General features: G+C 42.2%; 1 protein-coding gene across 3 annotated transcripts; it reads left to right on the forward strand.

Annotated features, from left to right (window-relative positions):
* The first annotated feature begins 9,723 nt into the window (after nucleotides 1-9,723).
* On the forward strand, nucleotides 9,724-51,295 carry LOC147901604 (HAD-superfamily hydrolase, subfamily IG, 5'-nucleotidase). Of its 3 annotated transcripts, XR_015541004.1 has the most exons (18): nucleotides 9,724-10,672; nucleotides 11,129-11,226; nucleotides 12,610-12,729; nucleotides 12,905-12,994; nucleotides 13,194-13,309; nucleotides 13,405-13,504; nucleotides 14,266-14,337; nucleotides 14,437-14,484; nucleotides 14,598-14,675; nucleotides 14,897-15,016; nucleotides 29,404-29,509; nucleotides 29,581-29,744; nucleotides 29,846-29,980; nucleotides 48,476-48,606; nucleotides 50,287-50,349; nucleotides 50,439-50,517; nucleotides 50,766-50,872; nucleotides 51,266-51,295. XR_015541004.1 is itself a non-coding variant. In XM_087374748.1 (17 exons), the coding sequence occupies exons 1-17, from the start codon at nucleotides 10,096-10,098 to the stop codon at nucleotides 50,793-50,795; spliced, it is 2,127 nt and encodes a 708-aa protein (XP_087230874.1). In that variant the 5' UTR covers nucleotides 9,724-10,095; the 3' UTR covers nucleotides 50,796-51,224. The 3 variants fall into 3 exon arrangements, 2 of the variants coding, with proteins under 2 accessions (XP_087230874.1, XP_087230875.1); XM_087374748.1 differs by lacking the exon at nucleotides 51,266-51,295 and having other exon boundaries at nucleotides 50,766-51,224; XM_087374749.1 differs by lacking the exons at nucleotides 11,129-11,226; nucleotides 51,266-51,295 and having other exon boundaries at nucleotides 10,520-10,672; nucleotides 50,766-51,223.
* The last annotated feature ends 20,794 nt before the right edge of the window (nucleotides 51,296-72,089 follow it).

The following is a 72,089-nucleotide window of genomic DNA, read 5'->3' on the forward strand; positions in this document are numbered from 1 at the left end:
ACAGAAATTCCACATACAAGGTCTTTACCCTAGTGTTGTCAGCCAATTTGATGCGATAAGGAGAGGTAGTACTATAGTATTTTAAATCAGCATCTATCATGGTCTTCTCGCTCATGACATTAATTGATGCATCTCCATCAATGTACACATTAGAAATCACTTGACCATCAATGATCACATCAACCACAGGTACATCATCACCAACATCTATATCTACCTTTTGAACAACAAGAATGGCACTTTTCTTCTTTTTCTTCTTTGACACTCTTGTGCTTGCTAGCTTTCCCCATTCTTTCCGTAGTTTTGGAGACAAAGCAAGTAATTGACCAAAGGTGATATGAGCTTCCTTTTCTTTAAGGTCAGACAAGTCATAGCTTCCAAAGCCTTGTCCTGAAGGAAAGTCTGACTGGCTAATTCTCCTTCTAGATGCCCTCTTTTTCTTAATATGGCATTCCTCTTCTTGATGTTTCTCATCTACTTCTTCCTTGCTTTCTTCTTCTTCTTTTGCTTTACCACGCCCCCGTTTAGCCATCATTACCTCTCTTTCCTCATCCCCTGAAGAAGCTTCTAACAAGGATACTTGTTTTTCTTCTTTCTTTCTCAATCTAGGACACTTAGAGCAATAGTGACATTTTTCATTACATTCATAGCAAGTGACCCCACTCTTATCTCGAGGCCTATCCTCACTCTTTGGTGCTCTAGGTTGTCGTGTATTAACCAAATGCAATTTCAAATAAGCAAACTCTACCATCAATTGGGAGATATCATGATCTAACTTAGAGGACTTTGGTACCCGAGAAGTGCCCACTACCTCCACGTTAGGAGTTGAAGCTGTTGAAGACATAAAAGAGGATTCGATCTTTAGAGAAGCTTCTTTCTTAGTTGCAATGCGAAGTGCCTCCATGTATGTTGTTGGATCTTTATTCATTACTCTTGAGCAAAGATGAGGCTCCAAATCCATAACAAATTTGCTCATCTTTAAGTGCTCCATCCTTGAGAGACTTTAAGGGGCCGATGACGCAGATGCCATAGCTCGCAAAGCTACCCTTTCATACTTTGTCCATAAAGTTTCATATCAGATTGCCAATGCAGAGACCCCATCTCACCCTCTCCTTGATAGAACCGGTCCAATTGCAACATCAAAGCATTTGGTGACTCCACTACTCCAAATCTCTGCTTCATTGCTACCACCACTTGGTCTCAGTCCTCCTTGGTAGAGTCCGGCAAGGCCTCATGCCAACTCAAGTCTACACCTTCAAGAAAATCAGGCAAAATCTTTGCCTGATCCTTCATGGACCATCCACAAAGCTAGCATCCTCGAACAAAATCCCAAAGATAAGACTCCGGGTCTTCCCCTTGGATCCCTCAAAATAGTGGAATCTTCACCATGATGAAACACAAAAAGGAAACACCAAGATCCAACTAATATCCCAAACAAGATCCAAACAAGATCCCACAGAGCCTTAGGATACCAAGACCAACTTATTATGCATAACCACTTGTCAAAAACCCTCCACAATGTGATCCTCAACAAAATCTTCCAAAATAAGTGACCAACTAGCACCATGAAAACATTGTGCATACATGCATTCAAGAATCACCCTTCTCACAATCGGAAGTGCACATAACAGCTTCAAGATATTGTACTCTTCATCATTTGCATAGCAAAAGAAGTTGAAAGCATTGAGAATTACCGCTCCATTGTTATAGTCAAAAACTACCCAAAGACTAGAACATGAGCGCAAACTTCTAGAGCAATAAATGGTGGATGTCACTAAGGATGATGAAACACAAGCCTTGAGTGCACGAGAATTAAAAAAAATTGAAGAAGATGAAGGTCGATCCACTGTAGTTATGCTAGAAGCTCTTGCTAGCAAACCACGACGTGAAATGCAAAAGGCTAGTACTGCAAGAGCCACGGTTCCAAGTATTAGAAAAAGGAATCGTCCCACTGTAAAGAAAGATCATGTGGATGGAAAATGGTTAAAAGAAGAGAAAGATGAAGAAGACTTAGAACTCAAAGCTGAAGATGATCAGGATGAACTCACATCAATCAAAAATCTCAATCTATGTCTTAATGAAGTAGTAACAGATGATGACGTGGGATATATCTAGGGTCAAAGAATGTGGCTTGTGAATGCCAGAGATCTAGAAGCTGCATCTGCCTTTACTAATAGCCAAAACCTTGATATATCCTATGCACTGCAAATATACGAGGCTTTGAGAGATGGAAAGAATGTGGCAAGCAACGTGGTCCCTACGTCCAATAATGTTTTGTCCAATCAAAAATAGCTTTTTGGATCAAATTACATTTACAGGGCCTACACATTTCGAGGAAAACTTCACTCAATACCCTCGGGGGGGTCACTCATCATATGTAACCCTATCACGTGAGTTCAACAAAAGGATATTTTTTATTTCTAAAATTTACAGAAATAAATATACATAAGGGACTATTTAAAATAGTTTTGTGACAATATATATTTTATACAAATATTTAAATTAATTTAATTCAGTGCTGTTATGTCAGAGAATGGACAGCAACCAAAGGTCGGTCCCACAGCAGTGAGTGGATGGTAAAAGACCTCAATTTTCTCCAACAATTACCAAGTACTTGAATAGACAAACTAATCTAGATTCTGGATACAGACACAGCAGAACACTACAGCCAGAATGCTTCTCAATAGAGCTAAACAGTGTGTGCTGAAGGTACAATCGCACACTGCCAGAGGAGAACAGCCTAGGTGCCAAGAAGTCTGGAAAACCTCTTATACTCCATTATGGAGTTCATCCGACAGGGGTCGGCGAGGACGGCTATTGTGGGAGTGAGAGCCTTATCCGAGTGAACAGGCTTGTCGACAAGAATCGGGTTCATACCTTATATGTCATTGGGAGGTTCGATCGGTATGGAGAATCCACCATGCATGACACAAATTGTGTTGTTTTTGGTGGAGAGTCAGGGCACTGTCAGAGACTCATTTGTACGTAGAAGCTGTGTCGGATCCCAAAGTAGTGGTTGGATCGGACGCTCATTATTTTCTTTTGCATGAAGCGGATCGAAATCAGATGTCATAGTCGGATGATCGTAATCGAGCTATGTTGTCAGAGCAAACTTGGAAAGACTCAAGGGATGTGAGTCAAACTGTAGGATTCATGTTGCACATGTCGAGCAAATTGGAGTCGGCGAATTGGAGTCGGAGTCATTTATCCACTCACACGCGCTCGTCAGATTGGGGTCGGAGTTAGAAACACTGGTCAGACTTGGATCGTACTCGGAGTGCTCAGTCATGTGGGCATAAAGTAGCCACCCTAGGATGTGGACTACATGATGTGGAGATGTGGATCAAGAATATCCACAAGGAGAGATGTGGATCAAAGGATCCCACAAGTGTTGACTATTCCAAGGGAACTCTCTATATAAGAGGCCTATCATGTATAGTTGAATAAGAGAAATGCACAAACACTCAATCCGATCCGTGTCTACCGCGCGTGCCATGATGTCTTGGCAGCTCTGCCCCCCCTCCCCCCCGGCGCTCTGCTCCCCTGTAGTCTACTTGCGAGCAAGCTGCCTCAGTGCCTCACTCCTCTCCCGTGCCAAACTCCAAGCCCTCTACTTTTCAACATGTGGCAAGCCTCTCAGCCACCGCCTTGATGACATGTTGCATTTACTCCCCTTGACATCGCTCATCACCGCAGCCCTTGCTGACGATGCCATGTGGGCCATTCGCCACTTCCATGTAGACTTGTTAGATGCCACGTAGCTCGCCACATGGTGTTTGTTTATGCCCCTAACTATGCTCTGACAATGGCAGCGTTCACTATTTTGCACCACCTCATCGTACCTTTGTCTATTACGTGCCATGTGGCGCTTTTGCTCTCCATCCTTCCCTTGAGCTCTCCTCTCTCCCTGAACCTCCTCCTCCACTTCCGAAGCTCTGGAATGCATCCCTCCCACCACGTGGCCATCTCTCCCTCCACTCCCCAAACCTCTCCTTCCCTCATCCTAGCTGCCTCCACTCCCTTCGAACCTATGCGATGCCTCCACTCCCTCCGAACCTCTAGAATGCCTCCATCGGACCTCCATGCACCTCCCTTCTCTCACGTATGGGATTAGTCCAGTAAAGAATATAAAAAGAGGGAAAACATATTTATTTCAAAGCTAAAAGTTTAAGAGTAAATAACCCAAAAAAAACTATTAAATAAGGAGAAACCTTTCTAAAGCACCAACAAATTTTATAAATAAAGGAAGCCTACCCAATTTGACAAACCTCTCACAACTTCCCATCTCTCGACTCATCTTTAAAATAACGTAAATTTTAGGCCCCAAGCACACCTTTCTATCAAGGGCTCATACCCACGCTTCAATAAGTATTAAGCTACAAATCCAACAATGACTAGCTAACCCCTTTTTGTTATCAATATCCTCCAAGACTTCTAATTCAAGGCTCCTTTTACTGCACCTTATAAATTCATAAGCACAAGATTGAAGCTTAATAATACCTAGCAAACAAAACTCTAAAAACACTCATTATTTAAAGAGACAATAAGGAGGCATAAAACACTAAAAGCTAGAAATCTACTCAAAGAGCAGTTGACTCTAGTCAATAATAACTTACCAATAAAGCAGCTGCCTTTAGTGAAACAAAATATTTTAACCTACTTTTAGATCAATTAATGACAAACAAAGCAACTGACTCTAGCCAATAAGATCGTGAAAAACTACACTGTCAACCATTTACGACCTCTGAGTAGTAAAAATTGGCATAGTAATATGTAGATGAAATATGTTTCTGAAGCAATATAAAATGTTCACAATGGATATCATGTAAAAATTATCCGTCATTAACATAGTAAGCATGAAAGTTCATTGAATTTTGCAAAAATTCGTAGGGTGGAGCCTTCACACCCCATGACACACACTTTTTTCAGGCATACTAATTTGAAGTTAGTTAGTATCTTGGTATGTCTTTTCAATTTTGATCTTCACTTTTTGTGTGTGTGTGTGTGTGTGTGTGTGTTTTGCTCAATGGAGTTTAAAAAGGGGGGTAAATTCCATTTATCCAAACAAAGGCAGGGAAAATCATACTCTTGTAGCAGCAAACTAGGACACAAGTATGCCACCCAATTGATCCAACCATCTCCTTAAACCTTGCTTAATTGGGGAGAAAGAAACCAAACATATGTTGCCACCTAACGCTTTCGCCCACTTTTCTCGAAAATATCCATCCTTTTCCCTTTCAAAAAACCATCAATAACATAAAAGGCTATCATATAGATCATCGTTATAGCTCCAAATCAACCTTCAAACGTCATAATTTTTTGATTGGGGTAGGTTGCCCATTCATCAAAATGCAGCAAAAGGTCTCATCCGGGCAAGCTTTAAAGTAATGCATAAATCAGGTCATCACAGATCACCACCAATAATTATGAAGGTCTTTCCCAAGTTTCCTATTGTCCTAGGGGAGCATAAACCACCCATAGTGATAAGATTAGGTCCCAGTCTAAAAAATTTCACAGATTAGAGAAAAGACTAATATAGAGTAATGTCTTCTTCGGGGCACCCATATTCCTCTGTAGTCCATCTTATAGTGATAAAATCGTATGATGCCATAGTAATCGGAAGGAGAGAAAGTCGCCCATGACATATTTCCTATCATACAGACAAAGGCACACCGAAAGTTTGGCTACTAAGAACATGAGCGAGCTTGGACCTTAAGCAAAACCTATCTAGATCCTACCCAAAGCAGTAGAAGTAAAAATTTAGGATTGGTTGCTTCATCCAAGAGGTAGGTGCACCAAGTTCACATGGCAAAGTTCCACTCCCGATTATCCAAAACATTCAAAGAAACCTTTATCCATTCACAAAAAGGACCCGTTAGTATGAGAATCCCTTGTTGCACAAGACTACTGGCTTCAATGCCACTATATGGCTTTTATCCCCATCACCCCGAATGAGTTACAAAGGGAGAGGAACAAAATGAATTCCATTACTAAGGAAATCAAGTACTGCACAGTAACCAATCTTCATCTTCCAAGTTAGAAGTTCATAAGACATGTAATTATTCATGAAAGAATAAATATATAAACCACTTAGTGCTACCCCAATGGGGTCCGAGAAGTCACAATGCATGCGAAATCTTATATAGTAGGTCGGGGAGAGGAGCTTGCATGTTGGGGCTTCCTACAGTGGCCCGACATCCTTATCGTAACCTTTTAATTGCCTTATTCAGGGTAAATGTGTGGAAAGAGAGAGAGAGAGAGAGAGAGAGAGAGAGAGAGGCTGTGTGGGTGGTTATAATGGATATTATATATGCTAGCATGAGATCAATTATGCTTATGTATGAGAAAGGCACCAAGTTTTCCAAAGTATAGAAAAACATTCATAGAAGTTATGTGATTGTTATTCTATTGAAGCTTTTGTAGAGAACTACTAGTCACCCTATTTGCCTTTCGAGGGGTGGATTAATGGATGCTCGTAATGAATGAATGGCATCACACATTAAATGTCAAGAGAGCTAAAGTTGCTAGTCAGATTTGTCATGATTTGCTTATCCACAAATCGTATCAAACAATTATCTTGAAAAGGAATGTAATCAAATACTCTTTAGTGCTTTGGTGGCAACTACCTTTTTTTCTTTATCCATGTAGAAGGATTGAAGCAATGCTAGTGCTCTTGAATGGAACCCACAACATGGTCTATCTCCATGTAAAAGGATTGAAGCAATGTGGGTGCTCTTGAATGGAACCAACACCATATGGAGAATTCATGGAATGCACATACGACTAGGTTTGAGGCAACTACTTTTTAGTGGTCACGATCATTTAGAGTTAGCATGGTCCTTGCGTTTTTGTGGTCAATCCACAAGGTCCCAAGTGTTGTTCTTCATTATCTAGCCATACTCCAACTGCATAGCCTCCATCCACCTATCATCACCTTGTGTCTCTTCAAGACACTTGGGTTCTTCAGCATGGATCACCTTTGTCATCAAAGCGTAGTTGACCAAGTGTTCCTGCGCCCTTCTTCGCTCCTCTAATCTCTTGGACTGACGGTGTTTGGATAGTTCCTCCTCAATGGCTGGAGGTTCTCTGCTGATTGAACCTATGTGGGTGAGCTTGAATGGAACCCGCACCATATTTCATAATGCATGGTACACACATACAACTAGGATTGAAGCAATGTGGGTGCTCTTGAATGGAACCCACACCATTTTTCATAATGCCATGCTAAACTAGAGCATATTTGTGGATGCAAGATATGTGATCAATAATGGTTATTTCACGAGCCTCGGGTTTATCTATATGTGTGAGCTAAAATGCTAAGCCTTAAGAGAGCTTGGAATTAAAAATTTTGTGTAAAAAAAGGCATGAAACCAAGATAGTAATTTTGGTGCTACGTGAGGATGTAGATGTTGTTGTGCACCTCCCCTGGCATTAAAATTTTGTAAAAATAGGCTCCAAAAAAGAAGAAGAGGAAGACAAAATTCATACGAATTTTGAGTTTTTTCACTAGGGAGACATAAAGGAGGTGGTTAAAACCAAGCAAGGGTGGGATGTATCACCATTGAGATCCTTTTGTGTGATAGCTTATGGAAGCTATGAAGCAGCAATAGCTTGCCAAGTAAGACCAACTGCTATCCTTATAGCACTCTTGGTGGAGAGGTATCATATGGAGTTGACATAGGAGGGAATAACGACATAATGAGTATAAAAAGCTTGAAGTGGATGAAAAGCTCCTAAACAAAGAGAGAGGAAGAACTCATACTCGATGTGAATATGAATTAAAGAAGTTTGAGTATATACGATAGGCAGCCTAAAGAGACGTTTGGGTTTTCTCACATCTCCTTGAGCCATGTGTCATGAATAGACGCCATTGATGTAAATTGATCTGAACGGTTGATGTTTGACAAAAGCTTTTCATGTGAGCTTTTCATGTTATACTTTTGAAAGCCCAAAAATGGCAAAAAAAAGGCTTTTGACACAAGCTTTTCAAGTCAGCTTGTGAAATCTCGTTATTACAAGCTAGACTAATAATTTATTGTTTAATGATACCATATTTTGACATTGTTTCTATTTTGAACGAATTGCAGACACATATGCTTGGTTCGTACAAGAACTTGGACGACGCTCGACTTCTCGACTTGGAATACAAATATGCTCATTCAGATTTAGGTAACATATTAGTCTCTTACATAGTCGCGATACTCAATCTCGGCACTAATATTCTCGACGATTCTAATCTTAGTGCACAGGAAAGGGCCCATTCCCTCGAATTATAACTCTTTGGGGAAGGAAGCGCACCACCTCCCTGCCCACACTAAGTGTGGTTATATAAATTATGTATACATATATATAAAAATATGTTTTCCATTTGATGTTTTTTTTTTTTTTTTGCATATTGTAAATTCTTCTTTTTCTGTTTCTGTGTCGAGGTGTTCGTAAGAAGGGAATGCTCAAGCACACATGTCACTTCGACGGACCTGCTATTGTCAACTTAGTTTATAGTCAGGTATTTCTCTTTTTTCAATTTCCAAAAAAAAAAAGGATACTTTACAACGAAGGAAATCTTTAATAGTTTTGCAAATTTCATAAAGAACAAACTTGCTACTTCAAGTTTGTTCTTGATTAATGTTGGATTATTTATAGAATACGTATACTTGCTTTTTTACAATATATGCACGACACCTACATTCAGAATAATGGTGACATACAGGATTATCGTTAATTTATAATCAACATATTATAGATTGCTCTCTTTCACCTTAGGTGGCCTACCGCACCCTAGTTTAAGACATAAAACCAAGTAAGGGTGGTTTGGGCGTAGGCCCTCGAGAGCATTCAAATCTCTTGGTTAGGGGAATGACCCAACACAATGTTTTTTGCACTACACCATGGTTTAGGAAAAGAGAGCCTAAGCTTAGCATCTAACCAATTAAAATTTGAAATTAGCCACTTGGATTGTAAGTGAATAGGCGCCCACCATGACTTTTTAGAATTATAGACCTTTTAGTTCCGATTTTTAGTTAGAATTTCAAATTTGTCCAAAACTAGTTGGGAGGATGGCCGTTGTCATACCATGTTTAGATGGGGTAGCGAGAGATATATGCCGCATTGACCACGTTTGATACCTCATATAGCTTCATGCCAGTGAATGTATATGATTGGTTGATGGATGCTTGGGCAAGGTGGCACTGGATAGGCTTCTCTACCGTTGGACATGTCGTGTTTCGAATCAACTTGCTACAAACCACTCCACGCCCCTTTGTAATCATGGCCACTATCCTCATCTGAGCCTGCAGTAAACTTTGCTTTCCTTTGGGCTACTCCCACCCCCTTCCTTTGTGTGTGTGTGTGTGTGAAAAAAAAAAAGCTTGCTTCTACAACCAAAGGCGGTGCAAGCAATCACGATCGTGATTGAGACAACGGGCAGATTGAAGGTAGGCTACGGTACGATGGGAGCTACTGCCGGTCACGTGCATGCCTCCATAGGGCCGTTTTCTTATCACGGTAAAAATAGGATTGAACCAAGTTCAATTGGCTGGCCGGACATGATGTTCTCTCACGTACGGAGCACTAGTCGCATGCACAAGGGAGCGACGGATTGAGGGACATGTGGAACGGTGCCCGTGCGAGTTATCCGTAAGTCGAGCAAAAGGAGCTCAAAAAAATAAAGCTCCAAAAAATAATTCTCTCTAGGCAAAAGAAAAAGGGGGAAAAAGCGAAATAGCCAAGCTCAGCCATCGCCATAGCCAGCCATTCAGTGCTTCCGCCATAGCCATTTCCTTCAAGCTTTTGCTTCCCCCTCCCCTCCTCTGCTTCCATTCTTCCTTTGAATGCCGCTCCCTTCTAGCCTTTCCATCCCTCCTCCCCTCCACCACCCTCTCTTTCGGCCTATTTATCCACCCGCCTGCTTTTCTCTTTGCTTGCGTCGTCGTAATTTGCTTCTCCTTCATTCGCTGGACGATTGCCTCTTTCGAAATTCGGTCTGCTTTCCAGCTCGAGTTTAGCAAAATTTGAACAAGATGAGCAACAATCCGCATTGAATTTCCCGCCTTGCTGGTAGATGCTTCTGTGCAGTGTGGAAGTTGATGCATTCGAATGGGAGACCGTCTCTTGCAGGCATCGCGTGTGGCGGAGACAAGTGGCCTCTTCAGCGCGCCTGCAACTGTCACGAACAGTGGGGGAACTTTCATTCGGGAACGGACTACCGAAACAAGTCTTGTTGAGAGTTTTGGTGCCGTCAACCAGCGGACTCGGTTCAGCGCTTTTGGATTAGTTGCGACCCCTAGCTCAAAACTGAGTGTTGTTGCGGCCTCAAATGGCAGCGATCATGCGAGGCTTAGTAGTCGGGAGACTAAGGCTATATCCAGCTTTGGCGACTCTGACAAGCTTAGCAGCACGAATAAAGATGTCTTTGATGACAAAGGGGCGTCATCAGTGGACAGGCTCCATCACTTGCCACAGCAGATAGGAAAGGAAGGCATTGTAAAACGCGAATCGCAACGATTCCAGGATCTGGAGTCAGATGGTGATGAGGAGGAGAGAAGCGGCACTCTGCGCAAACTAGCAAAGGAGATGTTTCTTGTAAAGAGTTCCAGCCAATTTGAAGTTGACTACTTGGGAGAAAGCACGAAAGGGGACTTGAACGTGAGAGGGGATGTTATTGACGCATTTGGTGAGTTGAAACCTTCGTTTTCTTATCAACGATCCACAATTCAAATTTCGAATTTGTATTGCTTATCCTTCTTCTAGTCAAAGCACCGTCCCCTCAGGTTCAAGCTATCACCATGCAGTCAGTAAGGAGAGCTGTGTCCAATATACTTGTTGTGCAGGATAATCGTCATTTTGGTGACTTTTCACACGTTTAAACTTGTTGGGTTAAGCAGCAAAGGCCTACGCAATCCAAGTGAGAGGCTTAGTAAAGCTAACATTTTCCATAAATCCGGGCGATTTTGTCAAGTTATTATCTATGGAAATGTTTTTTTCCACTCTTCCATCAACGTCTGTCCAAGGTTAACATGGTCCATTGTTCACTGGTTTCTTCTTTCCCTTTTCTGAAAAATTTGAGCTATGTGGCTGGGACACGACACTGATCGAGAGGGCTTATAGTGCACTCTTTGTTGTTTCTTAGACAATGAGGGTGCCCGTACACTTGATGGCACAATTGAAGAAGTGGCAAAAGCTGAAGCAAAGGGAGCAGAGATGTTGCTTGAGGAACTTCAAATTCCAGTAAGGCGATTAGTGTTCTGAAGGAACCGCAAGTTATTTGTGTTGCATTTCATCCATTCCTAACTTTCCACCGCAGGAAAACTGGTACATAGATGAGCAAGTTAGAAATATTGACTTACTTTGCCCCCCAATATCTGCAACATTCTAGCAGCAAGATTCCACATTTTGAAGATAGTGTAAAAGTCAGTCTGCAGTCATGTTTTGCTTCTAGGCATGATTACCCTGGAAGGCCTTGCTTGTAGAATAGTTCGGATTTAATATTTGAACAAGTCCTAGAATTGCTTTTCAATAGCATGTTTAGAAACGTCAGATTGACACTATATTTGTACTGGATTAACAGGGTTTACAAAGGGTAGGTTCGAAGTCAGTTAATTGCGTCATGTTCTGTACAGAATTGAATTTTGCACTACCATCGTTTTGGCTTTATAAGATCGATTTTTGACTTGAACATCCTTCCAAAATATGAACATGGCAAGTTATGGACTATACATCAAGTCCAGGTCAATAGTCTTGTCTAACGTAAAAAAGGCTCAAGCCGACTGCATGTCAAGTGGAGTAGTGCATAGGCCACTCTATGAACTCGCTTGCTCTTTGGATGCCAAAGTTCGAAATGGAGCCAAAAGTAAGCAAGTTTTATTAAAAAAGGGGACTTGGGGTTTTGTTTTTGGGTGTGGTGATTGGAATAGAACAACCAGCCAAAAGTATAATACAATGCTGGAGACAATTACCCATCTTGTGAGTGGGGCTCATCTGCTGACAAAGGCGATTCTCTCAGCCGTTGACATTGACCCTGAAAGTCTGGTTATTGTCAGGTTCGTATGACTATGGCATCTCCACCGACTTCATCAGTACCCAACAATGGGTGTAAACCATAGTACCAAGTTCATACACTCTCTCAATCATGCATATGCCACACACACACTTGAGCATCAAATTAGACAAAGGTCTTCATATTGAGTTCGCACTCCAGAGATGAAGGGCCAACTCTCTCACAAACATGAGCGTCCAATTAGACAAAGGTCTTTCATAATGAGTTTCCCTCAGCACTCCAGAGGTGAAGGGCAGACTCAGCTGTGACACGATCAAAGTGAAAATTTGAGTCCATAAATTTTTGGAAATTTGAAAAAAAAGTCCTTTCAACATACAAAGACAAGCATTTTACCAACAGAAGGCTGAAATGGACCATTTATAAGTACTGTTAGAGTCTTGCAAACGTTAGCACACAGTACCCATTTATGTGCAAAAACAGGCCTTGTGTGCAAATCTGATTTGTTGTGCATTTTTTGTTGTAGACTGTTTTAAATGTAGGGGCAAAGTCTATAACCTCTTTTAAAGGTGCCGATTCCTATTTATTTGTTATTTGTTATTTCTGAATATGTCCAGGCACGTTATCCTCATGGAGTTGCTGAGAGAGGAATTTTCTGCACCAGAACTTTGAATCTGAGATCGATCACAACTATTGGTTATGACATGGATTATACTTTGATTCATTATAATGTAAATGTAAGTATCGAGGTTGGAGGATAAACTTTATGCAGTATTGATTCTATTTGAGAGCATCATCGTTGTCAATGATCTTTGCTGCTTTGTTTATTAAACCAATCGCAGGGAAGAGAAAGATGTTGAACTTGGTCTTGCTGCCTCTGATGCTTTGACTTGTTGCAAGTTGTGAGATCAGGCTTGGGAGGGGAGGGCTTACGAATATGGGATGGATAATCTCAGGAGCATGGGCTATGCAGTTGAAGGCCTCTGTTTTGATCCCGAATTGGTAATTGTCAACACATTTTTAAAAATGAATGTGAAGGTCAAGCAGCCAAGCTTGTGTTAGTCGCAGAAATTTCAATTGCCAAAGTAGTCTGGCTTGTAAGATATTTATTTGTAAGGACTGCATGCTCTGTACTAAACTTTAGCTTTCTTAACTGTGTTTTGTGCTGAACTTGGGACATGACGAGTAAAGTGCCCTGTAGGTCATCAGAGGCCTTATCATGGACAAGGAAAATGGAAATCTTGTCAAGGCTGACCGCTTTGGCTATGTCAAAAGAGCTATGCATGGCACAAAAATGCTTTCAAACCGCGCCATCAGGTTAGTAATAAGTGGAAGACCTATGCACTGAAGTCTCAGGAGCTGAATTTTGCTGGAGAGGTGTGATCAGCAAAGGGATAATCGCTTGGTTGCAGTGAAATGTATGGACGAGAGCTGGTTGATTTGAGAAATGAGAGCCGTTGGGAATTTCTGAACACACTGTTTTCTATTTCAGAAGCAGTTATGTACATGCAGGTATTTTCAAGAGACTTACTCAATGCTATAAATAGATGCTACATGACTCTGCAGGCCATAGCCTGTTACACACACAGCTTTTTTTAAAATATCATGAATATGCTTTCCTTGGGCTGTTCTGCCCATTGTTTCGATCTTGTTGATTTGCATAATGATTTTGATTACGATAATGATTGCATTAATGACTATAGCCTGTGCTTCTGTAATTGCCTGCATTGTTTTACTAGCCTTCTTGATCATGTTGCATCTTCATGCAATCTCTTTCATAGTGTCGACATTTGTAACGATTATTGCATCAAATATTTGAGAAATTATCTTCAGAGATCCATGCTTGAAATTTCACAAGGGTTTAGTCAATTGAGTCCGTGGTCCTAGACACGCTTGAAAGCCCATTAGTCATTTCACGGCCTAGCACAATTGGAAGTGTCATTACTCACATGCCATCGACCTCCACTTCTTTGCAACATCCAGACACTGTGCTTCAACTGCTCTGATGTGCTTCAGCTGGTCTGATCTCATCCACATTTCCAATCTTGGTGAGGGAGACTTCACTGCAGCACAATGTGCCATGGGCCTCTCTAATCGAGCTATATTCCGACACCAGGACCGACCTGGTCCCTCAAAGTGTGTGCTTGCTTCAACTATATAGTGCCTCTTGAACACGTGCAATGGCTATCTCTCTTGTTCAGCTCCTTTGTGCTATTCCTTTTCCCACCATTTGCAAAATCTGTAGTATTGATATTCACATTTGGGAAATGCAGATGGTTGAAAGACTTGATGAGGGTGCTCTTCCTCCGGAAATTGCTCCACTTGATTATTGTGGGCTCCACAAGGTTCAGAGTAATGGTTTTGGAGCTTTTTTTCATTGAGAAGAGTTTGAATGTTTGAAAAATGTGTTCCTGTAAGCAGCATCACTTTCTTTCTTTGTGCAGGTTGTTGCAAAAGCATTATTCAAAGCTCATGTTGAAGGGCAGTTAAAGGTAGTTTCCCATTTTTCCTGCTCTATCTTAGCCGAGTTAAGCGAGTTTATTCTTTACAAGATTTCTAGATTGTCCTGATCGCTTGGGACTGTTGTCTGTACTTGTGAGGCTAGAATGAAATTATCAATCAACCAGAACGATTTGTCGAACCTGACCCAGAGTTGCCCTTGGCACTTCTTGATCAGAAAGAAGTGAGCACTTTCTTTGTTATCCTAATCTTGATATTAAATCTTTGTTTATCTCAACGAGAGATTTTATGTTTCAACAACTCTACTTAATCAGCAATAAGAGTACCATTGCTGATACTCTAAAGGTTATGCTCTATCAAAATTTTATGCTAAGTCATGTATTTCTTCCAGTTTCAAATATCTGAAGTCACTTGTCTTTTGCATATTTCCCATCTTTTCAACAGGCAGGAAAGAGGCTGATTCTTATTACAAATTCAGATTATCACTATACAAACAAGATGATGCAACATGCTTTCAATCGATACCTTCCAGATGCAATGGATTGGCGGGCACTTTTTGACATGGTGAGTTGATTATTTTCATGACATACTCTATCGTATGCTTCTCAAGCTTAGACCATTCTTTTTTATCGTGTGTGTGTGTGTGTTTTTTTTGGATTATGTAGATAACGGTTGTGATTGCTGACGCTTGCAAAAGTGCCAGGTAAAACTTCATCCATTTAAGTACTAATGTTAGGGCACCTTAGTCAAGGAGTCCCCTGCTACTTGCCATAAACCATGCCTTAACTGGAGCCACAAAAACAGGAATGGAGCTGGAAGGTCGAAGCTTCTATGTAAAGCTAATAATCTTCGTATGAAGAATCTCCTTTATACGGTGGCTAAATGATCTCAAATCCAGAAGAAAGGTTGGTATCCTCACGAACAACTACCATTAAAGGCCACAACACAGACTCAAGAAAGATGAATCCTTGTTAACCATTCAGGTGCTTTGTAGGGGGCAGGGATAGTACTAAAAGAGAAGCCCCCATTTGTGAATTGAAGGCCTCTAAAGCTTAAAATACGAAGGGGTGCTCAATCTGTAACTGCTTGAACGTGAATAGCCAACTATGAGTTCAAATGGCCCATTTTTAGAGGTCATATTCTATCTAGGACAGTGCTCTGCTTAAGATCTTAGTGTAATGAAGGGGTAAAAAGGGCTACTTTTGTGGACCTAAAGGGCCACTTTAGGTGGGAAATGTGGGGGACTATATAAGTCCCCATCCACCACTCATTTGTACACTTCTAATGTGACATCTAATCCTATCTACTCTCATTCCTCCTCCCTTCTACTTGCTGCCTACACTCTCTCTCTCTCCTACTCCTTCTCCATCCCCCCCCCCCCCCCCTCAGTCTCTCTCCCTTCCGCTCTTCTATCCCCCTTTCTCTAATCTGTCCCCTACCCCTTTCTACATTGGTATTAGATCAATTGCTGCATGTCCATATCCTTCACTTAAGGGCCGTATGAGTCACTGACATATTTAATGCATAAATGGTACTTTCTTTCTTGAGCTCTCGGGCCAACTGCCTTGCTGAAATGATCTGCATTTTTGGGGCTGTCATTCCATGCAATACCACGGATCTACCACTTTGTGCAAAGTGATGCAGGATGCCCAAGCCAAGTAGAAGAAATATGCGGATGAATGCAGGAGATATTTGTTCTTCAACGAAGGAGATTATGTGCATTTATGTCTCCACAAAAATTGTTATGCTTCATTGAGGGGTAACACCAACACAAAGCTTGCTCATCGGTATTATGGCCTTTACAGGATTATCCAGAAGATTGGGGAGGTAGCATGTCAATTGCAACTATTGAGCACCTCCAAGATTCACAGTGTGTCTCTTGTGTCCTTATTGAAACCACACCTCCAAGATTCACAATGTGTCTCTTGTGTCCTTATTGAAACCATATGTAGGCCAGCATGTGCACATACTTCCAGAGCTGCCACCTATGGATGAGGAAGGTCATATCCTAAATGTTCCCAAGCGGATTGTGGGTTTCAGAGATCGAGTACTCTCTGAACAAGGTATACATTGAGTACCTCATAAGATGGAAAGGGCTTCCAGAGGATGAACAGTCATGGCAGCTAGAGAGTATTGTGTAGGAGTACCCCTATCCTTTACCAGGCTGATCAGCATCACTTTGATGTCCCAACCCCCTTGTGTAGCAGCAGGTACTTGTAATTTTGAGGCAAAATTCTATGGGAAGGGATGCCTGTAATGAAGGGGGTCAAAGGGGTACTTTAGTGGCCCTTTAGGTGGGAAATGTGGAGGGACTATTAAGTCCCCATCCACCACTCATTTGTACACTTTTGATGTGACATCTAATCCTATCTACTCTCCTCCTTCCTCCCTACTACGTGCTGCCTAGACCCTCTCTCTCTCTCTCTCTCTCTTTCCTCACTTCTTCCTCTCTCCTACCCCTTCTTTTTCCTTCTCCCCCCTTCATTCTCTCTCCCTTCACTCTTCTATCCCCCTTTCTCTAATCTGTCCCCCTACCCCCCTTTTCTACACTTAGGGACCAAGGCTGCCTTGAAATGTTGAAATTTTTGAAACACTCCCAAGTTCAAAATGAGTCTTTAAGAGGTGAGAGTAGCTTTGGCTGCTTGATGACTTGTTGTAATTGTAACATTCGGGGACTTGCTGTGCGGAAATAGATGGATGCAAAAAGAGAACTCAAGCATAAAAGACACAAGAGATCTTCCTCTATTGTATATTGCTTTATTTATGATGCTGGCATAAATGTCCTAATTACTGTCTGTACATGAGTGCCAAATCGACATGAAATTTTGAGCTGAGAAAATTGTAACATTTGGGGACTTGCTGTATGGAAATAGATGAATACCAAAGGGGAACTCAAGCATAGAAGATACAAGAGAGCTTCCTAACTATTGTACATTGCTTTATTTATGATGCTGGCTTGAATGCCCTAACTATAATCTGTACAAGAAACTCCCTTTATCTGAGACTGCGGGAGAATGAGGTTGCTTGCTGAAACAGACTGTCAAACCTCCACCATTTGCTCTCCAACATCTGCCTGCTTGCTGTGTTAAGTGCTGGAAGGAATAGTGAACTGTTGGGGGACTGAATCACGGCCGATCCTAGCCCTGGCGATCAGAACTGCTCTGCCATGGCCTGTAACTGTGGGGGCTAGGATTGGACCCTACGTTGCTCATACGAGACTCGTCCCTGGACTAGGGCTCACAAAGGTGTCACGACATACGACAAAATATATTGGGTCTGAATGTGTCACAATACACCCTAGTTCTGGGATGCATGTGACATTCCCTCCTGCTTAAATTTTGGATGGCGGTCAATGCTTGAATGAATCTACCAAGCGGATGTGATCATGATGACCACTAACTGTTGCTTGAAACTTGACTGTCCTTCCAAAGAAATGGGAATATTAGTCTGGCATTGGTACTGAGTTTGCACTGCTCCAAAAAGGTGATGTCCTCGTGAATTGCTGAGGACTGACTGGGCTGCTGATGCGAAGGTACTGAACATTGGAAGGCTAAGACTTGATACATGCTACCAACTGTTGGCATGGACCCTCCCCATTGTAGAAGAACCACCCACGTAGACTGCGGGTGATACTCCATCAACTGTTTGGGTGATTAACGAAGCCACTGAGACGAGGCAATCAAAACCAAATGCCCAAAAACTCCATAATACTCGAATGCACTCTTGGAAATTGAGGTATTGCTATATGGATGACTATTGTGAGACAAAGTTGAAATACACTTGCCTCCTTGGAGTGATAACTGCTGAGGGTAAAAGGTTTGTCACTCTCCTATAATCTGGAACTAGGTGCTATATATGTGGAGAATCCGTCCATGTGAGAATTGTAGGCCTGGCAAAGTCCAAAATAGAGCGGATCTCCTGAGCTGTCATGGGGAGAGCCTAGCTTGTGATGGCGTTACCTTTTCGGGGTGCAAGAAGGTGCCGTTTGCATCGATGATATAGCCCAAATACGGAAGCTCGATCATGCCAAATTCACTCTTCTTAGCAGCTAGGTAGACCCGATTGTCGCACATCACAATGTGCTGCTCTGCTGTTGTTGAAAAAATAAGTACATCATGCAGAGAGGTGAATAAACACACTCTTTTGTACTGAGCAGATACCCATGACATCATTTTGTTGAATGTTGGCGGTGCATTCTTGAGACCAAATAGCATAACCACGAACTTGTAATGAGCTTGCTCTGTCTTGAATGCTGTCTTTGGTATGTTAGCGTCGAAGCTATGGACCTAATGGTAGCCACTTCTGAGGTCTATCTTGGAAAAGTACTTTGCAACGTTTAGTCTCCAAAATGTACTCAATGCTGGGGGCATTGGGAGCTTATTGCGGACTGCGAGTTTATTGAGTGTCCTGTAGTCAAGGACAAGTGTGTTGACTTATTTGTTTTCTGTACGAAAGAAGGAAAGGGGTCGTATAGGGGCTCGACTAGCAGGCGGGACTGCAGAAGAGGTTGATGGGTGGATCCTGGAGGGCTCAGGGCGTCCCATGAGATCGCCATGGGTGCTTCTCTCTCTCTCTCTCTCTCTCTCTCGCTCTCTCTCTCTCACACACACACACACACACACACACACACACAATCCTCTCGCTCTTTTTGCGTTTATGCAATTAAATTTGTTTACCTTATTGAAAAAGACTTTTTCTGACTGTATCCTTGACTTAATTTAAATACCCTCTATCCACTTTAAACACCTCCTTATTTCCCTCTATCCCAATTTCCCCGTAAATTCTACCTAATTATTTCTTCCTAGTTTTTGCCTAAATTTTCCCTAACATTTCTCCTAAATTTCTTTTACCCCCCCCCCCCCCCCCCCCCCCCCCCCTTTTTTCCCCCGCTAATTTTCTTTATTTTCCTAATCTCCTAATCTCCCTAAATTTTTCACGTTTTTCCTTAAAATTTTCCTTTTATTTTAATTATTTCTTATCTTCAAATTTTCAGTTTCCTTTTCTCCTACATAGTTTTTCATACTAATTTCCTTTTAATTTATTCCTAGTTTTTTACCTTCTGCTTCCTTTTCTTATCTTCAAAATTTCCCCTAATTTACTCCTCGATTTTCCTTCCTTGTTTCCAATCCTTTTATTTTTCTATTTTTCCCTAACTTACTTCTAATTTTTTCCTAATATATCCTTTTTCCCATTTCTTTTATTTTTTATTCCCCTCCCCCCCATCTTCCCCTTCCCCCCTATTTTCCTCTAATTTTTTCCCTTTAACCTTTCCCCCCCCTCCCCCCCCTCCTTTTTTCTTTTTTCTCTCCTAAAATTTCCTATTGTTCTCAAAGTTTTCCTTGTACTCCCCCTCCCCCCCCTCCTTTTTTTTCTCCCTTTTTTCCTATTTTTTCTCCTATTGTTCCCCTTGGTTCCCCTAATTTTCTAATAAATTCTCCCTATTTTTTCTCTCATTTTTTTCTCCCCTAGTTTCTCTCTAAGCTTTTCCTATTTTTTCTCTATCCACTCCTACTTTATTCTCCCTTTTTAAATAAATTTCTCTCTAATTAACTACTGTTTTACTCAACTCCTTTTAATTTTACTCAAAATTTTCCTATTTTCTATTTTTCCGACACGCTCAACCTCTCTCCCTAACCAAATTGCTCTCCGTAAACACAACTACTTTACCTACCCCGCCCCACCCCCCTGCGGACTGTCTCGCTTCCTCGTTGTCCCATTCCCTCAAATTGTCCCGACTGCCTCACTTCCTCACCTATTTAAACCCCTACCTCCAACCCTTCCTCGCACCTCCAAAGCTCACCCGTCACCTTTGTTAGCCCCCACGCCAACTCAGTGCACCAATTGCGCCCATCCCTGCCACGCTACCTCTAGTTCCCCGACGCCGGCTTCTTCTATCGTGCCGTCTGCACCTTCTCTCCCCCCTTGTCTGAGCCCTTCTCGCTGTCTGCGCCTCCTACTCCACCAACTTGCCGAGTCCTACTCCACCAGCTTGCCTCCTACTCTTCCAGCCCACCAACCCGTGTGTGCTGTCATCTCTATGCTATGCTCCTCGCCTCTTGCCTCTTCTACTCTTTGCCAACACCTCCGTTTGCCCGCACGCCTACAAGTTATCCCTCCTTCCCTGCTCTGTGCATCTCGCTTCATCCTAATCCATCAAATGCTCCACTATTCAAGGCTCGTCAAAGCTATTGTTTGTCCCCATTGTAGCTCGACTAAAACTATTGATCATTCCCAACCTCTCCTTCCACATGGACTCCTAGGTAGTGATACTTTCTAGTCCCTGAAGCCCACGATTCCTTTCTTAAACCCCCCTCTTTCCCTTCAATTATGCTTGTTATTACATCATTATATCTCGTTATTACATTGCTTTTAAAAAAAACCCCCTCTTATACCTCACTAATACTATGTCTTGCTTGTATATACCTCCCCCTCTCTCATCCCCTATTACTATCATGTCTTACTAGAGGTTTTACTTTTTGTGCCTTCTATATTATTATGAATCACACTCCATTCCCTTATATACAATTAAAATTTAAGCAGCGCTTGGACTAGCCTAGCTTGTAAATTTTTTGTTTAACATGTATTTTTATGTATATAATACTTAGTTCATTCCCCTACCTCCCCCCCTCTCCCTCTTTTTTTTTTTGCATAAAGAAAAACTAAAACGTCATTGTTCAGTAATTTTTCTTCTCATACATTTTTTTAAAAAGAAAATTACTTCATTAAGTATGAATGAAAACTGCGAGAGCAAGCTCAAATGTGGGAGTACATCAAGCAATGCATGACGAAAAAAACAGCTCAAAATGAGCTAATAAAGAAACAAGGTGGAGGTTTAAAATGCCATCTCAACCCTGAAGGAGACTCAGAGAAGAAAGGAGATCCTCTCCAAACTTTGAAAAAAGTAACTCTCTTGGTAGTGGTTGCTCTGGAGGATCCCTGCATGCTCGCCCAAATGGCCATCAAAGTGTGTACTGTGTCAGTCCAAATACTGGCCATAGTCTGGGAAGGGTGAACCTGGATACCCTCCATTGCCTCTCTACACATGGCTCTCCAAATATGCCACGTTGTAATGCTAGCCAAAATACCTAAGATGTGTCTACTGAGGCATGAGCAACTGTGAAATGAGTAAAGGGAACATTCTGGAGGGAACAAGGCTCCATTGAGTATCGCCGTACAATGAAAGCTGGATCTGGATCATGTTCCTTGAAAAACACCTGTGGGCTAGTAAGAGAGAACCAAGCCACTGAACTCGAGGTCATATAGAAAGGTGCTGTATGAAAGATACTGAAAATCCTAGCAACACCTTTCTAGATCGTCCTCGCCTGTCTGCGCTCCCAAAGGCAATGCTGTACTGACTCAATTGCCATGTGACAACTAGGACATGTAGGGCCAGCCCCGAACTTGGATCTCCACGAGTTCACTGCAATCCCTCCATGAATAGAAAGCCAAAAGAAAAGAGCGATCTTTCTATTCTTGAGGGATTTTCAGAGCCTACGCCAAAAGTTCTTTCGCACAACTGTGGACATCTGAAAACTATCGCAATGTGTCGCTCTGGAGGGCCTCTAACCTCTACTGCTGAGCTGAAATCTCCGGGCATATCTAACTGTGTAGTGAAAGAAGGGGAAGCTCTTCTCTCGGTGCCCCTTATCAATCCATTCCCACTCTCTTGGGTCCCACCGCAAGAACCTAATAGGAGAACCACCATACAACCAAAGTCTCCAAGACCCCAGTGCAAGGAGAATAGGATCAGGGCCAAGCTACTACTGTGAGTCCCTGCCCCACTCCATGAATCGTGCAATCCTGACAGGCTGAAGTGCAACCTCCAAGAGAATATCATTAGAAGATCTAATAAGTCTGCCTCCTGAATGAACATCAAAGACAAGGGTATCCTTATGTGCATCCTGCAATGGAATGGCCGTCCTTGAAAAAGCTCCCCAGCAAGTGGACTCTGTAAGTGGCATGCCATCTGTGTCTATCCACTCTGGCGGAATGGCTGCCTATATCTGCTGTATCCTGAGTGCACTCCCTCTGAGGTGGCCAACTGCTAAAAGTCTCTGATTTTTTGGAAGTCTCATAAAGGCCTACCAAGCGCCTACAGTAGAGGTAGATCCCCATCTAGACCACTGCATATAATGTGACACTCCAAGTGGCCTGCCATGATCATCCAAAATCGAGTCATTCCACATGACTGGCTGCCTGTGAATTTCTTCATGAGAGGTGGGTGGAACTCTACGAAGTGTGTTTCTGAAGCAGCCCCAAGCTTTCAGAATCGCAGCCATGAGAGGGGAAGGGGGATATTTGAGATGGGCTGAAGTAAAGATCCATCTGCTGCTGTCCAACCAATCTCCCCCATGAGACGGGGCACAAGATTGAATGTTGCATGAGAAAAAATCCTTTTAGGGCTCCTGTCCAGGCTTCAATCCATGTTTGTATTCATACAAATGTGTATGTGCATGCACAAACACTGCCGATACCTCTACAAACTTGCGTGTGAATGAGAGAGAGAGAGAGAGAGAGAGAGAGAGAGAGAGAGAAACGGGGGAGGGCATGGGGAGGGGGGAGGGAGGAAAGCTTGTTGGGAAAAGCATGCAAGGAGCCAGGTGAGGGGAAAGGAGAGGGCGCCATGTGACACAACCTTCCCTTGTACTCAGGAGGAGCTCTCGTGAAAGACACCAACTTTCAAAACCACTCCACACTCTAGCTTTGCAGCTCTCCCACTGAACGCTCTAGCTTTGACATCATTTGCAACTGACTTTCCTGAGAGGAAACAATGCACTAACCCCTGGAACCGTACCCTGTAATAGTTGGTACGATGATGAGTGTAAGGCCTTACGCCGTCAACTCAGATTCGAAACCAAAAACAGTCTTCCGAGCGCACTAGATACGCTACGTGAATATCGTAGGTTGGTACGAAGGAAGAAACTAGACTTTGTTCATCGAAACGAGGAGGAGCTACTGAACATTTTGTTTAGTAACAACTCTAAGGACTTCTTGCGGAGATTTCTAGAAGGATGGTCCCCTCCGCCACTCACTGACACCCAGATCTGGTTTGATTATGCACGCACACTTTATGACATCCCAAATCAGCCAGTCCCTAGCCTCACACATGCCTCGTCCCACATCCTGCACCCTCTTCACTGGAGGAGGGGTAAAGGATGCTGTGACGAAACTTCATAATGGCCGAGCGAAGGATCATGAGGGACTATGTACTGAGTTCATTGCATATGGGATTAACCTCCTAGCCCCGATCTTAGCAAAGCTTTTTAATGAAGCGGTTTGTTTGGGATTTCCACACACTTGGACCATTAACACTATCTCACCCATCCACAAGGCAGGGGATCCCATGAGCCCGGAGAACTGCAGGACCATTATGATTGGACATGTCATGTCCAAGATTTATGCATCAGTACTTGACTCCGAGGTTAGCAGACTTGCAGAGTGTCGAGGACTCAGAGCAGCAGGACAGGCCGGATTCCGGCGTGATCATGGAACCATGGACCACATTCTGACGCTCAGATGTATCATCGAGGAGGCGAGATCACGGAGGCAGAGGGTTTATTGTTGCTTTGTGGATTTTCGCAAGGCATTTGACACAGTCTCGAGAGCCCGCCTCATACGGTGCCTATAGGACTTGGGTTATGACCAGGAGATCATTTGGGCTATCATGGCACTTTACGAGAGAGTTTTTGGCAGAGTTCGGGTAGGATCCGGGTGACAGACGAGATCATGAGTACCATCGGGGTCAAAAAAGGGTGTCCTTTGTCGCCTACCTTGTTTGGTCTCTACATTGACGAGCTTGAGACAGTGATGCAGACACAGGGGGTGTAGGTTGCTCTCTTGCAGGCACGCTGATCCAGATTTTGCTCTATGCAGATGACGTGGCTCTCTTGTCTTCCTCAGCAGAGGGGCTTCAGAGACACCTAGATGCACTACAGTCCTTTTGTGAGTCTCATGATTTGAAGGTCAACCTGGGTAAAACCAAGGTCATGATCTTCAATACATCTCGAGCCATCATGCATCAGGAGCAGTTCACATTTGCGGGGTCATTTGTTGAGATAGTTTCATCATATACTTATCTTGGGGTTATCTTCTCCGGACCGAGCTTCACTATGAGACCCCGATGCAGGCACGCTTGAGTAGAGGGTATGCCTCATTGGCCAGGCTAGAGAGGCAGTACTTCCACTCACACTTTCAGGATCCACGCACCAAGGGATTGCTTTTTGACTCCTTGGCTCGCCCAGCGGGGATGTACGGCAGTCCTTGTTGGGAGCTAGACTTGTCGGATACAGGGTGGGCCCGTGTGGAGCGGCTACAGGTTCTCGTGCTATCACGGATGATTCGTGGTAAGTCATCCGTTCCTCACCAGATCATTCAGGCTGAGTTTGGGTCACCCCCTTTACAGCTAGATGCTGCATTTCAGGTCATCACATATCTGTACGAGTTAGGGAATATGGGGATTATACCTCGGGGCGTAGCAGGCTACCATGGATAGCTTTATCCTCTTCTATGGCACTTGCAGTAGGAGGAGATCAAAGGTGGTGGTATGCACGTACAGAGAGATGGTTTGAGCGACTGGGGCTCCACATGGATAGACTACCTCCCTTCCAGTATAGCATGGATGCTCGGTTCTCTCCTCTCTTATCACACGAGGTCAACCAGGTTATCCGTGAGGATCTACTACAGCTACACACTTTTCGGACCTGATTGGAACCGAGTGAACTCCAGTGAAGCTTAGCTTCTACAGAGATCACTTCTTACATATCACAGCGGAGGGTTTCATTGACCCACGAGGATACACACAGATTCACCTACCCCACTCGATGAGGATCTCTCTTGGGCAGTTCCGGGTCTCTTCACACAGACTTCGCATCGAGAGCGGCAGAGCAGAGTGACTACCCAGGGAGCGGCGCATATGCACACTATGTGACATACAGGAGGTTGAGATAGAGAAGCATTTCATCTTCAGGTAGACTGTGTACTATGAGATCCGAGGACGTTTCCATTGCCTCTTCAGAGATAGTTATGGGATTTTAGCCCATTTCCTCTCCTACCTAGACCAACGGTGTTTGGCAGGTTTCATTCATGAGGCACTTAGACACCGCGAGAGGATACTCTGAGCACGGAGACAGGAGCAGACTTCTTCCTCGGTTGATCCCTCTCAGAGCTCTATCACGGAGTTCTTTCAGCTAGATCACATGGACCCGAACGAGACGAGGCCTCGACATGACCGTGACCCAGAACCCGTGACCCGACAGCTCAGACAGAGGGTCGACACACAGATCACACTTGGAGACATCCCCTTCTTGTTTAGAGTTGGAGCTTGATCGATGGGGGTCACAGTAGCCCTGGTTAGACATATCCATGTGGCATTTCGTGGTGCTCTGCGTTTGATTTGGCCTGGTCTTGTGTGGTTTGGTCATGCCTCCACTGCCTCATCCATCCTAATATCTTGCTATTGCTGGGGATGATGATGATATTGATGATGATGCTGAGATTGATATATAGTCGACCACCGACATCACTATGTTGTACTTAGGACTTAGTACTGCCATTCTGCACTTTTGGCATTTTGCATTTTGCGTTGGTATGGACGCTCGTTTAGTAGCTCCACTACCATAGCTCGTTGTATCAGGATTTTCACAGTCTCATAGACCCATCGGTCTTCCGAAGACTTTAATAAACTTTCTTTCTTTCTTTCTTTCTTTATATGACTTGTCTATGATGGGCAAGTCTCAAGGTTGGAGTCCTAGGTTGCTTTCACCTTCATCACTGATCCAAAAACCATTGGATTTGTTCCAATTTATGTGTGCACTTGCCGCAATGCAAAACAAATCCAATGCCATCCTGAATGATTCAGTGTTTGTGGAGTGGCATCCAAAAAAACAGCCGTAAATCCCAGGTTGAGCTCTAATGTAATAGCTCATAGCCTCAGTCACAAAAAGGAATAAAAAGGGGGCTAAGGGGCATCCTTGACGGATTGATATGGTAATCTTAAACCTGTCTCCCCTGACTCCACCAATAAGAACCTGGCTGTGGGCTGATCTGTGGAGGGCTGACACCCGTCTGATCCATGTGTCTGGGAAGCCAAAACGAGTAAGTGTGCCCTCCAGAAAGCTCCAATCTACCCTGTCTTCAGCTTTCTCAAAGTCCAAGAGTAGAATGGCCAGCCTTTGGCCATTATGCATGGCCCAATCCGAAGCCCCCCAAAATAAGAAGTTGTTATTAAAGATGCTCCTACCATGCACAAAATCCGTCTGCGTATCATGAATGAGATCTGCAGACGAAGGCTGATGGCTTTAGCTAGGATTTTATACAAGGTACCTAGCAAGGTAATCGGTCTCCAATGAGACACTAAATTCCTGCAACCCCCTTTTGGAATCAAATGAATGAGGCCCTCCTTAAGTGAGTCTGGCATCTCACCCGAGCCCCATACACCCTGCAGGGCTGAGGTGATGTGATCCCCAATCTGATCCTAAAAAGTAATAAAAAATAAGGGGGTAAGTCCATCTGAACGAGGACACTTGTCCTTGTGAAGGGTAGAAAGAGCAGTCTTGAACTCTATGTTGGTGAAGGGCGCATCAAGTGAAACAGACATATCCCCGGTCACCAACCTTGGTAAGTGCCACCAAATAACCAGTCTAGCATCATCTGTGGCGTGAGTGTCAGGAATTGCTGTAAGAAGGGAGGCATAGAAATTGGTGGCAACCTGCAAGACGGCATCTGGATGTGTATGAAGAACTCCGCCTGAGTCAACAAGCTGTGAGACGCTCTCCCTACTATGTCTGGGGCCTTCTCATACATTTCCATATGCGTTCACACATAATTCACAAAATTTTTATTGTACCTTCACTTTATCACCCCCATTATTCCCTTAACTTAATTTCCTTTGTCCTACACTCCTCCGCTGGTCATACCGTTTCTCTGTACAACTTTTGCATTCATCTTTTTACACCTAGCTTGATAAGTTTATGGTTAATTGTTTATTTTTATTGTTACCCCGATAACAAGGGAGGGGTGTTTATGACACCTGTCTTCCCAATTAAGGTTTGATTGGTTCTCACCATGTTTTTATTGTTGGATGGTGGCAGGTATGTAGACTCTCCTCTTAAATAAAAGTGATGCTTGCTACGATTTATCAAAGCAAAACTCGTTTGTGTAGTCATGCATTCTACAGTTAGAGAATTTTTGTTAAAATACAGTAGTTTACTCTTTTGCGTCCATTACCAAAATTGTTTTCATTCCACTATGAAACGGGGTTTTGTCGAGTCTTCACACACACACACACACTCACATGCGTGCGTGGACTCTGTTTAAGTATAAAGTAGCATTGCCGAAACTTAACACGAGTATATCAGCTTCCAAGTTCTTTTTCAACAACCTTCACACTCCTCCTTGTATGCATACGTTGCATTGGGTGTTGCGCTAGGATGGCTAATGGATAATGATGAATAGGCAACAGCTTGAAATATTTTTCTTCGTAATGTTTCGTCCAATTCTATCGCAAGGAGTACATGCTTTGGGGTTGCCTTTTACTGAACAAGGATTGAAACTAGCATTGTCCAAATTGACCCACCCCAAATCCTTGGGTTGGGATGGCCTCACGGATTACTTCTTTTTAGAATTTTGGGATTAGCTTAGCCTTGTTCTGCTACTCATGGTTAATCATGCTTGGATTTTATGCCTTCATCATGGAAAAATGGTTTGCTAAAAAGCCTTTATGCCAACATTTATCGGGTTGGTGGTCCATCACATTAATGCCTGTGGTGTATAAGCTTGTTTCTAAAATGCTTGTCTTACGCATATCGCATCTCTTATTCACGGGCTTGCAAGTTGCACCTTGCTCACTATGGTTTTGTGCCACGAAGGCAAATAATGGACATCATTGCAAATGTTTATATTGGCATTGAATATGCCAAATACATTCATCATGATGTCCTAATCATGCATTTGACATATTTAAATGAGATTTTATTGCGGATTTCATTAATTACGATTGGTTTTGGTGGAAGTAATAGGGAAATATTTGGGCTTTTGTGGTGGGGTATCCGGACTCTTTGTGACAGACTTTACAGTTGAAAAGGAACCTCTATGTTGTTTAAAGGCGAATGCACTAGTATATATATAGAATGCATGGCTTAAAGATACGCCATAACCTTCTGAAATTATATGAATGGTTTTAGAGGATGAAGGGATGATCAAAAGAATATGTGTGATTTTGTGTCTCTTGGATATCCTTAGCACAGCACTGAAATCGAGTGCACAAGTATTGTGATTGAGCTGCATCTTATGAAATTACATGAATGTTTTCAGAGGATAGGAATTTTGTGATATTATGTCTCTGATCATCCTTAGCATAGCGCATAAATGTACCTTGAATGGGGGAATAGATTTCCATCTAGGAGGTTTACTTCAGAGATGATGAAATAAAAAAATAGTAATGGTAAGCGGCTGTGACAAATGTGTATGTCCTGCAATGCAAGATGATAGATCATCTGCCGGTCAACATTGTTGCATCACAGATTCTTCTATGGAAAAACATATCCATTATGGTATTATGGAAGTGTCTACAAGGCCCATGGATCTTATTGAAGCGTGATGTGCATGCTTCAATTTCTGGCTCATTCCTGAATCCTAATGCACCGAGATTGGTCAAGAATGTGTATACAAAGTGCTTTGTAGAAGCTTGTGTTCAATGGGTGCTCTCAATGGAGAGGTTGTGTCCGTAATCTCTAGAGGTTTATGTCTGTAAATTTATAACTGACCGTTTTGCAAAAGATGGTGTTGGCAAGACAGTTTTGCAAGAACTGTACGATTGATTGACTCTTACAAAATTGTTCATTGTGTGTTAAATGATGTTGGTTACCATCACAAAATTTATTGCCCTTTTTCTTTTCATTTGTTTTATGCGTTTTAAAAGAACAGAGAGTATTATATTGTTTTCGTTATTGCAGGTGATAGTTTCTGCACGGAAACCTGAATTTTTCCAAGTGTCCCACCCTCTTTATGAGGTAGTCACGGAGGATGGATTGATGCGCCCTTGTTTCAAGGCTAAATCAGGTATAGGCTCCAATTTGTTGTACGAGGGGAAGTTTTAGAGGCGATCAATACTAATGTTGGCGATTGTTTAGGGGGTCTCTACTGTGGAGGGAGTGCTCAGATGGTGGAAAAGGCTTTGGGATTTCAAGGTGATGAAACACTGTACGTGGGGGACCACATATATACTGACGTCAGCCAGTCAAAAGTTCATCTTCGGTGGAGAACAGCACTCATTTGTAGAGAGTTGGAGAAAGAGGTAGCCAAATGATGATGTCAATATGAACTATTCTTGTTTACACGTCCCAGCTTCTTGTGCATTTGTCCAAGTGATGAATTTTCTGGTTTTTTATTGACTAGGCAAGGGCGCTTGCATATGGCCGAGAACACAGGCAAAGATTGATTGAGTTAATGAACCAGAAAGAGATCGTGGGCGATGTGTTCAATCAGCTTCGCCTTGCTTTGCAACGTCGTACAATGAATCGTGCAGCACAGGTGTACTTCTAAGAATAGTCACATTGCATGTTTTATCTTTAAGTGGACTTTTTCCTCTCTAAATCTTTTTGGTAGCTCCTGATGTAAACCATCTATTTGTTAAATCATCAAGGCTCGATCCCCCTCTTTGGAAAACATAGTAAATGAATGTTCAGTATGTCCACGTTTGGTTGCCTGTGAAGTCCGCTCCTTAAAATTGTTTTGTTTCAAAAATAATCATTTCATGCTTTATATTTTATTTTATTTGGTATTTTCTTTGAGGCGGGAGGGTGCTATATTAATATAACAATTGTATCACGTTGTATGAAGTGTATGACTTGTCTTGAAAGACCCTCTGTTGTATATAAAAGTTATGTTCACATTAATGCTAGTATCTATCATGACAGAGTCTTCCCTTGAGCATTTTGTGTACAAATGTATCCATATCTAAGTGGACATTCCTTTATCCATGCAACTTGCATCTTATTTTGGGCCCTGAGGGCTTGAAGGTGCACATATCTCATTTCTTGGAATCCAGTTGAACGCGAAGTGAACTTTACAACTGATGTTGATGAAAGACTTACAAAGCAAAGACCGCACATTATTTCTTCATAAATGATGGTTGTTTTAGCAATAAAAAGATGCTCATTCTAGCAATAACAAGCTTGGACCTTAGCTCCTCGTTTTCAGTTACCTTGGAGCGAAGTCGTTGCTTAGTGGCTGCCCTCCCCTTTTCATTCTGTTCTTTGCTCTTCGTTCTTGTACTTGCAAGTAGCAAATCGAATCGGCAGAATTTATAGGGGAGAGCATAGTCAATAACAGGATACATGCCATTTGCAATTTTGAGCAGCTAGTTACTGTCAATAGCAAGTGCTCGTTTGATAATAGTATAGAACTTAGATCTGTCATATTAGAACAATGGGGAATAAATTGACAAATCTGAAATCAATGAGAAAGGCTAAAGATTGACAAGCTACAAAATGCCAATAATGGATATATGGCTCAAAGTACTTCATATATGTCAAAACTTGAAAGTACAAAATCCAGATCAAAATCTAGAATCCAGAATCCAGAATCCAGAATCCAGATAGCTCGATCCTCAAACTCCTCCCTGTTGGCTATGGCAATCAATGGAAGCTAAAAAATGGAGGTGAGAAGGAGAAAAACGAGATGTTGTAATGAATTGAAGAGAGAGCCAACATAACAACCTAGGGCTAACTGTCCTAATTGGACTAAGTATCCTAACTGACCTAGGTGCTACACGTACTAACTGTACCAATAGTCCTAATTGACTATAACTAGGCCTACAAGGCACATACCAAGGAATAAGTGGCACTTGTGGATTGCCCATAGAATGGCCTACAAACCCCTCTCCATGGTGTGGGCTGAAGTATCGTGGACATCGCTCAGGATACTTGAATATCTAATGTCATGGCTGCAGATGTTCATCCTGTAGGGATATAGCAGCCTATGATTGTATAGAGTACAACATATTAGGTTACAAAAGGTACTAAGTTTAAAGCTTGCCGAAAAGCCTCAAACGTAGGTCGAGGTAGAGCCTTCGTAAATAGATCTGCCAAATTGTCTTCAGTGGGAACATAAGACAAATGAATATCACCTGTTGACAATCGCTCTCTGACATAGTGATAGTGAACCTCAATATGCTTTGTGCGAGCATGGAAAACAGGATTCCGTGCAACAACAAAAGCACTTTGACTATGAGTGAAGATAACGGTAGGAGCAGTTTGACATGCATAAAGATATGCAAGTAGCTTTCGAAGCCAAACACACTCCACAGTAGTTGTAAAGGCTGCTTTGTACTCATCTTCACAGATAGAAGTAGCAACTGTGTAATGAAGGGAAAAAAGAGACCAAGTTAGAGGCCCTTTAGGGGGAAAATGTGAAGGGACTATATAAGTCTCCATCCAACCCCTACTATGTACTTTTTGATGTGACATCTAATCCTATCTACTCTCCCTTCCCCTTTGTCTCTCTCTCTTCTGCTCCTCTATCCCCCTTTCTCCAAATCTGTCCCTACCCCTTCACTACATCACTCTCTTCCCGTTCTACCTTAGAGAGTCGGTATGGGGCCTTATTGATTGGCTTACTGCAAGGTTCTAGGACTATGGCATGATCTACATCTCTTCTTGGGGGCAACTGTGATGGCAAATCAGCAAACACATCTGCAAACTCTGAGAGCAATCTCTGCATATCACAATCATCAACACGGGGAGTGCCACCCTCTTTAGTTACTGACACATTTAATGCATATATGGCGCTGCAACTCTTGAGCTCTCTAGCCAACTGTCTTGCTGAAATGACCTGCAATTTAGGAGTTGTAATACCATGCAATGTAACTGATCCATCCTTGTGGACAAAGCTGAGTGTCAAGGCATTGAAATCCATGCTGATTTTGCCCAGTGATTGCAACCAATCACCGCCCAGGACAACATCTATTGGGCCCATGTCAATTGCCAAGAGATCACCTGCAAAAGTATAGTCATCAGAGAACTTAATCCTTGCATCTTGGCAACAAGATCTACTGATCATATGCTGTCCATTGGCCACTTCTACTCTCAGCCCATGGTCTATCTCAGTAGCAATCAGTTCAACCCTTTGTAAGGTCTTGCAGTTAACAAAACTGTGGGTGGTACCGCTGTCCACCAACACATGCACAATCCTGCCTTTAATCATCCTTGTTAATCTGATAGTATCAGCACTTTTGGCACCCATCAGGGCATGCATGGAAATAGTATAAAGTGTCGGCTGGGCATCCCAATAAACCTCATCCTCGTTCACGGGAGAATTACCACCTGCATCTTCATGTGCATAAAAAGGTACCGCATCCTAATGCTCCACAGAAAAGAGTGTTGGCCTACGGCCTCTCATGCCACCAGTGGGCAGAATCTCATACGAATGCGAAGCATGAGTGTCATGCGCAGTAGCACCACCAAGATCAAAAGGAAAGTCGGTGCCCTTCGTGGCTCTAGTGTTAGGAGTCTCATCTGCATCATGTGTATTTGCCATCTCATCTTGAGACGTATCCAAAGAACCTGGGGCATTAAACAATTCCTCGTCATCTGAGAGGTCAATGATCATGCTGAGCTTGGCAGTACCACTGTTGCACATCTTGCACACATTCTTGTGCTCAGGAGTCCATTTCTCGCCACATTTAAAACATAAGTTGGCCTTCTTTCTGCTGTCCATTATTGCTTGTGTATGCTGTTTTATCTCAGCATGCTCATTTCCAGCAGTAGGCTTGCCTCCAGGCTTCGCATCAGGATACCTGTAAGGCTTGGCATACGGCATCTTACTACCCGAGACAGTAGGAAAGCGAGGAAATGGTGCTGCTGCAGATTTCTTGTCAGTCCAATCAGCAAACTTAGGCTTCGACTCAGTGTCATACCACATAGCATGCGAGCTGCCCATGGCATTTCTGTGCTTGCTAGCATATTTAGGCTCAAATACTTCTGCAAGTTGAGCTGCCCTCTCAATTGTTTGAGGGTTATGTGCCTTCACATCTGCAACGAGAGAAGAACTTAACCCATGGATAAAACGCAGTAGCTTTCCCTTTTCAGATACATCCTGCACAAACAGGGAAAGCCTCCAAAAACGTTGAGAGTACTCTTGGACCGTACCGGTCTATGCCAAGGCATAAAATTCAGCCAAGTATTGATCCAATACAAGTGGAGATACAAATGTAGTGACCATCAATTCTTTGAAACCCCTCCAAGTGGTTGGTTTCTGAGGCGAATCCCTCGTATCACCATGCATACTTGCAAAAATGATGCGCTCCTCCTCAGACTTGGGGTAGAAGCAGAAATAGTCTTCCAGTTTCGTGAGCCACTCTTCCAACTCATTGGGAGTGCGAGTGTCCCCTTTAAACTTATGCACTGTGAGTTTGTCCTTGATATCCTTAGCTGCATAATTCTTGTGTGTGTAGCCTCCAAAAGTGCGGGCATCATCACGCTTGAGGTTCACATAATCGGAGAAGGGCATCTCAAGTTTGATGGCCTCAGGTAGGGCCCTGTATGAACGCAAAGAATCTGCCAACATGTCATCAAAAGTGGCTTGCTGCCCACCACCAACCCCCTGCTGCGTAGAAGTTGCTGCCATCTGATGCACTAGTTGTGTCCGGCTATATGTGCTCGCTGGCGGAGCAATAGGTGCATAAGCTCCGGACTTGCCAAATGCCTCTCTCTAGAATGATGGCATACCAAAGGGCTGAGAAGAGGACTAACCTCTCTCCCAGGGGTGTGGGTTGCCATATAAACCCAAGCCAATTGCAGGCATACTCGCTGGTGCGGTGAAAGGAGCACTAGCCGGATGCACACCAACGGGTCGGCCTTAAAGAGACGGTTCAGCTTGCACAGATGAGAGCCAAAAGATGGCCTAACATCTTGCAAGAAGGTGCTATGTGGCACAAAAAACGCATCATCTATGTCCAGATAATCCCCAAGCTGGGGTACATGCAATGGTCCTAAAGACTGATGCTCATAGTGTTGGGGTAAAGGCACATTGCCACCCCTTTATTAAAGATAAGACATCTATGACTGTCTTAAGACAGTCATAGGGTAAAACCTAATCCTAATAAAACTAATGAGTTTGTGGTGTGGCTCATCACTTCACACCCGCACACTTGAGTTTTCTCTCTCTCACACTCTCTCCCTCTTGCTCTTCTTCCCCCTTCTGGCCCTTCAACTGGTATCAGAGCCACTTCTCCCTCTACCCTTGCCTACCCACCCCCCTCGACCTCTACCTAGCCTCTGCAAGGGCCAACGGGCCAGCAGGTGACAGCGCACGTACGGACGTACGTCGTCCGTACATCCGTACGGACAGGCGTCGCAGGTCTGCAGGCAGCACCGGCAGCGCAGCGCGGGGCACAGCGGCGCAGCGCGGAGGCGAGCAAGGCAGCGTGAGCACGGGCGGCGGCAAGCGGAGCAGCACGAGCTACAGCAGCAGCTAGCTGCTGCTAGCCTGCGCAGGGGCAGCCAGTGCACAGCACCAGGCTGCGTAGAGCCAGAGCGCGCAGCGCGCGCTCAGGTACGGCCATCCGTACCTGCCGTACGGATGCCGTACAGGAGCCGTACATCCGTACGGACTTACACTGCGCAGGTACAGGACGTGCATCAGGGAGAACTGTCGAAATTTTTTTTTTCTTTTTCTGGGATTCCGTACCCTGCACAGGTACAGGAAGTACAGCAGGACTGCGCAGGTACAGGAAGTACAGCAGGCGCAGATTTTTTTTTGGGAAGAAAAAGAAGGAGAAAGAGCTCTCTGCTCTTGATTCAGGATCATCTTTCAGTTCACAAAACTGTGTTTTCTTGAAAGTACAGCAAGTACCTTCATTCACCTCGTGCTTGAGGTGAAGAGAACCACAGTGTGTGGTTGATTGCACAGGTATCTGTTTTCATGAAGGAAATGCCTTGATTTTGCAGAGGATTTTTATGCTTTTACTGGGCTTGAATCTCAGTTTCTGGGTGAGCAGATCATAGGGCTTTTGCCCGGCAGTTGATGTTTTGTATGCCTTGAGACAGTGTGGTGCCAGAGAGCACACATTTGTCTCGATTTCCGCAGTGTCGAGGTGACATTTTCTTGCAGGTCACATTTCTTGTGCAACACTCAGAGAACCTCAGTTGAGCCACGCTTGGCCAGGGCGCATCGAGTTTACTCGGTCCCTAACTGTCCATAGTTGACAGTGCTCAAAAGGTTCCTCATTGAGTGTTTGTACGTTGGGATCTGTGTATGTCATTTCTACACAGGGCAGTATATGCATTACACTGTTGGTTGATTTTGTCAGAGAGATTTTCACATTGCATGCTACCTCACTGTTGAGGTGTTCTTCACTTGGTTCAGGTGTCAGATCAAGGGGCTTTTGCCCAGATTTTGTTTGATAGCACTTGGGTTACCGACAGAGATCTTCAGATGCATTTTATCCCCTTGGCAGAAGGGTGATTGCTTGGGATTTATCCCATTTTCTGTTGCAGGTTTTGTGACAGGCTGAAGTGTCATTTTTTTTTTGGGTGTATGCCAAGTGGCTTATGCATATTAACTCAGTGCAATACCTCATCTGAGGTGGGAGAAGTGATCAGTACAGCCAGTACAGCAGTGTTTACAGCAGTGTTTTGTGTTTTGTCAGCCAATGATGCACTGTTAAAGCACTTGTGGAACAGCTGCAGCATTCTGGATTTACTGTTTATGCCTATTTGAGCACGGTACAGTGTGTCAGAAGGTACAGTGATTGCAGGGACATTTACTGTTTTGCTGCAGATTTTCCTGACAGTAAAAAACAGCACTATTGTGAGTGCTCCTGGCTCTTGATAGAGCAGGTTTTTTTCTGAGAAATCAGAATTTTTATTCAGTCTTTTTACTTCCAGGGATTCAGATACTTTCCTTATCTGATATGGCATCAGGGGGAAGTGAATCTTCAATTCTGAACATAAAGAAACTGGAAGGAGCACACAATTATGCATTATGGGCAGAACAATGCTTGAATGTACTTCTGTTAAAGAAGATTTCTAAGCCCATAAGGGTGAAGGGTGTCAAGCCATCTGACATGGCAGCTGATGACTAGGAAGAGCTTGATTTGTCCGCAAGGGCAGCTATCATGCTCACTATTTCTGATACTCTTGTGTTCAATGTTCAGGCTGAAAAGACCTCTTATGGCCTATGGCAGAGGCTAGAAGAGTTATATGCCCAAAAGAGCTCAGCCAGTAAGGTTTATTGGTTGACGAAGCTGGTTGATCTTCGCATGAAGGAAGGTACAGCTATGACCTCACACTTGAGTGAGTTCAATGCCATCTTTACATAGCTTATTGCACAGGGATTGAACCTTGATGAGGAGTTCAAGGCTACTTTCTTGCTGTGTACCCTCCCTGAGAGTTGGGACACTTTCAAGACCACCCTATCAAATTCGAATGTCACTCTTATGTATGCTGATGTAGAGAGCTCTCTCCTTATGGAGGAGATGAGCAGGAAGAATAATGCGAGCAGCAAGTCTTCAAATGCCTTGCAGGTACAGGATAGAGGCAGGACTCAGCAGAAGGGGAGATCTGCTAGTAAGTCCAAATCCCGCAGTCAGTCCCGTGGCAAAAAGGATATTGAATGCTTTTATTGTGGCAAGAAGGGACATGTGAAGTCTAAGTGCTTCAAGTTCATACGGGATCAGAAAGCCAAGAAGGCTGAAACAAAGGATGCAGGCAATGGAAGCAAAGGCAAAGGCAAGGCCAAGGCAGATGACTTGGATGCAGTGAATGTTGCAGCAGAGGACAGTGACAGTGACATACATGATGTTTTATGCTCTTCTGCTGTAATAGCACATGCTTTGGTTATTGATGGCCATGACATGCACACCTGGCTCTTGGACTCAGGTGCTTCTTTTCATGTTACTCCTCATAGGGAGTGGTTTACTTCCTACACAGGTACTTATGGAGTTGTTCATCTTGGGAACAACTATGCATGTCAGATTGCAGGGATTGGCAGTATACAGATAGTATTCCCTGATGGACGCATATTTATGCTTGATGGTGTCCGCCATGTGCCGCAAATCAAGAAAAATCTGATTAGCACTGGCTTGTTGGATGACAGTGGTTACCACACCACATTTGGGGATTCCAAATGGGTGATTACTGATGGCCAGGCTGTAGTGGCTGAGGGTTTTAAGAGTGATACCTTGTACCCTCTTTATGTTTCCAGTGTGGGTAATCATGTTGTTGCCATAACCGAGCTACCAAAGGTTTCATTGTGGCATAGCCGGTTGGGACACATGTCTGTTAAAGGAATGCAAGAACTGTCACGTTTGGGTTATCTGCCGTCTCTTTCTTTTTCAGATTTGCCTATTTGTGATCATTGCATATTTGGCAAGCATTCTGTGACTCCTCATAAGAGGAGAACTCCCCAAAATAGAGCACCGCTTGATCTAGTGCACACTGATTTGTGTGAGATGCCACAGTTATCACTAGGGGGTGCAAAATATTTTATTACTTTCATTGATGATGCCACACGCAAAGTGTGGGTCTATTTCTTGAAGCATAAGGGTGATGCCTTAGATGCTTTCAAGAGGTTTGTCGCTCAGGTTGAGAATCGGACAGGTCGTAGGCTGAAATGCCTCAGATCCGATAATGGGGGTGAGTATGTGTCACATGCTTTTGTGCAGTTTTGCAAAGCTAAGGGCATCAAACAGGAACTCACAGCCCCTCATAATGCATCTCAAAATGGTGCAAGTGAGCGGATGAATCGAACTATTCAGGAGAAGGTTCGATGTATGTTGTCTTATGCTGCATTACCCCATGGCTTTTGGGCAGAAGCCGTGCAAACAGCAGTTCACATTATTAACAGGTCGCCAAACAAGGCTTTGGAGTTGAAAGTGCCAGAGGAGGTGTGGTCTGGCAAACCACCTTCATATAAGCACTTACGTGTATTTGGCTGCGAGTGCTTTGCTCATGTACGCAAAGAACTACGCACCAAACTGGATCCAAAGTCTATCAGATGCATCTTTATGGGTTATGGTGACGAAGGTGAAATGGGGTACAGGTTATGGGATCCCGTTAAACGGAAGATTATACGCAGCAATGATGTCATCTTTAAAGAGGATAGTGTACACAAGGAACCCGTGCAACCTGTGGAATACAGGAGGGTTATTTATGATGATGTTGGACAGCAAAGAATGCCCATTTATATGCAGCAGCAGGCTGCTGCAAATAACCCTGTTCAAGAGGGTATACAGGCTGGAAATCAGCCAGATAATTTTGCCAATGATGCACCACTGGATATGCCAGCAGATGTGGCTGTAGAACAGCCAGATATGGTGGTACAGCCACCCGTCATGCATGACGAACAGGCTGGACAGCAGCCTAATCCGGAACATTTTGTTAGAAGGAGCACCCGTGTACAACGGCCTCCTGCCAGGTTTGTTCCAGGAGCCAATAATGTGGCTGATTTTATCATGCTGACAGATTGTGGTGAGCCTTCCAGCTTCAAGGAAGCTATGGGAAGAACAGAGAAAAGGAAGTGGGAGAAAGCCATGCAGTCAGAAATGGACTCCCTACTTCAAAATGATACATGGGACTTGGTGCAGCTACCTGCAGGCAGAAAGGTTTTGCCATGCAAGTGGGTTTACAAAGTCAAAGTGGATTCAAATGCTTTACCGAGGTATAAGGCCAGATTGGTTGCCAAGGGATTTAAGCAGGAGAAGGGCATTGACTTTGATGAGATCTTTTCCCCTGTAGTCAAGATGACTACTTTGAGAGCAGTGTTAGCTCTTGTTGCTCATGATGACATGGATTTATGTCAGATGGATGTGAAGACAGCTTTTCTTCACGGAGATCTCCATGATGAGATCTATATGAGTCAGCCAGAGGGATATGCTGTTAAAGGGAAAGAGCAGCTTGTGTGTAAGCTCAAGAGGAGCTTGTATGGACTCAAGCAGGCGCCAAGAGAATGGTACAAGAAGTTTGATGCCTTCATGCAGTCCCAAGGGTATCATAGGTGTGAGACCGATCATTGCTTGTACACCAAACGGGCAAAGGATGGCAGTTTGATGCTACTCATTCTATATGTGGATGACATGCTTATTGCCAGTAAATCTCAGCATGAGATTAGTGCTTTGAAGAAACAACTGCATAAGTCTTTTGACATGAAAGACTTGGGTGATGCAAATCATATTCTTGGCATGCGGATTACTCGTGACAGGTCCAAGGGACTTTTGTTTCTGTCACAAAAGGAGTACATTGACAAAGTACTGCAGAGGTTTAAAATGGAGGGGGGAGGTCTATTAGTACCCCGTTGCCTCCACATTTAAAACTCAGCAGTAAGGACAGCCCCAGATCAGATGATGATAAGGCTGAAATGGCCAAGGTTCCGTATGCATCTGCAGTTGGATCTTTGATGTATGCCATGGTTGCCACTCGTCCGGATATTGCTTTTGCGGTGGGAGTCATCAGCAGGTATATGGCAAATCCAGGCAAGCGGCACTGGGAAGCAGTGAAAGGTGTCTTGAGGTATCTCAAGGGTACCAAAGACTTGTGCATATGCTATGGTAGGCAGGATGCATTGGTGCATGGTTTTACAAATTCAGACTATGCAGGGAATGCAGATAACCGGAAGTCTACTACCGGTTATATTTTCACATTTGCAGGAGGTGCTATATCATGGGTATCTCGGTTGCAGAAATGTGTTGCACTGTCAACTACTGAAGCTGAATATGTTGCAGCCACTGAGGCTTGCAAGGAAGCAATATGGCTTACTCGGCTGGTGGGAGACTTGGGCATTACAGGAGATATGCCAGTTTTGCATTGTGATAGTCAGAGTGCTATCATGTTGGCAAAGAATCCGGTCTTTCATAAGAAGACCAAGCACATAGATGTGAAATATCATTTCATCAGGGAGGTACTGGAAGACAAGCGACTTGAGCTTGTGAAGGTGCATACTGATGATAATCCTGCAGATTTGCTCATTAAGAGCTTGCCTACAAAGCGGTTTGCACATTGCCGCCACATCATGGGATTAGGATGAGACCATTCTTATTTTATGGTCTTGTATACAGTAACTGTATATTGCTGTAATTTTTATTCTTTTCTCCCCTTTAGGCACATTGGCCTTTAGGTGGGAGGTTGTTGGGGTAAAGGCACATTGCCACCCCTTTATTAAAAAGATAAGACATCTATGACTGTCTTAAGACAGTCATAGCGTAAAACCTAATCCTAATAAAACTAATGAGTTTGTGGTGTGGCTCATCACTTCACACCCGCACACTTGAGTTTTCTCTCTCTCACACTCTCTCCCTCTTGCTCTTCTTTCCCCTTCTGGCCCTTCACATAGGCACGATGGGCATCTCCCATAAAACCCCTGCGTGGGGTAGACAAAACATCCTGACTGTCTGAATGGTTCCCTTGTTGGGGTGCGGGTTGCTTACCCTTATCCTACATAGGAATGGCAGATGTGATTTGCTGACCAATCTGCTGTCCCATCTGGACAAGAGTCGTATCCTGCATAGCCATGGATGTGGTAAGCTGCTGGTTGAACTCTTGTCCTATCTGGCGGAAAGCACCCTGGAGCATAGAGGAAAGGGCATCCAGAAACTGCGTCTGCACTGCTTGGACTTCCCGAAATGCAGGAGAGAGGCTAAGTGGAAGGAACATTTGTACCATCAGTGGATGCAACCACTGTGGCAGGCACTTGCTCATACTGAGCAGCCTCATGAGTGTCATGCGATACATCTTGAGGGACAGGCTTCGGTGCCATGGTGACTGGCCCTGGAGAGAGGAGCTGGAATATAGGCAAGGAGAATTAGATACCAAAATCCTGCGTACTGAGCACCTGGGATAATGCATGGAAACACGAAAATGTCAATGGAGAGGCTTGAAAGAAGGGTCGTCGAAGAAGCTTCGAAAATGGGGTCCAAATGAGCCCAAATAAGTCTGTGGAAAGCCCCTAAAAGAGACTGGAATTCTGAGTTTTGCCCCCCCCCCCCCTTTTTTGGGGGAGGGGGGGGGGGGTTCCCTAAGTCACCTAGGACACTTGGGACTACTAACCTAAGGACTGGTAAGACAGTTCAGACACTGGCTTAGTCTAATCTAACCCTCATTGTAACCCTAGTTAGTACTAACATAACCTAGGTCTACCCAAACCTAAACCTAACCAACTAACCAAACTAACCCTAGATTAAGTCTAACCTAGGGTTTAGAACCTTGTAGGCTAAGGTTATTGCAGGAGGCGACGGGGAAGGCGGAGGCAGCACGGCGTGGGTAGGCAGGTTGGCGAACAGCGACGGGGCTATGCCGGGAATTGGAGCGGCACGAAAATTGGGCGATCGAGCTCGATGGCTATGCTATGAGCTTTTGGCTGCGTCACTTCCGAGCTCTTGGCCAAGAACGGCGTCAAATACGGTCGAAGCCGTCTGGTTCAAAGATGGTGCACAGATCTTCTTGGTGTGCAGATCTTCTCTTGATAACCCTGGCCTCGTTCACACTCAAGCATCTGCGAGCCAACGACCATCTGACCAACGAGTAACCACTGTCGACTCACTCACGTCTCTACCTACGCTCAGGGTACGCTAGTGCACTCGTTAGAGTATAAGCTATCTGATGGGTAGCGTTGAACTGTCTTACAGAAGCCGTTCTTGATCTGATCGTTCATTTGCAAAGGCGTGCTCTGATCTGATCATTCGTTTGCAGCGCTAGACGATCGTTCATTTGCAGTGCTCATTCATTTGCAGCCCTTGACACTGATGCTCTGTGAGTGCACGTAGGCTGAGTCGATGGTCTTTGTAGGCTGGGCAGGATTTGGAGTTCATAGATTTGCATTGCAGCCTGCAATTTCTGGTGGGATTATCGCTTGACATTGAAGCTGATTCTGAACAGGGCCCTAGGAAGGCACTCTAATACCAATGTAGTGAAGGGGTAGGGACATTTGGAGAAAGGGGGATAGAGGAGCAGAAGAGAGAGAGAGAAAGTTGAAGAAGAAGAGGAAAGGGTAGGAGAGAGAGAATGAGGTAGGAAAGAGAGGGAGAGATGGAGAGGGAGTAGGGAAGAGAGACAGACAGTGAGTGAGCGTAGGCAAGGAGGAGGAACGGAGAGTAGATAGGATTAGATGTCACATCAAAAAGTACATAGTAGGGGTGGATGGAGACTTATATAGTCCCTCCACATTTTCCCCCTAAAGGGCCGCTAACTTGGCCTCTTTTCCCCCTTCATTACAAATTGTACTTTGCTTCTTACTGAACCAAGAAACACGTGAAGTACCAAGCATAAAACAGTTGCCACTATGTGACACGAGTGTCCGAACAACCAGCCCAATCAGTATAAGTGAATCCATGCATGACAAGTGAAGTATCAGCCCCATAAAGAAGGCCTAATTGCTGAGTTCCCTTGAGATATTTGAAGACACGCTTCATGGCATGCCAATGGTGCATAGATGGGCTGTGCATACTGCTCAATTGTGAGACAGCATACTGTAGATCAGGTCTCGTATGGCATAAGTAAATCAAACAACCAACAGCCTGCTGATAGAGAGTGACATCACCTGTACCACTGCCATCCTCAGAAGAGAAGTGAAAACCAGGCTCTAATGGTGTGGATACTGGCTTGCAATCCTCAAACTGAAAATGCTGCAAAAGCTGTCCAATGTACTTGGACTGTGACATCCCTCACTGCTAGCAAATTGGATGCCTAGATAGTAGTGCAAAAGACCAAGATTTGACATAGCAAATGTCTTCTGCAAATCAAGCTTAAAATCTGCAATTTGCTGAGCATGTGCTCTAGTCACAAGCATGTCATCCACATAAAGGACTAAAATCAGCAAATTTGTCCTACGCTACGCTTGCGGATGTAAAGAGTAGCCTCTATAGGGCTGTTCTGAAAGCCAAGTGTGAGCTAATGAGTATGAATCTTGGAATACTAAGCCCGAGGTGCTTGCTTCAATCCACAGAGGGCTTTCTTCAAGCGGCATACCTTGCTTTGAGAACCTTCAACCTCAAAGCCAAGAGGTTGGGAAACAGAGACCTCTTTCTGCAAATGCTCATGAAGGAAAGCTTTCTTGATATCAAGCTGATGTACCTCCCAATGAAAGTGGGTAGCAAAGGCAATAACAATGCAAATAGTAGTGATCCTGGAAGTGGGAGCAAAAGTCTCCTCAAAGTCAATGCCTTGCTGCTGAGCATAGCCCTTAGCAACAAGACGGGTTTTGTAACGGTCCATTGAACCATCAGCTTTCCGTTTAATTTTGTAAACCACTTAGTTCCAATGGCATTCTTGCCAGAAGGCAAATCACACAACTCCCAAGTGTTATTTTGATCAATAGAATCCAACTCAGCTTGCATAGCCTTCAACCAACAATCATTTTGAAAGGCATGTTGATGACATGATGACTCTTCATTGCATGCTGTAGCAACCAATGTATAAGCAACAAAACTAGCATGCTCTTTCTGGACAGCTGCTCTAGTACGGGCCGGGAGAGGAGTATCTTGTTTGTTGTCTTTTAATGTGTCAAGGAGCCTATTGGGTACCTTTTTGGGCAACTGAATTTCAGCTCTTTCTTGGTCAAGAGCCCTGTGCAAATGTTCGTGATCAATGAGAGGCATATCAGGTTGAATATCTAGCTGCGCATGTGGCTGCAAATGACCAACAGATGGAGGAGGTACAACCTCAGATGGAACATCATCCTGAGCATTGGATGGAAACAAAGGCATCAAGCTGTCAAAAATATCCGGGGCATCAACAATGGGCTGTTTTTGATAGTCCAACAAAGGCATAGTGGTAGATTCATCAAACACGACATCCCGATTGACAAAACACTTGTCCTTATGGGACTGGTAGAGCTTATAGCCCTTGCTTTGAGCTATACTCAATAAAAATGCACTTAACAGCTTTGTCATCCAACTTAGTTCGTGTCTGTGAAGGCACATGAGCATAGGCCAAGCATCCAAATGTTTTGATGTGAGAAATGCGAGGCTTACGACCTGTCCAAGCCTCATAAGGTGTGATAGTTTGCAATGCCTTTGTGGGACATCTGTTCAAAATGTAATTAGCACACATGACGGCATCCAACCACAACTTGTTAGGCAAATGTTTGCCTTACAACATGCACTTAGCCATCTCCATCACTGACCTATTTTTCTGCTCAGCCATGGGATTCTGTTGAGGAGTATAAGGCACCGTGCATCGATGATGTATGCCAAAGTTGAGGTGTCCAAACCTCTCATGCCACAAATGGGTATCTGCCATGGTAGAATCAAGAGCAAAGGCATGTGCATCTCCAAGTGTAGCATCATCCAAACACCTGCCATATGCATCAAGTCTGTAAAGACCTCAAGTCAATGTGTTAGTCAAGACCATGGTAAAGGCATGTGTAGCATCATACACTGCATACCTAACATCATAAAAAAGACTTGAAAGCCATGTGTAGCTATGGCTGAAATAGAAACGAGGTTCTTGCGCATGCCTGAAACATAAAGCACATGCTCTAGAGTGACAACACCACGAGAGACAGAAGTAAGAGCAACTTGCCCAATATTGCAAGACCAGACTCCTTTTTCTTCTTTTTAAATGCAATCTGCTTTCTGCATTCGGAATTATCATGCCCAGGTTTCCTGCAATAGTTACATCTCTTCTTCTTTTTGTTATCCCCCGGAGAAGATGCACCATGAGAATGACCAGCATATGAAGGAGAGGGTTTACGAGCTGAAACCTTGCCTTTGCCTTTGTTTTTATGCTAGGCAGCAAAGGCTTGATCACTAGCCATAGAAGCATTGTGATTTGCACGACTTTGCTCCTTCTGAAGAAGAAGAGCAACCAACTGGGCAAATGAGTAATGGTTGGCATTGCCACCTGCAACCAACCTCAATGTAGTAGCAAAGCCTTGATAAGAATCAGGCAAACCATCAAGGGTATTAGAAACAAGTTGAGAATCAGGCATAATCTCATCAATGTTGGCCAACTGCTCTTTCAAATCCTTCACATTAGTGAGATAGGCAGCCATGTTACCACCCTCTTCAAGCTTGAAGTCCTTCAACTACTTGTGGAGATAGACAACCCTGGCCTCATTCCACACCTGATACAAAGATGCAAGCTGATCCCATGCTTGCTTAGCTGTCTTGCAAGACCGGATATGAGGGATAATAACCCGTCTCATTGAAAGAGCAATCAAGGCATGTGTTTTGGCATTACGACTATCCCATTGAATCTGCTTTTGTGTAGGAGGCAAAGTACATGTAACAGTACTTGCAGGTGTTCTAGAAGTAGCATTAGAACCATCCCCTGAAGACCCATCACTTGAAGTAGAACGAGAGGCAGTAGGTGCAGTACCAGAAGCGGCATTATGTGTAGGCCTGGCCTCAGAACCTGAAACAATATGCCATAGATTCTTGGTAACCAAAACATGTCCCATCATGTATGACCACATGGGATAATTGGTACCATCAAGCTTGTCATCAGCCCCAAGCATCCCAAACAAATCATCCTTATTGCCAGCCATTGTGCCAAAAATGCAAGGCAAAAGCACCAATCTGACAACGGAAATGAGAGGAAGGCAACCTCTCAAGTGGCCAAATTCTACTCAAGCTTCAAAGCTTATTCCTGCAAAAGACTTTGTTGTCCCAAGGTGTACCTGTTGCAAGAAAAATCCCCAAAAGGCAACACGAGGCCTTCCAAGGCAACATGGGGTCTTTCCAAAATGCAAATGAAGCAGAAATTGGAAAGAACCAATGCAATAATGGCTTACCCAATGATGTAGCCTGAAAGGACAGTAGCGAAAAGGCTCTGAATGCGAAGAAAGATTCACCCTTGAAGGAGAGGTGAAAATGGGAGCAAATGGCAATGAGAAATGCCAATAATGGGCTGGAAATGAGAATTACAGCAAGAGAAAGTGCTCCCACGAAGAGGAGAGCACTTGGAAATGAGAAGAGAGTGATCCAACGGAGGGGTACTCGCAGCCCGAGTCAAAGGGAAGCCAAAAGAGAAGAAATGGGCTCAAGGAGAGGCCTCTGGATCGCTCTAGTAACCTCCAAAAGTCTTCAACAGCTGGCACACAGCACGAGACAGCTCCAAATGAAGAGAAAAGCTGAGAAAAAGCTTCAAATGATTGGCACACACTTCGAGGCAGACCTCGTACTGCAGTAAATACACCTTAGATGTTCCGTACAGGTCCGTACAGCAATAAATGCAGGCCCGACAGCCCCGTACAGTTCGGCACCATCAATAAATAATTCCGTACAGGTCGTACGGCTTGCACGTGTGAGAAAAACCATCTGTACAAAGCAATAAATGCTTCTGTTTGCTGTCCGTACAGGCGGTACGGCTGTCGTACAGCACACGTGTAAGAGATATGAACTGCAGCAGGCTGAAAATCCACCAAATGTTGAAGAAAAGGCAGAAAAAACAGCCTCCTTTGCAGCAGTTGCTCCCAAAATGTGCTTCCTGTGATGAAAAGACCTGGAGAAGCCCTAAATGCTCACACGTGTGTTGAAACCAGCAAGACCAGCAGGAAGGAGGGCTCAGGAGGCTGCCAAACAGCTTGGGAAAGCTGGTCAATGGCCGAGGGAATGGATTCCCGACCTACTTTGATACCACTGTTGGCTATGGGCTAATCCGTTTTTTAGAAGCGTGTTGTATTCTTTCTCTTGCGATTATGTCTCGCTCTAACCTTTCTGATCATTCATGTCATCAAAATGGCGTGTCCATGAAACTCTAGTTGCCAAAGACATGGACCATGCTCTCTGTTTTTCATATGTCATGGCTCAAGCCATATGTGCAGCCAAAGATTGTAGACAAGGCCGAGGTGGTGGAACTGGAGCAGGTCCTTGTCCATTGGTTTAAGAAGGGTAAAGGCAACTGGCAGCGTCTCTAAGCAGTCTAATTCAAGCATTGCAGCTTGGGGAAGCCCCATGGGTTGACGTTGATTTCTTCTCTGATTACCCTCACCTCCTTTCATCTTTACAAGGAGGTGATGTGTCTTCCGTAGTTTCAACTTCAGCAGAAGGGGATGTCATGGGCATCTGCCAGCCCATGGCATGACTGCCTTGCTGGCAGCTTTGCACACATCTTGCAGCCTCAACAGCAGACGCAGCAGGACAGCAGACACAACAGGAACAGTGCAGCTGCGTACAGACTGCTGACATCATCAAGCAGGTCGCCACATGACCTACGAAGCCAGCAGTAGCAGGTGCAGGTGTACAATCAGCAGGTGATGACGCAAGCAACAGATGCTGACATCAACAGTTGAGGTCAGCCATCTTCCAGTTGGCAGTGCCATGAGGCAGTTCGGCTGGTCTGCCAGTTTGAGTCTGTTGGGTTCCAGTCCTAGAACCTATAAAAGGGCCAGTGCCCTCATTCTTGATAGCCAGAGCAGTTCTACCTGGAGTTCTCTCAGCCTAGCAAGTCCCTCAGCTTGGACAGCAGCAGGGAGAAGGAGAATAGGAGCAGTCTGCCTTATCTCCATTGTCCATCCTCACACAAAGAGTGACCTTGATAGAGTTATTTCTCACCTACAGGCCACAGTTGTAATCAGCCTTTTGGCTCAATAATACAGATACTCTTCCCACTCGTTCCCACAGCACGCATAGTAAAGCACACGAGTTCTTGTGTGTCTTCCTCTTTAAAGGACATGCAGTCTGTGCAGTAGAGAGATAATAGTATGTGCTTGAACCCAAGGATCTCTTACGGACATGGAGCTGAGTAATAAGCAAGAGTTGTAATGTTTTGAAACATCTGTGGTTCAAAATATGCCTGTCTTGCAGTTTTTGGACTGGTCTCATAAAGAATTGAAGTCTAATATGTGTTTACCAGGGTTATGCATGCAATTGTTTATTCTCATGGGTGTGGCAAGATTACCTATCTCTGACATTTTGAGGCCATCTTTTCCAGCTGAATGAATGTTTAGTTTGTGCAAACCAAAGCTGATGGTGACAAGTGCCTTTTACTTCATGCTAGGCATCTACAGCTGCTTAAAGAGCACACAAGAGCTCGTACTTACTATTCCTTGTCTCTCGTTCATGCTTCTAACAGTATCATTGTGTGTCAACAGACACCCCTAGTGACGGACATGGATGAAAGGGAGCTGGCAGATAACATGCAAAAGATGCTTATCATAATGCGAAGATTGGATCAGGAAATTGCCCCCATGCTAGAAGCAGATGGAAAGTACTTCAATAAGAGGTTTGCCACCTGAGTTTTTTGCATTGACTTTCATGAGCTGCCCTACCAGTGAGGATTTCTATCACTCACTGGTCTATCACCATCACAAACGGATTTTAATGACCAGCTATACCCTTGCACCTCCAGACTTAAAAACAGCCCTGCACGTATGTCTAATTATACTCGACTCTTTCATTGAGAAACAACCATACTCGACTCTCCTTGGTACATCCCTTCCAAAATCATAGATGAGCTAACTTAGCGCAATAGCTCAATTAGTTCAGAACAATCCAAATTTTGTTAGGCGAAAATATCATAACAAGAAATTCTTACAAACTTGCAGCAATAGGACAAAAAGGCAGCATGTTAGTTCTAGTTCAGACTGTGGATGATGTCTACCTAAGATGGTGTCCTGGGCCCAGGGAGTGACCTCTATAGCCTGGCTTCATCTCGGATTTTAGATATGCCAGAAAGCAGGTTTAGTTAATAGTAATAAGCTCTTAAATAACAGTAGCTGCCATTGATCAATGATGGCTTCACCGAGACTTTAGTGCTTCTTGATGTGCTTCTTTATGTGGTCTTGCAAATTGGTTCAATGTTGCTAGACTATCAACCTCAGAACATGGTCAGACTTAAACGTGGCTTTATTGGTGATATTTGCTAGCTAAACTAGCTCCTTAACTTGAACAATAATTTGGTGTTGTTAAATTATACCCGTGCACTCTACTAGCAAGAAATTTGAATGGACATTAGTCTGAAGTGACAGCAGCCTATTGAAGTTTTGTAAGGCTACAGAGACTTAGGGATAATGGGTAAACGTCACAAAGCCTCACAAAGATTATCGCCTAAAATCCTAAGATGACTGACAAAAGTTCTCTGTACCTTCTTACGGTCTTTTAAGATCTTGGCATTTTTGTGTTTCTGAGCATTGAGAGGCTTCCTTTTGTTCTGAACTGCTACATGGACACTCAATCTATGGAAAGGTTATGTACCCATTTTCATTGTTTACATCAAGTTCTGGGTGTTGATTGTTTTGGTCATGCATTTATGTCATTTGCAAAAATGTTGTGGCAATAGTGGGATTCATGTGTGTGGCCACCATCCTTGAGTACCTCATTATCGATGTGCACACAGAACTGAGGGGATTGCAGTCAAAGCATCATTGCAGGGGCAAAACAGTGCACATATTTTGCCTACTATTTGGAACCAGCACTACAGAGGAGGTAAACGAGGGTGAAAATAGTTTTCAGATTATATGTTGGATTTCCATATATAATTAACTGTAGGAGAGTTGAAAGCATTTGGACAATCCATAAGAAACAGAACATCCTTGGCTTGAAAACTATCTTTAAGAATGGCATGGGGTGTAATTGTGTGATCTGTGATGGACATTCTTCTTTGACTGTTTTATGAATGTTCACTCCATGACAGTTTAGGAATTTGTTCTCCCAGGCTATGGTTTGGGACACTTTGCTGCAAAGACAGGTTAATTTTGGTCTCTTCGTTTGACTCAGGATTGTAATTTCAGCTTGAACTGGTTCACTTTTGAGATCGAACCACCTTTATCCTGTTGTTGAATTACCTCTCATTTTGTCAGCAAATGACTTCTGTGCTTTTGTCAGAAAAGAGAGAGAGAGAGAGAGAGAGAGTGAGAGAGAGAGAGAGAGCAGGGATGCTGATGTTAAGAATGCTCCATCTCAGATGGGGCTATCTCTCCAGGGCTGGACTATGGGACAAGAGTCACTTCACACGGCAGATTGAGAAGTCTGTACAAGACCATTCATTTGGTCTAATTGTCTTCACTTCTGTCTGAAGTCAATGTTTTATGGTCTAATCTTGCTTTTTAAATGCAGGTATGCTGACATATATACATCCCGTGTCTCAAACTTTCTACGATTTACACCATTTATGTATTTTAGATCTCAAGCACAGGTATGTGGTTCTTATTCTGTGTGTGCACAAATGCTGAGGTGTCCTGGACTTCTTCTATTATAATTGTTTTTTAAACACGATCCAGGCATGGCAAGGCAGGTGCTCATTTGCCACTGACTTAACAGTCTAGGTGGCATTTTAGGTTGCTTTTCCTTAACAAGGCTATTAATAGAGGGTAGTATTGCCTTTGTTAGTGTGAATACTTCTGTTTGAGGAAGTATAAAGAATCACTGTACTGCTGCATGCAGAGCCTTGCCCATGACTTGCACCCGTATTGATGTGGTGAGCACAAACATTTTGACTTAATAAAGTCGGGCCAGCCAGCAGAGCTCTACATTATCAAGTTTGAAGAGCAGTCAGCTGTTTATGAACTTTGTCCATCTTTTTCCCAACTTTTAGTGGGGATGCCTCGCAGATTATATTTTATCTAAAAATGCCCCTGAAATATCATAGTTGTCCAGTGGCAAGGATCAGTGACACATTTGAAGCAAATTCCTCAGATGAAGCAACATTTTCATTGCAGGAACTGGTTATCAGTAAGATTAGAAATTCTAGATAATTGACTGTCAGGACAACTAGTCCCATTTTTTGGTTTGGCATGTCAGGAAATTTATACCAGTTGGCTCACTTCATCCTTTGTTGTATTATGAAATATTTGTTTGTTATATTTTGTTTAAAAGAGGAACACATTTTTATTTAATGTTATTATTTAGTAGAGGTACAGCGATTGCATCCTTCTCTTTTTCAGCAATTGAGCTGAACTTTGTGAATATGTACACAAATTTGTGAGCTGAGGAGCTTGCAAGCTAATAACATTAATCTTTAAAAGCTACTGTGAACAAGCTTCCGTACTGCAGTACTTAATTAAATCTTCCATATTTTAGTACTGAATTAAAGCTGGAGGGCAAGTTAGAAAGCCAATCATTCTACTATGCAGTCAAAATATACCCTATAAGCTGGAGAACACTTCTGAAGATTTCTTATTTAGAGCTATGATTGAGACATTTTCATGAAAAAATAGTCACGAGAGTGGCTCATCCAAGTCTCTCATGTCATACTAAGGGGTTGAGTTGTTTGTTTATTCTGTTTGGATTTTGTGAACTTCTGTTTATTCAATGAGCCAGGAGCGTTTATAATATATGCCTTCTTTAGATGAATTGTCATAAGAACAGCTGTCTATTCTCATGCAGACCTTACGAGGTAATCTGCGAAGATCATTTAATCAAGAAGCCAACTTACGGCACAAATTGATGCAATTACTCGCTGAACTTCGTTGATTATGCATATGCAATTATTGTGCATGTGGAATTTTCATATAGCTTTCTATGGTGTATGACTTGCTTTTGCATGTCTGCATAATTATGTTTCAATGTTGCAATAGTTGTCATAGACTCATGTAAAATTTGTTTAAAAAAGAAAAAAAGAAAAAAAGCTAGTTAATTGTAGTTGCAATACTACTTGTATGTTTCCATGCGTTTTTGGTCAACTTGCATCTCAAGGTACAGAAGTTCCCACTTAACATGTTTTGGGCATATTTTGCAAATTTTAGAGCACATCTGCATCACTGGCAGCAGAATTTGAGCAATTTGAATTGTGCACACTTAAGCACCAACATTTCTTGCAATTTTTTGCAAAACTTTGGTTCCTTTGTAGCAAGATGGCTAATGTGCGTCTCAAAGTGTAGTATTGCTTGCAAAGCATTTTATAGTGGGAAACTACCACCACTACTTTCTTAGTTGAACAAAAATTTGAGCTCAACGGAGAATCGACTTTGTGAAGTCACACATTTGACATGCAATGTAGGGGAAGTGTAGGTGCTCTCGTTTCAATAGCGTTGCCTATGTAGTGCTATGACCTGCAATTTTTGGGTTGCTAATATCCTTTAGCAAGTTTAAGCTCCATGTGGAACGGACCTCTATATTATCCTTCATAGTAAGAATATCTTGGCAATAAGTAGTCTTAAGTGGGGGAGGGAGAGAGCTTGAATTAAATATAAGGGGGGCGGGGAGGGGCATTAAAGAGGGAGGGACTTGAGATTTGGGAGGGGGGGATCACTTATGAAGGGCATTAAAGAGGAAAGCACGTCCAAAAGGGGTAGGGGGATGAGGGAGGATTTATTCTACTATTATAAGGAAAGAGAGGTATAATACTACTTAATAGCCTAGTGGTAGGGCTTAAGTTTGGAAAAAAAAAATCTTGGTTTTGTGTTCTTGAACGTTTGGGGAAGCCATAGTCTCCATAAAATAGATTAAGCTATGGAGACATAGGTTAATTAATGTATGAATAAATTAAGCTATAGAGAAACATAGATTAAATAAATTAAGCCATAGATAATTATAGCTTAATTGGGCCTCCATTCACCCAAACCAATCAATTAATTAAATTTGGTAGTAGAGGTGATAGTTATTAATTAAATTAGTTATCAACCATAGTAATGTGGATTTTTGGTTATATTGAAGTTAATTCAAACTTTGGATCATGTGGTGAGCACCCATTTCACATAATAATAGATATATACTATTCGATGATAAAAAATTGCGACTATTGATGTACTTTTGGTTACCCTTGGTATCAACCACACTATTGCGAGGTGCCATACACAAGCAACAAGTGCCACATTGATACTTATTGACAATAGGATTTAAGTTGCTTAAGCATTTTCATTTTGAAGAAACCCACATGTAGAGTAGATTTCTCTATGATGATCCTTCTTACAACTTTTACTTAATAGGGGGGTGACCTTATGATCCTTCTTACAACCTATCTTTATAAAAGGGTTTCTCCAAAGAAACCTCATTGAAGCAAGCCATCCAAGGTAGTTTCACTAGTGAAACCTCTTTGAAGTAGGTATCCCAAGGTAGTTTCGTTGGCAAGAACCTTAGACAACACTTTAAAAGTGACATTAATTTCACATCCAATGTCCAAATATAGTTATTCAACCACTGATCGAAAAGTGCAGGTTATATTTTACAAAATCTTGTATATACTATCTTAAATCTTACATATATTAAATGAGAGTAGATACATAAGCCCAATGGTTAATAGTTATTTATAGTAATTTTAAATTCTTTAGAACATATCCATAAATGTCTTGTTATTTATGCTATTAAAACACTAGAAAGCTCATGTCATATTGACATAAATGTGTTTAATAAGTAATTATATGTATAATATTATTACATTGAGAGTGATTGTAATTTATGAGGGATGTTTCTTAAAGAAATTATTTTTTAACACTCTTTTTAGGTAATAAGATGGGTACAAAGGATGTCTATGAACAAGAAATTTTATGTTATGTGAAAGGGAATGAGTGACTATTCTGTATATTTTTATGATAAAATGATCTAGTTATTGTGAAAATAAAAGTGAAAAAGCCATGTTTCCTAAAGAAATGCCATTTTTTAAATCTCTTGAAAAACACGCATGGATCAAATTGCTCATAGGTTTTTGCTTGTACAAATGGCACTTTCGACGTTGGAGTTTGGGGTTCCTCATACAAAAAAAAAACTTGAAGTGTTGAATGGATGTTGTAGTAACACAAGAGCTCTTAGATGCATTCGTGGGAGTGTGAGAGATAATGGAAGAGCAAGTGGATAATCTTCACTATAGAAACAAAGCTTGTTTGGAGGAGATTCAACACTTGCAAATTACAATTAAAGATGAAGCTACACGGAGCACTATCATAGCTCTACAAGAAAAATAGAGAAGCTTGGATTCTATGGACATGCGCTTAAGGCAAGAGTGCATGGAGCAAAGAGCCGCATTGCAAGGGGCATATCCAAAGGATACAAAGATGGTTATATGTCACCATCCTTCACACCATCCTATTTGAGAGGAGGTGCTTCTAGTAGGCATTAATATTGCACTCTTATGTCCAAGACTTATTTGTCATGAAGTTTTTCATGCATCTACCATATTTTATACCACATCTCGAGGTTTCAATTTATTTGTTTGATATGAACCATGTGAGCAAGTAGGTTGTGCCCATTTTGTTGTCATGAGTTTTACCACCATCATTGGATATGATTTTGGGAAGGTGATTTTTGCTGCACTAGCTTATGACTCATGTAAATTGAGCATCTTAGAATATTTGAATATATACAATCCATTTATTTTTTGAGGAATTAGCATAATGTGTATTAACTCTTCAATTCTCTGCATAAAGTATTCCAAGTTTAATATATTATCATGAACAAAACCATTAAAGTAAACATGCAGACATTGAAGAAAAACATTAACATGTATATGCTAACATTGCACACAATGTGTACAAGCACATGACTCTAACATTGATCTAGTGCACATAATCACTAAAAAAACCCATGTACCTTGAAAATGTCATCTCTGGGATTGCCACTTGACTCTGAAATACTATTCACATGTCACAAGATTGGATTGAATGTGTCCAATATGACAAATTTGTTATAAGATAGATGCTACATCAAACATCTATCTCTTCAACTATTGAATAACCAAAAAGGTATTTTTTAAAAAGTAGATTCTAAACTTTAACTTTGAAAGTAAATGAGCCAACAAACATTCAAAACATTTATCTCATTTATTAAAAGAGTTTAACAATTTCAACTTTCACAAATCATTAAAGCTCTGACCACCATCCAAGTCATCATCACCTTGCTCGTCATCATTGTAAGGGCTTTCTCATCCTCCTCTTCCACATTGGTCCTCATCTTGGTAGTATCACCTTCTACCTCTAACTCCTCATTGCCCTCATCGGTAGTAATATCACCTTTTACCTCTTACTCCTCCTCATCATCATTGTGGTATGAAAGGCCAATCAGAGCTTTCTAGTCCTCCTCTTCCTCATTGTACTCACTTTAGCATCACCTTCTACCTTTTACTCCTCATTTTTTTGTATTGCAATGCAGGTTTCACTGATGGGGTGGAATCATTGTGGAATTGGGAACAACCTCATATGTTCAATTTGGAGCTTGACCCTCATATTCCACATCCCTAATGTAGGTAACTCTTTTGATTGAAATAAATATATACAAGCTTCTTAGCTTGATATTCTAGGATTCATTTATCAAAGTATAATAGATGTACTTGTAGTGGCTCCAATTCCTTTTAGCACCTAAGCTGGAGCATGGTTGTGCCAAAATTTTCATTGCAAGTGGACATAGGAGTTCACAAGTAGTGCCATTCATCATTCACCATATCTATGAAGATGTAGCTTTGGCTATTGCTTGTGCATTGGTGGATGCAAATAAGCCATCCTCATGTTGGTACTTAGCTAGCTCATTAGACTCTTAACAAATGTAGCATCCTGTGAATAATATGCACAAACCACCTTATGGAAGTCACATTCATGGCTCCAAGAACCTCTTCAAGATCCATGTTCCAACTTTGGATCAAGGAGGTACCCAAGACTATGCAATGCATTGACTATGATATTTTCTCATCAATTTCTAAAGAAATTCCATGGCTCCCTCTACTTTTGAAAGGCATTGTAATGCTTTGCTCATTTGGATGCATCAATGGATTTCTAGCAATGAGTGCTTACTCTATCCTCCAAAGGTGTATCCAAGATTTTTCAATGGTTGGGGCCTTTGAGTCTAGAACTTTTAGTGCAATCATGACAAGTAATGTTATCCTCATGCCATTCTCAAAAAACCTCCATGATGCTGGGGATGAGAGCTTTTCTTTTATAGCAGCATACTCAGCTCTAACAACTCTATTCCCCAACTTAGACACCCATTTTTGAAAAATATCACAATGGAATGTCTCAATATTCACAAAAGTCTTATTTTTAATCAATGATTGTAATGTCTAAAGTTTGTGCAATATCTTGTTTGCAAGCAATTGTGATATTGTGGACCCGTATTGTCTCGAGCCCTTGACGTGATCATACAAACTTAACAATTTCACAAAAGCATCATGTAGTAGCTCCTTAAACCACATTACATGTGCATCTATTTCTTGTCTTCGTACTTATAGCTTTTCAAACAAAAATCCCAAAAGCATAGGCATGTATCAATCCAATCTCTATAGATATTAATTAAATATAGAGGGCAATAGACCCCTTTCGTTGACGAAAGGGGTCTATTGGCCTCTATATTTAATTAATGGTTCATGAAAGATAGAGGACCATAGACCCTTTTGTCGATGAAAGGGTCTATTAGCCTCTAGCTTTCATTAATAATTGATGAAAGATAGAGTCCAATAGACCCCTTTCATTAACGAAATAGTCTTTTGATGAAAGGGGTCTATGGGCCTCTATCTTTCACCCATCTTTCATAAACAATTGATGAAAGATAGAGTCCAATAGACCCCTTTCATCAATGAAACAGTCTTTTGGCATATTTTTAACATCATAATTTATATTCAAAAGGCTAAAGATGTGCTGACCAACCATTTCTTGTTCACCACAATTATAATTTATATCTATCTATCAACTTTAAAATACTTATATCAAATTGTCAGAATGAATATGTAGCAATTATGAAATGTCATTGCTAGCAAGAATGGCTTGCAATAACTCCCATACATGTCAAAGAAAGGTTGGGGATTAAAAGGTCTAAGAGTCCATGGTATTATAGTATTGTTGTTAACAAATGATGGCTAAATTTTACATCATGGTTCAGTAACATTGTCATACTTGTGTCGACTTTCACAAGACCTATCTTACAAAGCTGTGAGTATAAACAATGGGCAGTGTGTGCAAAGCATTTGTGAGCAACTTTGCTTGCAGCAGACTGTTGTTTCAAATGAGTTCTTGAAACGAACACTCTGCTCTTGATCTCACCCTTTAGACTTCATCTCATTGAGTTGCATAGCTCAACCATTCCGTTCTAATGGAATTTGTCACAATTCAGAATGAGGATAGATCTTTGCATATGTTTGTTCGCACTTCCGTAGGTAGAGGAGTGTTGTCAGAGATGGTGCTTGCTAGCCATTTTCAATTCACACTTGGGTCCATATCTGTCCATTAGCATTTTGGTGATAATGGGTCTGATTTGACAATGGAGCTGCAATACGAAGTCCATGACGATGGATACAAAATGTTTCACCTTGATGTGTAGTTTGGTGATATTTTCACCGTGAAGGGAGAAAGATTCAAGCTTGATGACAATGAACTTCAGAAGACTCTAGTCCACAAAAACAAAAAAGATTTCTACTCTGTTTGCAAAAAAAATGATGAGGCAAGGAAACATTATTCAGCTAGCAACATTAAGAATGACAAATAACATAGTGTCATTGAGATTATTATGCAACTACCTATAAAGAACAGATTGCGTGAGGCCTATGAGAAGGTTGTAATGAATGTCACTCTGGATGAGTTGCCTTCTACTTATGATGGTGATGTTTTCTTTGAGTTACCAGCTACTTCAATGAAACATCGCACAAAAGGTACGGAGTCAAAATTTGATGGTCATGTTTGGAGTGATCCTATTACAACAAATATAGTATTTCCTGATGTGGTTCATAGAAAGGAATGTGGAGGTCACCTCCATTGTATATGCAACTTGTGGTTATAAAACAAGAATTGGGATAGAGAATGAGACACAATGGGATGGGAGATTGATTAGAGTGGCCCCAGAAAATGTGTCAATTGAATCATATGGATCCTGATCATGTATACATTGTGGTCATCCACCAATTTGCTTGGAGAGATGTTACTTTGAAATGTTACTTTGCATGCTAAAAGGTAGAGATGGTGTGAATCTTACTCGTGCAGTCATACACCATGGTCATCATAATTATCCCGTTGAAGATGGTTTGACTAGGAGAACAAAGGATGCCATTAAAACCAAAGTTTTTAAAATGGTGAGGGCTGGAGGTGATGTATGCCCTAAAGGGATACAAAATATAGTTGTCCAAGACATTATTATGGAAACTTTATTGTCTAAAAAAGTGCAAGATGGGATTAAGATGTCGAATGTTGAGCTACAAGATTTGCTAAAACAATGTGAACCTTTGCTCGACAAAAGAAGGTAATCACCATAATATTTGTTATTGCATTCGTTTATTAAATTATGTTATTGACAATGAATATTGACCAACTTTAAGTCTGTGTATAGATTATCAAGATGGATTAAGGAGGGTCGACGTGACTCTCGACCTGTGTCAGATGGGCTAGATGGAATTTTATACTTGAAAAGACATTGTAGATATAATTATTTCCAAAGTGTAGTGTTTCCTGGACAATTGCAACATAGTTCATTAAGTAGGTGTCATGTATTTAAAATGTCTACCCAAGGTTCTGGTTCAGGGGTTGATTTGGTAAATAAAATGAGACCTGGAGGAGAATTGGGTCATTGTTGGGTGTTGTTTGATTTTGTGAAGCGAATGAAAGATTGGACTACCATGGCTTGCCATGTGTATAATCCTTTTATCCAAGAGTTGCAAACAATTGCAACTTGTGACTTCAAGGTGGAAGATACTGATGCACAAATTCTATTTGGGATACTCTCAACAAAGTAATGGTTTCAGAAGTGTTTGACCATGCTGAATTCAAAGGGTTCATGGCAGATGAGGCCCAAGCCAATTGGAGAGCTGTACGTTCCACTTTCAATGTGGCCCTGACAATATAATGGAAGTGAAGGAGCATTCTTGCCTTTTCCATTGGGAGCAAAGTCTTCATTCCCATGCAAAGGCATGTATAAAAGTTGGCAGCCAAGAGGAATTTAAAATCCGATGTAGACGCTCGAAGGATGCCTCTACAGAGCAAGCTGCAAAAGTCGAAATGAGAAGCCTAAGGGCATGGTGGAATGCAGGCCATGCAAGTGATTCAAACTTGCCACGGCTTGAAACTTGGTTTGCGTGGTGGCATGCTAGGATTTCCCATTGGGGCCACTACATTATAGAGGTTGGTTTTGTATTTCTCTTGAATTTTTTTAAATCATGTTTATAATGTAATTTTGCCATTACAATATCCTTGCAATGCTTGGTTTATAGAGTATGTTAGATAATGAGAAGTACTTGATACCTTGAACAAATCTAGCAGAGTCTATTCATGGTAGTTGGAGGGCTGGATTGAACTATGTCAAATATGTTGGTCTCTACAATGCCTCTATTAGTGACCTCTCAAATGCAATTTTATAAAGCTCTAGATACACATATTTTTTGAAGGTCCAGTTCATCGAAAGTGGGCCGAGTCTAGAGACCTTAAAAAAAAGATCTTCAAAATCTCGAATTAACATTAGTGTCAAAATAGTTGTTGATCTAACAAGTAATGTTGCAAAGGAAATGGGTGTTTATCTGAAGTATGTTTTAATGATGGAGATGACAAGACTGTTCGAAGGAAAAGGCCAAAGTCAATGCCTTCAAATATATGTAAGGATGATAGTCACTGCCCTGAGTATAGTTATGCAAATAAGAAAAGATACTCCATGTCTCCAAAATCTAGTACTAAATTTGCAACAGAGAGTTTTGAGGATGATGATTCCAAGAGTGTACAAGAATATGAAGTGCATGATGCAAATTGGGCATTACAAAGAGTTCCTATAACAAGCCAAGTTCGTTGCCAGGCTTGGCTTGGACAAGGAGGAAAATGTAACAAGTTTGTCAATATAAAGGATCGTGAAAATTGATGTGGAGTTGTTGCACCATCATTCTTTGGGAGGATTCGAACACCAATTGGAGTGCACTCCCAAATGATTTGGTTTTGTGGAAATGATGTAACCCACACGTGGAAGCCATCAACTAGCATTACAGGTATTCCAAGACCATCACTAGGAAGGTGGAAGGCTCAATCAGGAACATTCTTAACAAGTATAGATATTGTCAAGCTCGAGGTTTGTCATATTAGGAGTGTCAACTCCAATGGTGGGTGCAAGTTGTGCTTCACCAATTCAAGCCCATGATGAAACAATAGTATTGCATGAAGATCGACCTCAACGTCGAGATGGCAAAGCAATCAGATGGCAAAACAAAATCTCCAAAGAAATGGAGAATAGAATTCAGAGGTCATTGGTCATGAAATGCATTGTTAAGGATGCAACAGTCGTGAAGGCCATGGAGCATGTTGAGTTCATTGTTTCTACAGAAGGATTAATGCAAAAAGGTATTGAATACAAGGTTGACATTTCTCCATTTCCTTCTTGCAATTGTGAAGACTTCATTGGACGATCATGCAAATTGGATGCCTATATTCCATGCAAACATGTTTATTACATCTTCCTTTCATACCTTGGATTGGATAGCAAAAATAATATGTTTGTTCACCAAGCCACCTTGAGTAAAAAAGAGATATTCTAGACATTGTCCCGCATGCCTTGAGGTTTAGTTTTTGGAGATTGTACTTTCATGATGGTCAACAGAAAATGGAAGGGTTTTTCCATGAGGATTTTGAACCACAAAAATAGTATTTTTTTGAAGACTGAACCTTCATGATGTTGAATACAAAATGAAAAGATATTTATAATAATCCTTTCTTCCATGAAGATTTTGAACCACAAGAACAATGTTTTTGGAGCCTTTTGCATTTCTCCTTGTGTAAATTTTTGATTTGTTTCTCTACTTGTTGATAATTTTGGCAGGATGCTTTGTAGGATGATTCTGCAATCACAAAACTTTCAATATGTCTTTTATGGGATAAATCATGTCTTCATTTATAGTGATGTAGGTCAGAAACTTATTTGAAATAACATGAACTCAACACAACTAGTAGCAAAATACCAAACTATGGGTGTAAACTATTGACTTAAAATTTGGCTATATTTGTTACATTTCCTTTTGTACCTTGGATTAGATATAGGAAATCCTTTTTTCCATAAGTAATTTGAACCACAAGGATAGTGTGCTAATTATTCTCCACTTGATAATTGTGGTAGGACATTTTGAAGGATGATTTTACATCACAAAAGTTTGAACATGTCTTCTATGTGATAAGTCATGTCTTCATTTTCATTTGCATAGGTTGAAAACTTATTTGAAATAATATGAACATGTATTGGAATATACAAAAAATAACAAAATAGAAAATATTATGAGTGTATTTGACTTAAAATTGGGCTATATTATTTACATATTAACTTCTATGGATAGAAAAGATAATATTTTTGGTCACCAAGCTAACTTGAGTACAAAAGATATCTTCACAGCATTATCTTGCATGCCTTGAGGCCTGGTTTTTGCAGATTGCACACCTTCATGATGTTGAACAAAATTTGAAAGGACTATTATGATAATACTTTTTACCATGGAGATTTTGAACCACCAAAATAATGTTTTAGAGTCTTTTTCATTACTCCTTATGGAAACTTTGGGCTATTTCTATACTTCATACTTGATAATTGTGATGGGATGCCTTGTAGGATGATTTTACAATCACAAAACTTTGAACGTGTCTTTTACGTGATAAATAATATCTTCATTTGTAGTGATGTAGGTTGGAAACATATTAAAATTATCAATATAGAATAATTAGAAAACTATGAGTGGAAAATATTTTGACTTAAAATTAAGCTAGTGTAACAAAGATGCAGAATACTGGATTTTGTTAAGGTCGAACGTAATCTTTTTTTTTTTGGTGGAATATACATCCCTTTTAATCAAAAAAGGGGTCTAGCAACTTCAAGATTTGTTTTTTGGTTATTGGTTGTTGTGGTTTATTAGTTCACAAGGATAACCACTTCTTTTATTGAGCAATATGGACCCTTAATTTACAAAAGGGTTTCATAATCATGGCCTCATTTCATGAACTTCAAGTGTTAGAAAACTTGTTTAGTCAGAAATGAGGATATCCATTTCTTTTATTAAGCAATATGACCCCTTTATTCATAAAAGGGGTCCATATACTTGGATTGTTTTCATAAACTTTGACACAAAAAAACTACATTCTGATCCAATTTGCTCAAATGCTCAGATGGTTTTGCTCAAAAATTGGAAATCCCCCTCCAGAAGTTCCTACGCAAATCTGTGGTGATGAAGAAGCTGTCCTAATGGGGGGCTGTGGAGGGAATCCAAGCCCTACTACTCAACTGAAATCTCCTGGCATTACCAACCGTGAAAAGAAAGAAGGGGATCCCCCTCTCTCGGTGCCCATGATCTATCTACTCCCACTCTCAGGTCCCACTGTAAGCACCTGATAGGTGCACCTCCATATAACCACAATCTCCAGGATCCCAGGGCCAAGAGTAGAGGGTCGGGGTCTAAATACCACTGCAAGCCTGCTCCATGATCCACAAAGCCAGCAATCCTGACAAGCTGAAAGGCAACCTTTAGAAGAATATCATCTGTGGATCTAGAAAGTATACCCCCATCCCCAATGTCAAAGACAAGTGCATCCTCCCCAACACCTCGAAGAGCGATCACTTGAAGAGGAACTGCTATCCTCAAGAAAGCTCCCATCCAAGTGGCAGAAGTAATAGGCATATCAACTATCGAGTCCATCGGGATGGTGCATTATCTGTTGAATCTTACATGCTACCCCTCCGAGGTGACTCACGGACTGTAGTCTCTGATCCTCAGGTAGCCTGATAAATGCTTTCCAAGTGCCTATTGTGAAGGTGGGGCCTCTCTCCCATTTAGACCACTACATGTAATGCGAAGTGCCCAATGGTCTGCCATGCTCATCAAGAATACAGTCATTCCAAATGACCGGCTGCCTATCAATCTCTTTGAAGGTAGAGGGCATAACCCTACAAAGTGTATTCCTGAATCTGCCCCAAGCTTTCAGGATGGCAGCCATGAGAGGAGATGCAGGAGATCTAAGAGGAGCGGCAGTAAAAATCCAACAAGAGCTATTGTGACACTAAAAATTGATATTTTTTAATTTGGCATTGGTATTGTTTTTCTCTATGTTTGATAAGAGTTTAAGTATCAAGTGGAAGGCATGTGGAGGAGTGTGAAGCCAAGAGGAATCCTTCTAGAACTCCTATGTGGAATAAGGAGGATGTGGACATGTGGAAAAGAGAGGGTCCCTATGGGCTCCATGTGAGGAGACTCTTGACTTTCTCAATATTTTAAGAGTCTTGAGCATCTTTTGATGGGACACATGGCAAGAGTAGCCAAAAAGGACATGGATGGTGACATACGTGCTTATGTGATTGATGGGGAAAGGAATCTACAGGTAGCAATTGTAAATGGGTGAAGGAGGGTAACAAAATCTCTATAAAAGGAGCCCTTCTCTCCCTTGTTCATCAATCTTCTTCCACCATTGGGCCTTATGTTGCTGTAGTTCTAGTCTCCCCAAGCATCTTCCATGAGCCTTCTCTTCCTCTTGTAGATATTCTCTTATGTAGACTCTTGAGTCCTTCTCTCTCTAGTTTATTCTCTCTCTATGAGTAGTCTTGGAGCTTCTGCTCCCTCTTGTATGTATGAAACCTCTTCTTCTCCCTTGTGTTTGTAGTGTTGAGGTGGATTCTCACTCTATTTGTAATGAAGGTCACTTCAGGTTCTCTCTCTCTCTTGAGTGTCTCTTCCCTTTTCTTTCTTTCAAAGCCTTAAAAGTTCTTTCTATTCGGCCGCTCACTGTGCACACATGGTCCATTTGTTTCCCGAGCCACTAAGCAAACTTCTTCCCTCTTCTAGGCAAAATCTATGAGGGGTGGATCGTTGATTAAGGTGGAGTCTTGAGGGAGCATCCTGCTCATGCGAAATTAGCCTGGGTGGAGGGTAGTTTTCATGACAGTTTGACCCCCTGTTAGTGTTTTGCTCATAACTTTCTGCTGGGTAGTCTGATTGTAATGAAATTTATATCAGCACGAAGCTCTCTTCAAGGCGCATGTTCCTATATAATCAGATCTTGAATCAGATACTGCTGTAAAAAGTTATGAGTCTCTGTGTTTGACAGTCTATTTTCATGATAGTTTTTACCCCCTTCCAGTAAACTGTCCATATCTCTTCAATCGTCTGTCTGTTTTCAATGAAACTTATATCAGTGTGAAGCCCATCTCAAGACGCATCTCTTTGTGTACTTGAATCTTTGATATCATGTCTCTACTGAAAGTCATAGGCCCTTGTGTCTAATGACAGTTTATAGAGTGTTTTGAGCTAAGTATAAAGGTGTCTATGAAGGAGGTGCAATGTTTCCTCGGAATCTACCCATCTGACCTAATCAGCCCCTTCAAACTCCTCGATATATATCAGTTCATGTCATGTTGAGCCACAAGATCTTCTTTCAACAACGTATCACTCTTCTCTTTGGTACAGACCGGCTCGCTGAGATTATGGCCTCTGCTGATCCTTTCCTTCTCCCTATGCTTGACTACAACATCACTTGGGATGTTACCATCTTCATTCTCATCTAAGGGAGGAAAGTATGGTGTGGTATCTTGGCATAAAAGCTTCTTTCTGATGTCTCATTCTCAATGATAAGTATTTTTGGCAGTCAGTTCGAATGTTGCAGGAAGTGAAGAGGTGCGTGAAGTTTATTACCCCCAACTTCATGTCACATCTTTTGGTGGAGACGCCGAGTACGTTTGGTATTGGATTCATCCCACCTTACTAAACGATCTCGGGTGTACTTGATTGCATGTTATGCCTAGTATAGGCATGTGTTTTCTGATGTGATAAAGAAGATGCCTGGAAGAACTCCGTTAGAAGAGATTGCAACCCGTTTAAGAGAACTTAAAGATTGTGAAGGTGATGCTCAAGCTATTCGCACAATCACCATGATCATATCCTTTATGTTTACATTGTTGAATATGTTGGTGAATCGACAATGCCGGCAGCAGGCACAATGATAGATTGGGGGTTGTTCCATGCACTGGCAGCTTGGTGTGAAGAAGAGTTGAGTCTTTGGGTAGTTTTCGACTATAACAGTGGAGTGGTGATTCTTAATGCTTTCGACTTCTTTTGCTATGCAAATGATGAAGATTACAATATCTTGAAGCTTTTATGTGCACTTTCTATTGTGAGAAGGGTGATTCTAGAATGCATGTATACACAATGTTTTCATGGTGCTGGTTGGTCACTTATTTTTGAAGATTTTATTGAGGATCACATTGTGGAGGGTTTTCAACAAGTGGTTATGCATAATAAGTTGGTCTTGGTATACTAAGGCTCTGTGGGATCTTGTTCGGATCTTGTTTGGGATATTATTTGGATCTTGGTGTTTCCTTTTTGTGTTTCATCATGGTGAAGATTCCAGTGTTTCGAGGGACCCAAGGGGAAGACCCGGAGTCTTATCTTCGGGATTTTGTTCGAGGATGCCGGCTTTCTGGATGGTCCATGAAGGATCGGGCGGAGATTTTGCCTGATTTTCTTGAAGGTGTAGCCTTGAGTTGGCATGAGACCTTGCCGGACTCTACCAAGGAGGACTGGGACCAAGTGGTGGCAGCAATGAAGCAGAGATTTGGGGTAGTGGAGTCACCAAATGCTTTGATGTTGCAGTTGGACCGGTTCTATCAAGGAGAGGGTGAGTTGGTCTCTGCATTGGCAATCCGATATGAAACTTTATTGACAAAGTATGAAAGGGCAGCTTTGCGAGCTGTGGCATCGGCATCATCGGCCCCTCAAAGTCTCTCAGGGATGGAGCACTTAAAGATGAGCAAATTTGTTATGGCTTTGGAGCCTCGTCTTCGCTCAAAGGTAATGAGTAAAGATCCAACAACATACGTGGAGGCGCTTCGCATTGCGACCAAGAAAGAAGCTTCTCTAAAGATCGAATCCTCTTTTGTGTCTTCAACAGCTTCAACTTCTAAGGTGGAGGTAATGGGCACTCCTCAGGTACCAAAATCCTCTGAGTTAGAACATAATATCTCCCAATTGATGGCAGAGTTTGCTGATTTGAAATTGCATTTGGTTAATGCACGACAACCTAGAGCACCAAAGAGTGAAGATAGGCCTTGAGATAGGAGTGGGGTCACTTGCTATGAATGTAATGAAAAAGGTCACTATCGCCCCGAGTGTCCTAGATTGAGAAAGAAAGAAGAAAAACAAGTATCCTTGTTAGAAGCTTCTTTAGGGGATGAGGAAAGAGAGGTAATGATGGCTAAACGGGGGCGTGGTAAAGCAAAAGAAGAAGAAGAAAGCAAGGAAGAAGTAGATGAGGAACATCAGGAAGAGGAACACCGTAGTAAGAAAAAGAAGGCATCTAGAAGGAGAATTAGCCAGTCAGACTTTCCTTTAGGACAAGGACTTCAAAGCTATGACTTGTTGTCCGACCTTAAAGAAAAGGAAGCTCATATCACCTTTGGTCAATTACTTGCTTTGTCTCCAAAACTACGGAAAGAATGGGGAAAACTAGCAAGCACAAGAGTGTCAAAGAAGAAAAAGAAGAAAAGTGCCATTCCTGTTATTCAAAAGGTAGATATAGATGTTGGTGATGATGTACCTGTGGTTGATGTGATCATTGATGGTCAAGTGATTTCTAATGTGTACATTGATGGAGGTGCATCGATTAATGTCATGAGTGAGAAGACCATGATAGATGCTGATTTAAAATACTCTAGTACTACCTCTCCTTATCGCATCAAATTGGCTGAGAACACTAGGGTTAAGACCTTGGGAGTTGTGAAGAATCTAGAAGTGGATGTATGTGGAATTTCTGTGCCGACTACTTTTCAGGTGATCCCTACCAAGCCAGATGCACGTGCCTATCCATTGATTTTGGGAAGGCCTTGGCTACGCAAGGTGAAGGCTGTTCAAAAGTGGGATACTGGAGAATTGATTTTGCAGGGAAATGATAAGAAGGTGCGCTACAACATCAGAAGCCGCAAAAAGAAAGTTGTCAAGGAGGAGTCTTCAACATCAGAGAGTTCAAGCTCTGACTTAACCGATGAAGAAGAAGAGACAGGGTGTAGCTCCGAGGAGTCCAACTCAGAGGGTGAGGTGGAAGGAGTGGCCTTTGGTCTTTGTCTTTGTGCTGATCGGGATGAGTCAGGAAGGAACAAGGTGGTGGTGCAAGAAGATCCTGTAGAGACACTTCATGTGGAGGATGTGGAGCACATTAAATGACACCAACGCAATGAAGAGCTTCTTGGTGATTATCTATCAGGTAGTGAGAAGCTCCAGTACTTAGATATGCTAGATGATTTTCCATGTCTCTTTGCAACAAGCTATTCACAGGTTCAGCCAGTCTCTCTTCTGGAGCACAAGATTGAGTTGAAGCCAGAAAGCAAGCCAGTTGTGCAACGCTTAAGGCGATTGGGGGTGATCCAAGCTAAGGCACTAAAGAAAGAGGTAACACAACTACTTGAGGTGGGATTCATCTTTCCTATTGATGATTCAAAATGGATATCTCCTGTAGTTGTCACACCAAAGAAAGGAAATAAGTGGCGAGTTTGTGTGGACTTTCGTCCTTTGAATGCATGCACTAAGAGGGATCATTTTCCTTTGCCATTCCAAGATGAAATACTAGACCAAGTAGCAGGGCATGAGATGTATTCTGTATGTGATGGGTATTCTGGGTACTTTCAAATTCGTATTCGGGAGGAAGATCAAAAGAAAACATCATTTGTCACACCTTGGGGAGTTTTTGCTTACAGAGTGATGCCTTTTGGGTTGACCAATGCACCAGCTACATTTCAAAGGTTCATGAGTCAAGTCCTAGAGCCTTACTTGGGAAAGTTCATACGGGTGTTTTTGGATGATTTTTGCATTTATTCTCGGCGCATAGATCACATGGAGAAGTTAAAGATGGCCTTAGCTAGGATTGATGAAACAAAAGGGTGTCTAGATCCTAGCAAGTGTCATTTGGCTCAAACAAAAGTAGTCTTGTTAGGGCATATTGTGTCTCAAGAAGGCTTGCAAATGGATCTTGACAAGGTTCAAGCAATCATGGCATTGCCAAGTCCTGAGAATGTCACTGGTGTTCGCAGAATTCTAGGAAAGAGCAAGTATTATCAACGCTTTTGTGATGATTTCACAGAGATAGTGCATCCCATGAACTTGTTGACAAGAAAAGGAGTTTCTTTCTAATGGGGTATGGAGCAACAAGAGTCTTTCTAGCAACTGAAGGAGGCCATGAGTAAGGGCCCAATATTAAAGCCCCCTGATTGGTCTCAAGACTTTTATGTAAATCCAAGTGTATCTTTGCATTCAGTTGGTGCTGTATTGCTACAAAAAGGAGAGGCAGGTAGAATGCAACCCATCTATTATGCCAGCCGACAGCTTACAGATGTGGAAAAAAGGTATGAAGAAATGGAGCAGCAAGCTCTCTCTTTGGTGTTTTCCGTCAGAAAGTTTCGCTCCTATTTATTACCTCGACCATTTTTCTTCCTTACCTCTCAGTCTGTATTAGCATATCTAGTTCGCAAGCCTAATCCTGGGGGGAGATTTGCAAAATGGTTGTCAGAGCTTCAAGAGTTCTCTTTCTCTTTTGTCACTGAAAATACCACTAGGTCCACTATGGTAGATTTGCTCACAGGGCGGGAGGATCTAGGAGAAGAAAAGAAATGTAAGGAGAACATTAAAGATGAAAGGGATACACCACCAACAGCTTTTGTTTTGTATTTTGATGGGGCTTTTAGTCCTTCATGCCAACAAGGAGTCGGGGGGATAGTCTTGATGAATCCTGAAGGTCAAGAGGTATGGGCAAGAGGACAAGAGCTTCCAGGTATCACAACTAACAATGCAGCTAAGTATAATGCTTTGATTCTTGGTTTGGAGGGTTGTCTTCAAAGTCAAGTCAAAAAATTGGAAGTAAGAGGAGATTCTCAGCTTATTATAAAGCAAATGCAAGGGCATTACCAGACAAGAAGTCCTCATTTGAAGGAGCTTAATCAAAAGGCTATGGCACTATGTAGTCAGTTTGATTTTTGCAAGTTTGTTCATATAAACAGAAAAGAAAATCAAAGGGCAGATGAGTTAGCTACTCAAGCCATTGTAGTACAAGACCAGGGGGTGGTTTCCTTGGTAGACACTGGATGGCCAGAACTGCAAGATGTTCAGCAATATGTGGAAGAAGGCATGTTTCCTCGAGGGTTAACTCCACAACAGAAGCAAAGATTGGTAAGGAAGGCTTGTCCCTATACTATTGTTGATGACATTCTTTATAAATTGGGAAAAGATAAGGTGCTCCGTCAGGTGGTCCATCCCATGGAGACTAGGAGAATCCTAGAAATGTGTCATGAATGCTTTGGTCATTTTGCTTTAGCAAGCACAGCTAGGAGAATTCTTAATGCAGGATAATTTTGGCCACGCCTCCATAAGGATGTATATGAATGGTGTCGAAGTTGCAAAGTATGCCAAAAGTTTGGAAGGCGACAGTTGATTCCTAGGCCCTTGAAGCCTATTCCAGCATATGGACCATTTGAGAGGTGGGGGTTGGACTTTGTGGGACCACTCCCTCGCTCATCTCAAGGCAAGCATTATTTATTGGTGGCCACAGATTATGCGACTCGATGGGCAGAGGCCAAGGCCATAGTCAATAGCAAGGCAAGCACAGTTGCAAAATTTCTCTTTGATCAAATTTGTTCACGCTTTGGTTGTCCTTTGGAAATTCTCACTGATGGAGGAACCTCTTTTAGAAATGAACTAATTGAAGATGTGGTGCATAAGCTAAAGATAAATCATAGCATGTCCACGCCATACTATCCTCAATGTAATGGCTTGGTTGAGAAAACAAATGGATTGTTGTGCAATTCAATGGGAAAGCTTGTTGACACCAAGAAAAGGCATTGGGATAGGCACTTGGCAGAAGTTTTATGGGCTTACAGAACCACACACAAGTTAGCTATTGGGTTTACACCATTCCAACTAGTGTATGGAATAGAAGCCATTTTACCCATTGAACTGGAGATACATAGTCTTCGCACAGCTGTTGCAAGAATAGAAGGACAGGAGGATGCCTATGCTCAACGCTTGGTACAGCTAGAAGCCTTGGATGAATGCAGATTACAGGCCTTACAAAACTTGGAATCTTCTCAAAGAAGGCGCAAGGCCCGTTTTGACACCAAATTACGCAAGAAGAAAGATATTGCAGAAGGAGATTTGGTAATGAGATTTGATAGCCGTCTGGACAAGCGGCTAGACAAAAAGTTTATCGGCCGATGGGAGGGACCATATCGAGTCAAAAAGAAGTTCACGAATGGAACCTTTCAGCTTGAGGATGTTGATGGCATGGTGATACCCGAATGCACCAATGAGTATCGCCTTAAATTCTTTTATGCTCGACCACCTTGAGGGCCAGCAGACCCTCTCTGTACTAGAGAGGATCTGCTGGGGGGGGGAAAGATGTGACGCTAAAAATTGATATTTTTTAATTTGGCATTGGTATTGTTTTTCTCTATGTTTGATAAGAGTTTGAGTATCAAGTGATAGCCTAGCGGCTCTCACTTATTTCTATTTTCTATGATATTGTATGGGATTGAGAGGATGAGTGGAATGGCTCATTGTAAATACCATAGGTATGAATTATAAATACCTTGGTATGGGGTGAGAGTTATTTGTGTATGGGATATTATGAGTTTTTTAGAAAATAGAAAGAGTGAGTCATGTAAAGAGGTGGGCTCATGTCCATGTGTTCTAATAATATAAGAGAGGCCACATGCCAAGCGTGTGGAAGGCATGTGGAGGAGTGTGAAGTCAAGAGGAATCCTTCTAGAACTCCTATGTGGAATAAGGAGGATGTGGACATGTGGAAAAGAGAGGGTCCCTATGGGCTCCATGTGAGGAGACTCTTGACTTTCTCAATATTTTAAGAGTCTTGAGCATCTTTTGATGGGACACATGGCAAGAGTAGCCAAAAAGGACATGGATGGTGACATACGTCCTTATGTGATTGATGGGGAAAGGAATCTACAGGCAGCAATTGTAAATGGGTGAAGGATGGTAACAAAATCTCTATAAAAGGAGCCCTCCTCTCCCTTGTTCATCAATCTTCTTCCACCATTGGGCCTTATGTTGCTGTAGTTCTAGTCTCCCTAAGCCTCTTCCATGAGCCTTCTCTTCCTCTTGTAGATATTCTCTTATGTAGACTCTTGAGTCCTTCTCTCTCTAGTTTATTCTCTCTTTATGAGTAGTCTTGGAGCTTCCGCTCCCTCTTGTATGTATGAAACCTCTTCTTCTCCCTTGTGTTTGTAGTGTTGAGGTGGATTCTCACTCTATTTGTAATGAAGGTCACTTCAGGTTCTCTCTCTCTCTTGAGTGTCTCTTCCCTTTTCTTTCTTTCAAAGCCTTAAAAGTTCTTTCTATTCGGCTGCTCACTATGCACACATGGTCCATTTGTTTCCCGAGCCACTATGCAAACTTCTTCCCCTCTTCTAGGCAAAATCTATGAGGGGTGGATCGTTGATGAAGGTGGAGTCTTGAGGGAGCATCCTGCTCAAGCGAAATTAGCCTAGGTGGAGGGTAGTTTTCATGACGGTTTGACCCTCTGTTAGTGTTTTGCTCATAACTTTCTGCTCAATAGTCTGATTGTAATGAAATTTATATCAGCGTGAAGCTCTCTTCAAGGCGCATGTTCGTATATAATCAGATCTTGAATCAGATACTGCTGTAAAAAGTTATGAGTCTTGTGTTTGACAGTCTGTTTTCATGACAGTTTTTAACCCCTTCCAGTAAACTGTCCATATCTCTTCAATCATCTGTCTATTTTCAATGAAACTTATATCAGCGTGAAGCCCATCTCAAGGCGCATCTCTTTGTGTACTTGAATCTTTAATATCATGTCTCTACTGAAAGTTATAGGCCTCTGTGTCTAATGACAGTTTGTAGAGTGTTTT

This window comes from Dipteris shenzhenensis, chromosome 5 (genome assembly GCF_047967505.1).
Source record: "Dipteris shenzhenensis isolate YYH24624 ecotype China chromosome 5, Dip_SZ_1.0, whole genome shotgun sequence".
Lineage (NCBI taxonomy): Eukaryota > Viridiplantae > Streptophyta > Polypodiopsida > Gleicheniales > Dipteridaceae > Dipteris > Dipteris shenzhenensis.

What these genes read in the sequence shown, in the direction of transcription:
- LOC147901604 (XM_087374748.1), top strand. Translation starts at nt 10,096, where the DNA reads ATGGGAGACCGTCTCTTGCAGGCATCGCGTGTGGCGGAGACAAGTGGC. An exon ending in ATGTTGAAGGGCAGTTAAAG is followed by an intron (nt 14,485 to 14,597) that starts GTAGTTTCCCAT and finishes TTGTGAGGCTAG; the next exon opens with AATGAAATTATCAATCAACC. An exon ending in GGAAAGTACTTCAATAAGAG is followed by an intron (nt 48,607 to 50,286) that starts GTTTGCCACCTG and finishes GCTCCATCTCAG; the next exon opens with ATGGGGCTATCTCTCCAGGG.